Raw genomic sequence first — 72089 nt, 5'->3', positions numbered from 1 at the left:
GCTTATGTCTCTACACAAGCACAATTAGCAGATGTGTTTACTAAGGCCATTGGTCCAACTCAATTCACATCCTTGCTCAGCAAGTTGGGCATATGTAATTTACATGCTCCAACTTGAGGGGGGGTAATGACAGAGGTATTATTTTAGGAAGAAATGGATTGTAATTAGTGTGCCAACTTGACTGATATAGTGATATCATTGTCAATTATGTCTAGACGTGAACATAGGAGTTTTTTACTATGAGTATCAATTTGTTTAGCTCAATCTTAGGAGATGTTATTATGAGACTCTTGTATATATTTGCATAGTGCAGTATATGAAAATCATCAGAGAAATTTCCTGTCATAGGTTCCTTAATTCATCTTTGGATTTCTCGGTATCATCATTAGGGTTTGCAAATTTTTGCCCTAGCAGAGTGCTAGCGCCAACCATTGATAAATTAATTGATATATTTTTCTCTATAATTTTTATTGACTAAACTTTCTATAATTTTTTTATTGTTTCTTATTTTTCTATTATTATTTTTATTGACCGGACTCTCTATAATCTTTTTATTGTTTCTATTTAATTTGTTCATATTTTTATACATAGATTCTTGTCTCGTTGATGAAAATTCAAATATGGACAATGTTTTTGCATGTTTAGCGGAATAAAAAGACAATTTAAACCATTCTATACGCGGGGGGTCAGGGTTTGGACCCTGGATACCCCACTTGTCCACCTTATGAGAGAAATATATATCAATTAGGTTATCTGACCAAAAAAAAAGACAATTTGGACCATTAAATTAGAAATTTAATTGAGAATATTTATGGTAATTTAGTAGTAAATTAATCTTATAGTAATTAACTTTATTATATTATATTATTAATATTTGGTTCTTTTTTTGGGGAGCATTAATATTTGGTTCTTATTAAAGTAAAATTACCTAAAAGTATAAAATTTGGAATATTATTACAATGGATAAAGACAAATTAGTAAACTTGGTAGTAAAATTGTTTATGTTTTTTCATCAGAAAATTGTTTATGTTTTTTTTTTTGTGTCTAAAAAATATGGATTCATTCAAATTGAAAGTATATCGATCATTACAAATTCAAGATTGCTAAAAACTGAAAAAGGTGAATCTACAAACAATCTTGCAGCACCTAGGTTAATAGCATACAACATCATGAAAGTGCCTACAAATATGACAAAATAAAAGTTACTGGAATCTTCATACTCCCGGATCTGCAACGTTTATGTCCAAGTCTTCATCGGATCTTAATAAGTTGAGGTAGATATGCCAATTTGACTCAACAAAATATCGTACTAAAATGAGCCACCAACAAACGCTGCACAAGACGACGCCAAACACAATGCCACACAAGACGACGACAAACTTAAAAAACAAAAAGCTAAGAAGCAAATATGTGTGGACAATCACTTATTTGAATGAAAAGGAAAGAAAAAACAATTCAGATGGGTGATTTTGGATAAAAAATTGATCCTAAAACCACCCCTCCTTTGTGGATGAACAAAAGAGAAAACTAGGGTTGAGGGGGGAGCGGGTGGCGGCTCTGAGAAGAAAGAGAATTTGTTTATGTTTTTATGTTCCTATCTTTATGCGTATTCATCTTTTTTTTTTCTATGATTTTTTTTTATTGAGTAAGCTTTCTATAATCTTTTTATTGTTTCTGTTATTTTCTATAAAAAAAAATTTACTAAACTTTATATAATCTTTTTATTGTTATCGTTTTGTTCGTATTTTTATGCATATATTCATATTTTTATTTTGTTCATATTTTTATGCATACCTTATTAATAGAGTAAATTTACAATGAAAGATATAAAATTTTAAATTTATTAAAACAGATAAAGACAAATTAGTAAATTTGGTAGTCATCAAATTTATTATATTAGAAGTAGATTAATGTGATGCCTAAAATTAACGATGTCGAGGAGTGATCGCTGATGCGCAAGACATGCATTGACAATGACCGGATCCTGATAGCACTAAAATATGCCTAAATAATAGTAGTACTTTATTTAAATAAATCATTCTCACTCTAATCATTTTTATAAGAAACGACTCATTTTTTAGATTCATTAAATAATTGATGTATGTGGTCTATGTTATCAATTATTCAATGAATTTAAAAAATCAAAGGTTTCTTATAAAAAGGACTGGAGATAGTATTATTTTATGAGTTTTCTAGAAATTTCTACAACTTTCTCTTAATTTTTCATTTGTAGCACTTAATGCTTATAATGTGAAGAAATGAGTACATTTGGTGCATATTATGAAGACTTAGTGATCAAGGCTTGCTTTATGATAGTGGAGACGATCAAGTCCTGTTTAATGATTAGTGAAAGACATTTTTTAATGATTAGAAGGTGAAAAATCAATGTATTTGAAGTTGGTTCATAGCCAAAAGGTCAAGAAACCGTCGGAGAAGTGAAAAGTCAAGAGTTTGCACTCTGGAACCTGGCCATGGGCCCATGGCCGTTCCTTGTTGGCCACGGCCTGTGCTTGTCTAGCCACGGTCGTGGCAGGTCATGCAGAAAGAAAAGTTAGTTTTTGCATTCTCTAATTCATCTTTAATTGTCCACTAAGTGTACTAATGCTCGACTAACCATTGAGTGGTACAAAGATCAAAGATCAATGGTTTTATCCTATAAATAGGACCTCAATCTCATGTGTTTGCGTCATCCATCACTCTTGTAAACACTTTCAAGTTTCAATAAAATTCTCTTAGTCTATTTCCTTAGTTCTTAGTTTAGCTTACTGTTTTTATTGCCTTTAGTGGATGCTCACTATGACCAGCGGTGAGTAGTCCACTTTGCCTTGGAGTTCCAAGGAGTCCTTTGTGGGAGGTTATGTGATTTCTATCCTTACTCTCAGTTATAAAATTTTGTTTAGATGAATCTAGTCTTATGGATTATTTTATCTTGTAAGAATGATGATCACATGTTTGCTTGTTTGAAATAGAGATCGAAGGACCCAGAGGTGAAGGTTAATATCGAACATATAAGGCTAGACAAGAGGTTGGAGCATGAGAATAAAAAGGCTTCTTGAGGCAATATCTCCAAGACTCCAACCAATATCTTGACCGATTACCTCGAACCGTGTTTGTCACAATCACTTCAATTACCAAATTAAAGTTTCCACTTAGTTCTTCCTTAACAAATCATCAAACCTTGATCAAACCCGAAAGTCGATCCCAATTGACCGACGTTATCCCCGAAACTTGAATGACTTAACTCATGATGGTGACCATTGGAAAAGATGAATGATGAATGTTTGTTGTGTTTCTCTCAAGAACCCACCACAACTCTCTCAAGAATTGTCTCAGAAGAATTCACTAAGCTCTCTCTAGAATATTTCTAACAATTCCAAAGATTTTTTTCTATAAATTTTGCAAAGTTCTATTTAATAGGCAAAGTCAAAATGAAGTGACACATAGGAAAAAATTGAGACTAAAACATGCGATGCACCAGTTCATACTAAAGGTATGCACGGTTCATCCAATAAAAAAGCAAACAAAAGATACATTTGGGAAAGTACAATACTTTTTGGGATCAACAAGAGCTCATAGCTTTGGGAAAGTATGAGGAAATTATAAAGAAAGAAAAACACACAAAGAATTACAAAGAAAAGTCAATAACTCTAAAGACTACTTCCAGAAAGAGTGATGAAGTCCAAGAGTAAAGAGCAATATGGTAGTAGTTCTAGTGATGAAGAGTCGGATGATGAGGACATGAAATTGTTTGTTCGAAGATACAAAAAGTACATCAAGAGAAATGGCGTAAAGCACAAAATCTCATTAAGTTCTAGAAACTAACCATAAACAAGGGTGAAGTGATAGATACTAAGAAGGACAAGTCAAAGAGGGTTGCTACGAATGTAGACAATCGGTGCATTACAAATTGGATTGTCCAATAAAAAATTTCTTAATGAAAATAAAGTCTAACCAACCAGCTATAGAGAATAAGTGTAAGTTCTAGAAAATAAAGAAGTACACGATACTCTCATAAGATATAGAAAGAAAAAGTGTACCATGGAAATATATGGGATCATCTTAAGATGCGGTGGCCGCCGCACCGTCATGGCCGTCCCCTTGATTGAGCGGCATGTCAATGGGCATTTTTGGCTCACCGATGTGGTTGTTTTCACCAGCCATTGGTCATTTTTGGTAATTTTTAGGTAGTTTCGTTCTTAAGTTTAGAAAAAGACCGGGATACTTAGAATTCCCATAGAAGTACCACTGATCTTACTTGATCATAATCGATGTGGCCAGTAGTTATCCTCTACATCACCGTTGTGGTGAAGGGGGTTGTACCTGCAGACACTCCGACGCTCAAGTCAATTTATGCGTGAAGTGAAGGTTTTACGGAGTATGTAAAAAGTAGCAGAGCCGTCTACACGAGAAGGCTATATATAGTCTCCAGCGCGGAGCAAATGTCATTAATGTGATGATGGATATGACGTTCTCACCATTAATGGTTGTCGGAATAACGACCGAGAAGCCATGATTGACATTAAATGTTAATTATTCCAATGTCGGTCATTACGAATGGCTAACTTTCTTTACCGTTGGGCATAAGGGTGCAACTTTTGCCATGCGTCCTGTTGGGCCGAGTACGGCGCATGAGAGGACGAGTTACACAGTTGTTAGACCTTAGGTCCTGTCAAATACAATTAATATCGAAAGAGCTGCCACAGTCCTTCTTCGTGCTTCCACCACCCCGTTCGTCAATTAAGGTCAACTACCTTTGCAGTTTTGAAATACTTTATTTTGTTTATAAAATTATGTATTTTTATTTATAAATTACTCCCTTCGTTCCAAAATATAAGCAAAAATGAGTCAAATAAACTTGATATATTTTTTTCAAAATTTGAACCAAATACATTCACTTTTATTGACCAATTTTTACATATACTTTGGGACGGAGGCAATACTGTATAATCGAGCAAGGATGGAGTAATGAAAAAAATAAAATTAAATGCGATGGTGATTGCTTGTTATGGGAAGACCTAAAAAATTAATATATACAATGATATATCTCCGTGCATTGCGCGTTTTTTCTTCACATGGGCCAACTTGGAATAGCCATACCATACCCAAGGCAACGGATCCTGCTGCTGTAAATATTAACACAGTTTCCCGCTGTTTCAAATCACAGCCACTGATTTCTAATCGGACAGCTGTGATCAATATATCTGTATTCAATCCGAGCCACTGAATCAGATCGAACGGTCCTTGGCTGTTACAGCGTCCTGCTGTAACAGCAGGAAATCCGTTTCCCAAGGCAACGTCTCTTCCTCTTGTGTATCAAATCCAATAAAAAAAACAAGGCAAATGTTAAATAGTGATCATGGGGCACTCTTTAAGCCCTTAAATAGTAAGTTTTTTATAGAATTTTTATCGGAATGCGTAAAGTCAACGCATTGGAAATTGTAGTGTTTAACTTTTTGAATAAAAAATTTCTTTAAATGAAATGCTTAAAGAGTGTCCCAGGGACACTCGTTAGCAAGACCCAAAAAAAAAAATTATAATAATAGTCATAAATTGACTCTCTTTTTTATAAATAAATGTAACTCGATAGTTATGCTAATAAATATATATATTTTTTTTGGTGAGTTATTATGCTAATAAAGATATTAACGAGGCGAAAAATGAACTGACATTACTTTACCATATAATTCTCCATTATTTAAAATGATCCCTATCATCGTCCTCTTCCTCTATCCACATTTTTGTGGATCTCCACAATTTTTGTGGGGATCCATCAACATTTAAAACATTATTGAAGTTCTATTATTTTCGATCAAATTAGTTTAAAAAAAGTTTAATTATAAAACAAATAAAAATTTAGACATTATTGTGAGTCTTGTGGGTTGTAACAATAATAAACATCACATAAAAATTAATTTATGCACACATCATGTGAAAATATAAATATCCAAAAAAAAAAATATAACATATCAAATACTTAAATATATATACAAATATAAAAGTTATTTAATAAAGTGTTTGCGGATGAAGTCTTCGCAGTATGAGGAATAAAATCTCATCCTCATCCCCGCGCCCGTCTTCGGTTCCCAAATGGGACAATTTTCACATGGATTCTTATTTACAGATCAAATTGACTTCCCTAACTACTAAATATATTATCGGAGGGGTCAAAATTTGAATGTTGAATTAAGGGTCCATTTGATTGAGATTTTTTTAAGAAAAAATCTATTTTATTATTTTAATAGTGTTTTTTAATAGACTTTTTAGAAAATTATTTTGTAAAAAAATATTTTTAACCCTAAAATGAAAAGTTATTCTTAATAGCTTTTCTAGAATATTTTATTTTTTAAAAACTATGGAACTAAGTTTAGGAGCTTCACATTTTTTTAAAAAAATTTATGATCATAAATAAACGAAAATTAGCTTTAAGTTTTTTTAAAAATCTCCAAGAAAAATGTTCAAATTTTTTTTAAATAAAATTTTTTTTAAAACTGAAACAAACACACCCAAACTCTAAATATTCGAATCTAACCACTAAACTAGTTAGTGAATCTAGTTACTAGGTCTCCGAACTAAAACAACAACAAAAATTGACTCTTTTTCCTTTGCCTCTTACTCTCTCTAACTTGCAAACTCTCTCACCTATATGGCTATATCTATATGAATAACACACACAAGGACAGAGACACAACACAATAAACCGTTCTGCCAACAAAACCAAACTCCTACATTTTTCCCATTTTGTTCTTTTCCTATTTTCAACGCCCTCTCCTAGAAAACCCATTTATCCATCATCTTACAATAGTTTGATAAAAAAAATTCAACTTCAAAAAAAAAAAAAAGCAACACTCCAATTTTATGTTGCTTTTTCTACTATACCATGTGGATTCTTTGCAGCAAGAAAATCCTCTACTTCTCTTCAATAGTTCTTATGGTGGTCACCTTGTGGGTATTATGTTGTCATTCATGGCAAGTTGGAGCAATTCGTGTGTTAGAATCAAATGATGTTGCCAAAGTGAAATTCAGTCATGGCATTGTAGATGAGAAAGAAAAGGAGGATTTGTTGCAAAAGTACTTTTCTGGAAGAAGTACGTTTGGTTTAAGCCATAAGCCATTTGATGAAAGCAAAAGAAAAGTTCCAAGTTGCCCGGATCCTCTCCACAACTAACTAGTAGAAATCTCGTACAACTTTTTTTCTTCTTTATTCTTAATTATATTTTAAATTTATGGCTATTTCAATTTTATTTTTAATATTTTTTATGTAATTTGGATGAAGCTCAACCAAAATACCTGCGTTTTTCTTATCATTTTCTGTCCGGTAGTAGTATGTCTGGATATGTAGAATATGATTGAAAACCGGGGATATTTTGGTAAATATGAATATATAGAAGATTTTTATTTTTTTGTTCATTTCTCATAATTATCAAGTGATCACTGTCTCAGATTTTATTTATTTGATATATTATCATGTTTGACAAATACTAACTTTCATCATGGATTCATGGACATATTTTTTGAAACTCTTTTGATTAGATAAGTTCAAATGAATAAATTCATCAAATGTTTTCTGACTTTATGATCACTCACAAATTCACAATTTTAGTCTTTGAAAGATAAATATTCTAAATTTAGTGTTTGATTTTACAGAATGCTTCTCATGTTTACCTACAATGTGAATTTCCATGACTAAACAATGTGTTATTTTATTATGATTTCGTTTGCTACTGGAAATCCTAGTTACTGAATTAAGAACACATCATCAAGTAACACGAACTTAAGTCCCGGGTGAATGAATATATGAATTTTTTTTTTTTGGTATGAAACCTCTTATTTGCAGGGAATGTGATCTCAGTAATTCAGAGTTCGACCACGAAATAAGTAAACTCTGACTTGTAGTTATTTTTAACATAAATCGAACTCGGAATCTCCTGATCAACAATCTATCCTAGAGAAAGTTCATTAACCTCTTAAGGCTAATATCTTGGTTAAATATAAGCTTTTTTTTTTTTCACCACCAGTTTAATCTGGTTCGGGGGGTCAATTATGAAATCAAGTGGTTCCAGCCCTCTTCTGATAACAGTTGCGGGGGACCGAACCGTGATCCTCCCTACCATATTCAATAATAATCACTACTAAACCGACTAACGATTGATTGGTTAATATAATAAATATTTAACAGAAACAAAAAAAAAGATAAGTTTAAAATAATTTAATACCGACATTTAATTATCATTTTATATCCAGTATTGTATTTGAGATAAGGCGGTGAGAGCGATTGCCAGCCCATAATAATAAGAGTAAGAACACTCTTTATCCTTAAGAAAACTTAAATTACATTACTCTCCCTTTTTAAGTTAAAATCTAGGCTTAACTATACATTTGGTCCCTTACGTTTATTTTAGGTTTCAATTTGGTCCCTTACGTTTAAAAAGTATCAATTTGGTCTCTTACGTTTATTTTAGGTTTCAAGTTGGTCCTTTCCGTCAATTTTGTCACATGTGGCAGTCAATTTGCACATGTGGACTGACACATGGCACTTGGACACACTGACACGTGTACTGTTCAAACGGTGTTAGTGACAAAATTGACGGAAAGGACTAACTTGAAACTCAAAATAAACGTAAGGGACCAAATTAATACTTTTTAAACGTAAGGGACCAAATTGAAACCTAAAATAAACGTAAGGGACCAAATGTGTAGTTAAGCCTAAAATCTATGGTCTACTCCCCTCTTATGCAAAATATATTAAAAAAACTTACTCCTACCTTAAAAGAAGCTTAAATTTCATTACCGTCCCCCTAATATTAAAATCTATATTTTTCTGTTTTAATAAAACTTCATTTTAATATAATCAAATTTCTAATACAAATATTTTTATTACTATTTTTTACCTACATCATTAACATATATGTTCAATATTTTTATAAATTATGAAACTATATGAAATAAAATACAAACTTTGAATAAATTACTAAACTCAATTAAAAAACTATTATATATTAAATTTATATTCTAAACTAATAAAAATTTTGAAGAAAGAAAAATTAATTGCTTCAATGATGACTTAAAGTTTTTTGACATAAAAAAGTGGTTTAAAGTTAAGTGTTATCTCAAAAATATTTATAATTTATGTTAAAATTGACAAAAGTGTACATTTTAAGATAATAGCGAAGGAGAGCGTAATTCAAGCTTCTTTCAAGGGAGTGAAGTTAATTTACTATAATAATAAATCTAAAATTTGGGCTCCAAATAATATTTTTAGGGGTCTATAACCTAACAAAAAGATACCTAACAATTTGCGTATCTATCATTGTGTCAAGTACTAAATAAGAATTTTTGGCACACGATGATACTTGATATAGTTGTTAACTGATAAGTATCAATTATCAAATTCTCTCTCTGTATGTCTCTCTTACTCGTATCAAGCATCAAGTTCTCCTCCTGTTTGCCTTTGTACTACTCCTTAACTGCGTATTAACACACATCAATCGCCTTTCTCTAATTTTCTCTCTACACGTCTACAACTCATCGGTCATCCCTAATTTTATTTTATTTTTGTCCTTTTATATGCGATTTCGATCCTCCTCCTCCTCATTCTTCTTCTTCTTCTTCTTCTTCTTCTTCAAGGTGTACGATTTTCTAAATTGAATGTGTTGTAAAAATGTCTTTGTCAAATGTGTTGATGTTAACATTTAAAATTCTTGTGTTTGCAAAGCCGCATATTGTTATTCTAATGTTTCAATTGCTTATCAATTCTCTTAATTAATTAACTATGTTGATGATTGTTGCATCTGTAGAAATTTTTTGAAGTTAAGATTATTTAAAAACACTATTTGAGAACGTCAATATACACAAGAAAGATTGAATAATATAGTCATTTTATGTATTGAGAAAAATATGATAGAACATATTAATGTAAACACAATTATTATAATTAGTGACTTTGCATCTAAAAATACTTGTAGGAATTGTTTTGTATGAGCGTCAAATATGTTGGGATTGATTGCAATGTAAGTCCCACATTGCTAATGAAGAAAAAAAAAAAGGTCAAAGAAATTATATTGAAGAAGTCCCACATCGCTTAGAATGGTGAAACAATGAGGGAATCAAGGCTATATATATAATGGATCTAAGTTCTTTGTTTATAATTGCACCAGTCAATAGCACTTTAAGCTTATATCTGACTTTTTTTGTTTTTCTCTTGTACTCTTGTATTAGAGGGTTGAGAGATGTAGTTAGGTATTTGCTTTGGAGAGTGTGGGTGTATTGGGGGCCAAGGGAAGGTTGAGGGTAGTCTATGTGTTGTAACAATTTTCACATAGTGTTTATTCTCTGGTTGTCGGTTTTGACAACGACCGTGGTTTTTTTCTCCGATTTGGAGTTTCTACGTTATATTCTTGTGTTGTTGATTGCGTTCATTTATTTTCTCTATGCCGATTTTTCCCAACAAAATATGGCCAAGTTGCGATAATAGTCAATTCATTAAACTCTAGTCGATGATACTCATGCCTTGACCCACTCGTTGTTGCCTCAAGCAAACTAATGAAGTTTAAGAGAGTGGTTTACACTAATTAATCAAAATTTTAGTTTGTGTTTATATTGTGCTGAAAATAAACTGTGCTGTTTTAGTACGGTGAGACTTGCATCCATTAATTTATTTTGTCATGTTTATATTTTTGGGGGGGCTGAGAAAGGAAAACTGTAAAAACTGGCAGATTATGTATGTGAAACAAGAAAAGCATATGAATTACTAATGCCTTTTCAACTCAAACTATCTAGTTATGACAGTTACAAATCAATTATTTTTTACTTCTTTTGGCAAATGCAGATATATAATTGAACTTTGTTTGTCCCACTCTTCATGACAATAAATAATTGATTGCATTTGCACATCAAATCAATAGTGCCAATGGTAGTAGACAATCACCCTTTACATTGAACAGTTTGCAATGTATTTTGGGTAAAGATCCTATTACTTTTACCTGAATTCGGTAAAACATTGTTCAATTTTTTCTTTATTAAATCTTTCACATGTTCCCCTTCACTTTCTATGCAAATTCGGATTATTTGTCCTGATTCTTTCCGATCTAAGATCTCCGGCCTGAAAAATGCTTCTCTTTTTACAAAACAAAAAAATCATCACATTACAAAGAGGTAATCGAAACAAAATATTATATGGGTAAAACAAATTTCGCCCACATTGCAGCAGGGGTAAACACCTATTAACCCTAAACAAGATTGCCCATATAAATTTTTAGTTGGTCTAGAGGTGATTGACGCTGGACTTGGTAGGGAGAACCACAATTTGATCCCTATAATTAAGATCGAAAAGGACTGAAATATACTTGATGTCAGAACTGATCCCCCGAACTAAATTAGGCAGTCCAGTGGGCCAGATACTGGCGGTAAAAAAAATATAAAAAATAATTGCTCATCTTAACCGTGCTCAAATTCAACAATTTAATTGGGTAAATAAAAGTATACAACACAGCCGTTTAGTGTCATGTACAACTTACTCCTATTTGAATTGGACTTCAGTCCTTGTAAACTTAGTACTTGTTTTGTTGTTTATACAAGAAAGCTGGCTAACAACAATTTTATAATTATCTTTTGTCCTCTAATAATAAAAATTTACATGGCTACTGAAAAGGCAGGCATTTGAGAAAAGCATGATTTGGAATTGTTCAACAAAATATCAAAATTTGATTAACTTTTTGTTCCATTTATAGTGTAAGTTTTAATTTATGTATTGGAATTTTTTTACCACCCAAAGAAGAGAACAAAGTGTTCTCGTATTCTGGTACTTTAAGTTATTATGAGAGGGACCAAAAGAAGAGATTAAAAAGGTACTACATCAATATGGGAAATGGGAAAAAGATCTGTGCATCAAACAGTGAAGAAATACATTTTAATAAGAAGTTGGCAGTGTATCGTTGTCTCTGGTGCTTAATTTGTCTTGTAGTATTTTGTATTTGGCATCAAATTAATTACTCTTATCTCTTGTTCACTACTATATCTGCTCTAAAGACAATTGAGCTCATCGATGCAATTTTTTGCTTTTTTTTTTCAGTCACCAATACTCTCTTATTATTTTTCGTGTGTAATATTTTACTTAATTTCAAATATTGTTATTTGCTGACCAATATTACAAGAGTTGCATACATGTGTAGAGATTTGAATATATATTGCCGTCCTAAAATAATAATTCGATAGAGATTTGAATTGGAGTTTGCACTTCCAAAGAGTCACTAATTTAGCTTTAATCTTGTTATTCCATGCCAAATATTGTGTTTAGTGGTTCCAGTTTTATTATGCGTGAAGAATCTAATACGTGAGAGATTTTTTTTCTTCTTTTTCGTGCCCTGAACTACTCAATTGCCCTCCAATTTTATCATTTATGTTGGTTAACTAGTGACTGCGTAAAACTTCAAAAATTGAGAAAAAACTATTCATCGTTTACATTGTAAACTAAGTTTGCATTTTAAGCAGTAAATTTGTCGACGGTAAAAAAAGTTCTCCTTCAATCAAATTGTGGCAACATGTGTCTAAATTTGATTGGTCACGTGTGTGGTTATGACATACCATCCACCAACCACAAATCTTGGTGAATTTTATAAAAAGGGGACCATTGCGTTAATTATTTTTTTTACATTAATCTCAAATTTTTTCATTCTTTCAATTTTTATCTTTTGTTATATTCTCATCGTTTCATTTGTAATCGGCCACATATTATTGTTAAAAGTGGTATGCTAACACAATGAAGTGATTTTTTGTATTCCAATAAAATGAATTCAACGGCAATCTAGGACTTGAGCTAGATCCTTTGTGGGTTCTCAGTTAATATAGGATTACGATCGCATTTGAATTGTAAATAAATGGGATATGATCTAGTCCGTCCATGAACTTGAACTTAACAATAAACTAAATTCTTGGAATTATAAATTGAGTTCATACATCAATCGAGAATTTACAGCCTGTGTCAAGAAGTGTGTATCCTTGTATTATTTTGTGTGTGTGTGTGTGTTAGCATGCATATATATATTTATGTTTTAGGCATTGTATTTCTCTTTTGAAAATGAACTCTCTAAAACAACATAAACTTCCTCTATTGATTTCAACGAATTAATGGACTCAAAAGTAATATGAGTGCAATATGTAATCATTCTCACTCTAAGAAAACCTCTCTAGTACTCAAAAATATTATTAGGAGTCAAACGATCAATTAACACTTCAGTAATTGAAAATAGGCACCTACGAAACAATGTTAGAATTAAGAATAGCCAAAATATATCCTTCATAACATACTCCTTGAAATATACTATTATATTTATAACCAATAATTTTCAAAAAAAGAATGTAAAATACTAGGGGTGTTAAAATAGATAGATTGAACGGATTTAGAATTTGATACTAATTAATGGATTAAAATAATCCATAGAATACACTATTTTTTTTTTTTTTGTAAAATCCAATCCAATCAATCGATTAAACATATAATTCATCCCATCCATCGATCTATTATAATATTTTAAATGGATGGATATCCATCCGATCCATCTATTAAACTATGTTAATTTTTTAAAAATATTTTTAGTAATTGATTGATCATTTTTAAAAAATATACCATTTATTACTATATCAAACAAAAATTATTAATTGATTATTAAAAAAATATTATTTTAAAAATATAATTTAATGTTTTTTATGGATTCACGTGTAATAAACCCAAATTCCTTTTTCCACTAAGTCGAAAGATTTTTTTTTCGTCAAAGCCTAAACATTATTTTAGTATTCCCATAATATTCTTTTTACACCTCCCTAAATATTTTATATTAAAATTCATTTTCTTAATAACATAATTTAAATAATAAATAATTTTAATAAAGAATAAAAGTATGTGTCCCATAAGTAAGCTCAAATGGTAGCTACCAAGGACATTATTCGAGTAGTCGGGGTTCGAAGTCTGGATTCCACATTTCTCCACATTTAAATGTGACGTCTTGTCATTAGGCTTTTTTTTTAGTCAAAAGGAAAAATAAAATAAAATAGAAGAGAAAGGTGGTGGTGGTCCGGCGGTGGTGGTGAGTGGCTGGTCAATGACCTGGTCAATGCAAGACCTCCGGTGCGACAAGGGACGATGGCAGGACACAGAATTTTGGGCAGTTCGGCGGCGCTGGAAGCCACCAACCACCACCATCGTTAAATTAATGATAAATATAATATTTAATTGTTAATATTTTTTTATCAAAATTGTTAATATATTTTAAAAAGGAAATTGAATTTTTAACTAATTAAAAATCTATTTTTAATGTTAAAAAATTAAATTTTATTTATTTATTTTCTTAAAAAAAATCTGTATTTTACACATGCATCCAATAATATACTGACACATCATGTATGGTATTTAAAAACACATGATATGTCACATTCATTAAATGATGTGGTAACGCATCATTGGATATATGTGTAAAGAATCTTTACACCGACAGTGCATAACAATTAAAGTCTTTTTTTTAATAATAAAAGTGATTATCCATTTGGATTTAAAAAAAAGACAATAATCTATTGGATTTTAAATTAGGTGGATGGATTACAGCCATCATTTAATTAAATGGTTGGATCTAATTCAATTCGTTAATTAATTTTCTAGCTTGTGGATGGGATTAGATAGATAAATTAATGAATGAATCAGATGAATAACGAATTACTCCCTCCGGTCTTATATATAAGGAACACTTTAAAAATTCTTTTTGGTCATGTTTATAAGAAACACTCTTTAAGTTTATTTTTTCTTAAATAGATAATTTCTTGTATAACCTTATTAAATTGTATAAAATGCCTTTACCAAAAAAAAAAAAAACTTTACCAAAAAAAAAAAAAAAAAATTGTATAAAATGCAACTTATTCACATTCTCAAGGTTAGTTTTAGAAAAACACATAACATTTTAGAATTTTCAATAAAAAAATAAGCTTCCTTGGTATGTGTGTTTTTCTAAATGTGTTACTTATATGAAAATATGAAAATACAATACCCAAAAACCGGTCTTGTTTTTTTTTTTTGAGCAGCAAAAGGTGAAACTTTTATAAAACCAACCAAGAGCATAAGACATGTTCAGGTGGTACAACAAAACAAAGTAATACAGAGTAATAAAACAAGCAGCAACCAAACGAAAACAGGAGGGAGCTAAACACTGGTAGAGCAACTAAACACAGACCACAAGCAAAAAATAACACCACAGCAGACACAAGACAGTAGCAGAAACCCCCAAGCCAGCACACAACACACTCCCCCATCATCTGCTTAAACAATCCATCGGGCAACACTTCCATTCGTATAGCATACAAGGGCCCTTCTCCATTCTACCAATGAACCATTTCCACGATAAAAGTTTTATCTGGTCAACAACCTCTTCAACATTTACAATCCTGTTATTAAAGATACAGTCATTTCTGTTGGGAAAAACCGGCATAGAGAAAATAAAAGAACGCAATCAACAACACAAGAATATAACGTGGAAACTCCAAAACCGGAGAAAAAACCACGGCCGTTGTCAAAACCGACAACCAGAGAATAAACACTATGTGAAAATTATTACAACACATAGACTTCACTCTCAACCACCTCATGCCCCACTACACCCACACTCTCCAAAGTAAATATTTGAACTACATCTCAAATACTCTTAAACAAGAGCATAAGAGAAAAGCAAAAAGACACAAATATAAACTTAAAGTGTTTACAAGTGTTAATGCTTGGTGCAATTATAAACAAAGAACTTAGGTCCATTATATAGCTTTGATTTCCTCCTTGCTTCACAATTCTAAGCGATGTGGGACTTTCAATAGCTATTTTTTAACCTCCTTCTTTTTCTTCATTAGCAATGTGAGACTTACATTGCAATCAATCCCAACAATCTCCACCTTGATTGTAATGGTCTTCAATCTTCATTGTCCACACCGACAATCATTATCTTCTGCTTCCATTGTCTATACCGACAATCATTGTCTTCACAGACAATCATAATTCTCATTGTCTATACCGACAAATTAAATTATCATACTCCACCATAAAGAGTATACTCCACTTGGAACTAAACCATCCCAAGAATTTTCTTCACTTGAAACTAAACCATCCCAAGATTTTTCTTCACTTGGAACCAAGCCATCCCAAGAATTTCATCTCGAAACTTCGCTGAAAATTTATGGTGCAACTTCCATGTTGGCTTTCTCCGGAAGTTCATCAGCCATCGAGATAACCGCGTACCTTGCATCAATGCCAACCAATGCCCGCACGCTATCATCACACACCTTGCATCCATGTCAACCGATGCCCATGTGTCACTTGAACAACTTCAAACATCTGTGAAACCACCTTCAGGCCATTGTTAGGCTCCAACAATTCCAGTTTAGTTACATCACCTAGTAAACCTTGTTTCACTAGTCCAACTAAACTCATGTCACTAACAAGTACCCACCCGAAGATCCACAACTTAACCAAAACATGAGAATCACCACTAGTAACAAATGCATAACCAATAATAGTAGAACTATCTAACAAGTATCTACCTACTATCTATGCATCAAAGTTCAAGAAAATACCTCACATTATGTTAAAAGAAACTCACTTATACCTTGAACCTTACAAGCTTTCCGTCACCGAGATGAACAACTCCACCTTCAACTAGCTCTAGGGATTCAAAAGTATTTCTTCTTCAAACACATGTGATAGGAGCTTCCAAAGTCCATGACTCAACACTCCACCGATTCCCAACTTCCACTAGCACCTCTGCATCATAATAAGTTGTTGTTTCACACGTAACCCGAGTATTCTTAGCACCGCCTCTCCAGACTGATGTCGAGTGTTATAACCACCGCCTCTCCAAGCTGACCTTGTGTAACCCTGATTGCATCAACACATCCTTGACTTGATTTTCTATAAGCCAAACATCAATTTTCTCTAGCCTAAACTTCACAGCGGAACTCCCTCCTCCTGAATCAAACCAAGAGCTCTGATACCAGTTGTTGGGAAAAACCGGCATAGAGAAAATAAAAGAACGCAATCAACAACACAAGAATATAACGTGGAAACTCCGAAACCGGAGAAAAAACCACGGCCGTTGTCAAAACCGACAACCAGAGAATAAACACTATGTGAAAATTATTACAACACATAGACTTCACTCTCAACCACCCCATGCCCCACTACACCCACACTCTCCAAAGTAAATATTTGAACTACATCTCAAATACTCTTAAACAAGAGCATAAGAGAAAAGCAAAAAGACACAAATATAAACTTAAAGTGTTTACAAGTGTTAATGCTTGGTGCAATTATAAACAAAGAACTTAGGTCCATTATATAGCTTTGATTTCCTCCTTGCTTCACAATTCTAAGCGATGTGGGACTTTCAATAGCTATTTTTTAACCTCCTTCTTTTTCTTCATTAGCAATGTGAGACTTACATTGCAATCAATCCCAACAATCTCCACCTTGATTGTAATGGTCTTCAATCTTCATTGTCTACACCGACAATCATTATCTTCTGCTTCCATTGTCTATACCGACAATCATTGTCTTCACAGACAATCATAATTCTCATTGTCTATACCGACAAATTAAATTATCATACTCCACCATAAAGAGTATACTCCACTTGGAACTAAACCATCCCAAGAATTTTCTTCACTTGAAACTAAACCATCCCAAGATTTTTCTTCACTTGGAACCAAGCCATCCCAAGAATTTCATCTCGAAACTTCGCTGAAAATTTATGGTGCAACTTCCATGTTGGCTTTCTCCGGAAGTTCATCAGCCATCGAGATAACCGCGTACCTTGCATCAATGCCAACCAATGCCCGCACGCTATCATCACACACCTTGCATCCATGTCAACCGATGTCCATGTGTCACTTGAACAACTTCAAACATCTGTGAAACCACCTTCAGGCCATTGTTAGGCTCCAACAATTCCAGTTTAGTTACATCACCTAGTAAACCTTGTTTCACTAGTCCAACTAAACTCATGTCACTAACAAGTACCCACCCGAAGATCCACAACTTAACCAAAACATGAGAATCACCACTAGTAACAAATGCATAACCAATAATAGTAGAACTATCTAACAAGTATCTACCTACTATCTATGCATCAAAGTTCAAGAAAATACCTCACATTATGTTAAAAGAAACTCACTTATACCTTGAACCTTACAAGCTTTCCGTCACCGAGATGAACAACTCCACCTTCAACTAGCTCTAGGGATTCAAAAGTATTTCTTCTTCAAACACATGTGATAGGAGCTTCCAAAGTCCATGACTCAACACTCCACCGATTCCCAACTTCCACTAGCACCTCTGCATCATAATAAGTTGTTGTTTCACACGTAACCCGAGTATTCTTAGCACCGCCTCTCCAGACTGATGTCGAGTGTTATAACCACCACCTCTCCAAGCTGACCTTGTGTAACCCTGATTGCATCAACACATCCTTGACTTGATTTTCTATAAGCCAAACATCAATTTTCTCTAGCCTAAACTTCACAGCGGAACTCCCTCCTCCTGAATCAAACCAAGAGCTCTGATACCAGTTGTTGGGAAAAACCGGCATAGAGAAAATAAAAGAACGCAATCAACAACACAAGAATATAACGTGGAAACTCCGAAACCGGAGAAAAAACCACGGCCGTTGTCAAAACCGACAACCAGAGAATAAACACTATGTGAAAATTATTACAACACATAGACTTCACTCTCAACCACCCCATGCCCCACTACACCCACACTCTCCAAAGTAAATATTTGAACTACATCTCAAATACTCTTAAACAAGAGCATAAGAGAAAAGCAAAAAGACACAAATATAAACTTAAAGTGTTTACAAGTGTTAATGCTTGGTGCAATTATAAACAAAGAACTTAGGTCCATTATATAGCTTTGATTTCCTCCTTGCTTCACAATTCTAAGCGATGTGGGACTTTCAATAGCTATTTTTTAACCTCCTTCTTTTTCTTCATTAGCAATGTGAGACTTACATTGCAATCAATCCCAACAATCTCCACCTTGATTGTAATGGTCTTCAATCTTCATTGTCTACACCGACAATCATTATCTTCTGCTTCCATTGTCTATACCGACAATCATTGTCTTCACAGACAATCATAATTCTCATTGTCTATACCGACAAATTAAATTATCATACTCCACCATAAAGAGTATACTCCACTTGGAACTAAACCATCCCAAGAATTTTCTTCACTTGAAACTAAACCATCCCAAGATTTTTCTTCACTTGGAACCAAGCCATCCCAAGAATTTCATCTCGAAACTTCGCTGAAAATTTATGGTGCAACTTCCATGTTGGCTTTCTCCGGAAGTTCATCAGCCATCGAGATAACCGCGTACCTTGCATCAATGCCAACCAATGCCCGCACGCTATCATCACACACCTTGCATCCATGTCAACCGATGTCCATGTGTCACTTGAACAACTTCAAACATCTGTGAAACCACCTTCAGGCCATTGTTAGGCTCCAACAATTCCAGTTTAGTTACATCACCTAGTAAACCTTGTTTCACTAGTCCAACTAAACTCATGTCACTAACAAGTACCCACCCGAAGATCCACAACTTAACCAAAACATGAGAATCACCACTAGTAACAAATGCATAACCAATAATAGTAGAACTATCTAACAAGTATCTACCTACTATCTATGCATCAAAGTTCAAGAAAATACCTCACATTATGTTAAAAGAAACTCACTTATACCTTGAACCTTACAAGCTTTCCGTCACCGAGATGAACAACTCCACCTTCAACTAGCTCTAGGGATTCAAAAGTATTTCTTCTTCAAACACATGTGATAGGAGCTTCCAAAGTCCATGACTCAACACTCCACCGATTCCCAACTTCCACTAGCACCTCTGCATCATAATAAGTTGTTGTTTCACACGTAACCCGAGTATTCTTAGCACCGCCTCTCCAGACTGATGTCGAGTGTTATAACCACCACCTCTCCAAGCTGACCTTGTGTAACCCTGATTGCATCAACACATCCTTGACTTGATTTTCTATAAGCCAAACATCAATTTTCTCTAGCCTAAACTTCACAGCGGAACTCCCTCCTCCTGAATCAAACCAAGAGCTCTGATACCAGTTGTTGGGAAAAACCGGCATAGAGAAAATAAAAGAACGCAATCAACAACACAAGAATATAACGTGGAAACTCCGAAACCGGAGAAAAAACCACGGCCGTTGTCAAAACCGACAACCAGAGAATAAACACTATGTGAAAATTATTACAACACATAGACTTCACTCTCAACCACCCCATGCCCCACTACACCCACACTCTCCAAAGTAAATATTTGAACTACATCTCAAATACTCTTAAACAAGAGCATAAGAGAAAAGCAAAAAGACACAAATATAAACTTAAAGTGTTTACAAGTGTTAATGCTTGGTGCAATTATAAACAAAGAACTTAGGTCCATTATATAGCTTTGATTTCCTCCTTGCTTCACAATTCTAAGCGATGTGGGACTTTCAATAGCTATTTTTTAACCTCCTTCTTTTTCTTCATTAGCAATGTGAGACTTACATTGCAATCAATCCCAACAATCTCCACCTTGATTGTAATGGTCTTCAATCTTCATTGTCTACACCGACAATCATTATCTTCTGCTTCCATTGTCTATACCGACAATCATTGTCTTCACAGACAATCATAATTCTCATTGTCTATACCGACAAATTAAATTATCATACTCCACCATAAAGAGTATACTCCACTTGGAACTAAACCATCCCAAGAATTTTCTTCACTTGAAACTAAACCATCCCAAGATTTTTCTTCACTTGGAACCAAGCCATCCCAAGAATTTCATCTCGAAACTTCGCTGAAAATTTATGGTGCAACTTCCATGTTGGCTTTCTCCGGAAGTTCATCAGCCATCGAGATAACCGCGTACCTTGCATCAATGCCAACCAATGCCCGCACGCTATCATCACACACCTTGCATCCATGTCAACCGATGTCCATGTGTCACTTGAACAACTTCAAACATCTGTGAAACCACCTTCAGGCCATTGTTAGGCTCCAACAATTCCAGTTTAGTTACATCACCTAGTAAACCTTGTTTCACTAGTCCAACTAAACTCATGTCACTAACAAGTACCCACCCGAAGATCCACAACTTAACCAAAACATGAGAATCACCACTAGTAACAAATGCATAACCAATAATAGTAGAACTATCTAACAAGTATCTACCTACTATCTATGCATCAAAGTTCAAGAAAATACCTCACATTATGTTAAAAGAAACTCACTTATACCTTGAACCTTACAAGCTTTCCGTCACCGAGATGAACAACTCCACCTTCAACTAGCTCTAGGGATTCAAAAGTATTTCTTCTTCAAACACATGTGATAGGAGCTTCCAAAGTCCATGACTCAACACTCCACCGATTCCCAACTTCCACTAGCACCTCTGCATCATAATAAGTTGTTGTTTCACACGTAACCCGAGTATTCTTAGCACCGCCTCTCCAGACTGATGTCGAGTGTTATAACCACCACCTCTCCAAGCTGACCTTGTGTAACCCTGATTGCATCAACACATCCTTGACTTGATTTTCTATAAGCCAAACATCAATTTTCTCTAGCCTAAACTTCACAGCGGAACTCCCTCCACTGTAGACTTCACTCTCAACCACCCCATGCCCCACTACACCCACACTCTCCAAAGTAAATATTTGAACTACATCTCAAATACTCTTAAACAAGAGCATAAGAGAAAAGCAAAAAGACACAAATATAAACTTAAAGTGTTTACAAGTGTTAATGCTTGGTGCAATTATAAACAAAGAACTTAAGTCCATTATATAGCTTTGATTTCCTCCTTGCTTCACAATTCTAAGCGATGTGGGACTTTCAATAGCTATTTTTTAACCTCCTTCTTTTTCTTCATTAGCAATGTGGGACTTACATTGCAATCAATCCCAACAATTTCTCACGCTCCAAATAACCCAAACAAAGGCATGCCAAAAACCGGTCTTGTTAAGGCGTAAAAACATTAACTTCTTCATAAAAGCCCTTATGAGAGGAAATTTTCGTCCTCCGCCATAATCAAATTAAAAATGGTAATGTGATCATATCATTAGCACCACATTTGTTCTCGGTAGCAAATGGATCATACAATTGCATTCCCTTATCGATTGATCAGGAGTAATAAAACTTGGTGAAATGAAAGGAACCGTTTGCACTTTGCAATCCCTTAACAAATTCAATATCTTCAAGTATGATAGTGGACAAAAATTATGAATTTTTATAAATAAAGCGACTAAAATTGAAAACATTTAAATCAAGGACCAAAATCTTTATAGAGTAAATTAATGTTCAAAACTACAATTAAGCAATTTCTTAATGATGCAATACTTTTTTCCCTTGGTATTTTTTGACATAGTGCATTATTTAGACAATGTTATCATTGATGTGTTATTACATTGAAAATTAGGGGTAATGCAAATGAATAATGTTGCATGTAAGAAATCAACAAAAGAATACCAATACCAAATTTTATAATGTACTTGCGGCTTATAAGTAACAAATGAATAATGTTGCATGAAATGGTGAAGGATTCTATCCGTGACAATTTTGCAGATTTACATTATTTTTTTCCCTTTTATTTTATAAAACCAAACACCTCGCGCGCAACAAAAAAACACTTTGTGATGTTCGTGAAATTTGCGGATTTTTTTTCGTGACAAAAGAATAATAAAACATTAAATAAACAGCTTTTTTAAATTTCTAAATGATAATATTATAGAAAATATCCAAGCTAGCTATTCTAACTATGTACAATGAATTCTGGAGTTGCTATGATTTCCTAAAAAATCTCCCCCTTTAAAATAAAATATTGACACAAGTCATATGAATTATAACTATGAAAAATCATAATTATGATCATCAGGGCTACCTATTGCCTTATATGTTTGATTAACATAACCACTTCTTGAAGATATACGCAAAGCATAATGTCGGTGAAGTTCCCATATACAACCTTTATCGCAATAAGTACCACTTCGAAATCCCAAAAATTGTCCAATTTCTTTACCATGTTGTGTCAATAAGCAATTGTATCGTATTGTCGTGAGAAATTTAAGTTTCACATCGAATGTGAATGGCTTTGTGCTTGAAGAATTCAAATATCCACCGATAATATCATTCTCACTAGATATGCATTTAACACGAACATTTCCACCTGGAATTTTTGATGTTATTTTCACCGTTAGTTTTGGATGAAGTAATTCATTCCAATATGAATTTGAAGCTTGTGAATAAGGAATAAATGTTAAGACAAAAAACAAGCATATGAAAATGAAGAAAATTTTTAAACCTCCGCTGGCAAAATCCATTGTTAATAGATGTTAGAATTGAGGGCATTTGCTAATTGCTATTTTCTGCAATATTTAATTTATTTTTTGTGTAACATTTGAAAACATCTTTCTGGTGTAATAACGATGTACATTGCAACAAGGATTAGAGATGTTAACCTTTGTTAATGGTTTCGTTTCTAATATTGTTTATACCCTTCCCTTACCTCATGTCAATTGGACTATTATAGATAATTATGGTTATATATATTGTTATAGTTTTTTTTTATAAAAAAAATCACTTTTTTTGGCGTAAATGAGTATCCTCTGTGTGTAATAGTAGTGATTAATCTATCAACTTTTGTGGGACTAAAATGGTTGGCAAACTCTCCCTAAAAATAGAAAAAAAATAATTTGAAGAGTATTAATTGTTTATTATAGATTTCTTAAAAAATTAAAATTTTAAAATAATTGGGTAATTTTCCAACAAAAAAACTCACATTTTTATAAAAAAAAAAGGATTAATTGCAGTTTTGCCCCCCAAGTTTCAATTGTGCGATTTTAACCCCTTAAGTTTGATAATTGTGCGATTTTGCCCCCCAAGTTTCAATTGTGCAATTTTAGCCCCCAAGTTTACCCCCTTTGCATTTGATAGTTTCTCGTTGACTTTTTGACTAAAAATTACTTATGTGACATTTTTTTTTTAAAAAAAATTTAAAAAGAAATAAACATATTAATTTTTAAAAGGTTTAATCATTATTGTTTTTCAAAAAAATAGTATGTAAATTTGTGAAAGAGCTTCTTTATTAACAAGTTTTGGTCCCTCAAATATTTCATGTGTTGATTTTGTATCCTGCTTTTCCGTCAACTCGTGCATATTATTCAAAATTTTAAATTTTTTTCCGCAGTTATGTTTAGTACATTATACAAATCTTTCTTGCAAAATTTTAATTTTTTTTTAACAAAGGATGAATTAAATATGAATTTTTTAGTTTTTGACGCTTAAAAATTCATAAATAGTTCATCTTACAATAAAAAATTCTAAACTTTGTGGAAGAGCTTCTTATAATATTATAAATATGTATACAAAAAACCTTTCAAAAATATGAAAGTACACAAGAGTCAAGTAAAAACTAGGGACCAAATATTGTGATAGAAAATATTTGAGGGATAAAAAATTACTGAAATTTCTTATAGGGACTAAAAATAAAATTCAATATATTTATAATAACTAAAAACTTATTTAACCCATGAACATACCATAAGTTATTTATGTTCTCTCACTTACTTTAACAAGTAGTTTGGTAAATTTTTTCAAAGGTACATAAATCAATCCAAACACATAAAATATCTAATGATTGAATCATAGATATTATATTACCATCTAAGCTTTGATGGGCACAACTAGAAGAGGTTGAGCCTTATGTAATGTAACTCCAAACATATGACTCATATCGATATCATCAGATTTTAGATCATCAGCTAGCTTCAAGTCAAAATGATACAAAAGAGAGGCCAATATGTAGTGAATGGACCTTGAAGCCAAAGGTAATCCAGGACAAATTCTTCTGCCAGCACCAAATGGAACAAGTTCAAAATCTCTACCTTTGAAATCTGTTTCAATATCCAAAAATCTTTCAGGTTCAAATGAATTTGGGTTAGCCCAAATGCTTGAATCTCTTCCAATTGACCATACATTTACTAGAATTTGTGCATCTTTTGGTATCATGTAGCCAGCTAATTCACCATCATGTTTTGATTTGTGAGGTACTAGAAATGGAACTGGTGGATGAAGCCTTAATGTTTCTTTCACTACTGCCCTTAGGTAAGGCAAATTTGATGCATCAGATTCTTCAATTTGTCCAGATTTATCATGAATTTGTTGAATTTCCTCTCTAAGCTTTGTCAGTTTACTTGGGTTATGTAACAACTCTGCCATTGCCCATTCCACTGTGGTCGATGTTGTGTCTATTCCAGCTACGAATAAATCCTGATCACATAACATATCAAACACATGTTGAGAAGATAATTGTTAATTCGAACTCACGCCCCAATTTGCGTTATACTCATAAAACTGAAAAATTATTAACTTTAATGTTTGTTTTTTCACATGTTTGTCTCTATTTGAGGCATGTCGGAGGACACTAAATGTGAATATTTTTTCTGACTAATATTCGAATATTAATTTGCTAACTTTAATCATCAAACTGTAGAGAAAAAATAAACCACAATCATTATCTAATGACAGCCAAAGACTATCTTCAATCATCCCACCGCTCCAGTACACCAAATTACTCTCTAAAGCAAATATTGAAATATATCTCACAAGATTCTAAAACGAGAGTTAGATTATTATCCAATCTATTAGTGGAATCCGCTAGAGTATAAGAAAATAAACAAAAAAGTCAGATATACGAGTGTTTTTTATTGGACTATCTTTTAACGAATAATTGGAGTCTACGTATATAGAAATATAAGCTTTAAAATATGAAACAAATTGTTTTGAAACATATCCAATTAAAAAACTAAAATCTTGCAAGTCCGAATACGACTAACGGAAATTAAATACTGTGTTGACCCATTTACACATCTAGGACAATCATTAAATCGAGATCGATGTTTAATACGGTTTTGACGCGTTTATACATTTAGGAAAATCATGTTTGTTAGATCAGATTCAATCTCGATCAAACAACCATAGTTGTTCTGACCATATGAATGTGTCAACTTTAGCCGAAGGCAAAATAAGTGCAATTTGTAAATCAAAGTGAAATACTTACTAAAAATAAGTGTAAGACATCGCGGCGACACAATTCGAAACACTGTTCTTTAAGAAGATCCAGAAATGAATCTAACACATCATGGTATTCCTTAGATTGATCAGAATCTCTTAAACGAATTCTTTCTTCCATCACTTCATCAAAAAAAGCAATCAACTTCACAAAATGTTTGCTCATCCTTTTTTTTACACCTTGTGGGTCAAGAAATTTGAAAAAAGGGAAAAAGTCAACAACATTAGGCGTTCCAACTTCTTCCATAATACCAAATACCAATTCCTTAAACTCCTTTGATTTCTTAACATCATCACTAGAACCACAGTAATGAAATAAATCCATAGAAATGAAAGTTTCAGATATTGAATTCATAACTGTTGCAAGAACAACCTCACCAAAATCAAAAGCTTCACCTTTCTCAGAACACTTATGAACATAATTAATCAAGTCTTGCACCTTTCTCTTGCGATGGAATTTTGTTGACTCAAGTTGTTGAGGGGAGAATATTTTTGTGGCACAAGCTCTTCTAAGAGTCCTCCATTTGGATGATGGTGGCATCCATACCATTGAAACTTTGTGATGATCATGTGTCTTTGCAGCATCTGGGACTGTCCTGCTTGAAAAAACTATGTCATATGTGTGAAGTGTTTCTTTGGCTATTTGTGGAGAAGAAATCACTATGGTTGTTGAAGTTCCCAATTTGAGAGTAATTATAGGTCCATAAATTTTAGAAAGATGAGTGAATGCATCTAAAGGGTTTGTGCCAACTAACTCCAAGATGTTTCCAATGATAGGATAAGGATGAGGACCAGGTGGAAGCTTGGAAGATGATTTAGAGGTTTTGGTTCCATGGTTAGTGATGAAGAAAAAAATAATTGTCCACAAAATGGATATGAGTAGCATAAGGGTTGTGTAGTCCATTATTGGATTTGATTTCTTCACCTTGAATGGATAGATCCTATGAAACTTTGGTTATACTTATATAATATAGTCTATCCAACTTGACGCATCTAGCTTATATTATAGATCAGATACTTCAATCATTTAATAAATTTAAAAAGTAAGAAAAATTTATAGTAAGAACTAGATGGAGTATTATGAGAAAATGTTTGTTTCACATGTTGATAGAATGATTGGTGTATTTAAATTATATCATTGATTAAATACATCACATTCTATTAACCTAAAAAATAATTTTTTTTTCCTTATAATATGGACAAGAGGGAGTGTTAGTGTAGTTTTTATATTACCTCGTGTAATATAAGAAAAATAATTGATCGGTAAAATATATTTATTTGACCTAAATTTTAAATTACCCTATCAAACTTATTATGAATAATACAAAAAATATATTATTTATTTATATAAATTATTATACTTAAAACTCTTAAGAAAAATTTGCCACCCATTTGAGTCTCACAAGACTCGATGGATTAGTCTTCCAGTTGCGCGCAGAGATACCCGGTTTCCAAAAAAAACTCAAAAAGTGAAATCAAACATTGGGCCCAATTCTAGATGCGTATTATATTTGATTTCTCTCTTTGATTAGTGGATGTGTACGTGGTATTGAGAATGATGTTTTCTCTTTAGGTCTCTCATGATTTTTTTTTCCCTTCTGGATTTTACTTTTTTACCTTTCAATAAACACTTCGATTGTTAAGAACCGAATTTTTTTTGCATTGAAAATAAAATTTGGTTTCTATTAACCGAATTTTCCCTGAATTTGAACTAGAAAAAACTTTGATTTTTGCGAATCGAAGTTTTTAGAAAGAACAAAATTGGAATATTTGGTGTATAAAAAATACATAGAAGACCTAGAGAGAAAACATCCAAGAGATCTTTTTTCCTTCACGTTTTTAAAAGTCTGTTGTCCTTGTCCCAGTGTCGCCTGTGCTGGCTTCTAGATGGTTGCCACGAAATTTAATCATTTTATCTGTAGAACAAATTTGTCCTTTTATTATAATAATAATGAGGAGAGGAATTAGGGGCCTCATACAATACTCCACCAGTCATAATTTAAAGAAAAAAATCAATTTTTTTTCTCAAATTACAAAAAAAAAAAAAAAAACTTTTAATGGAAAATTATGACGGTGTTGATTTATACAATAATTTAACCGTCATTATTTAACTCTTTTTATACAATACTCCCTCCCTCAGTCTTAATTTATAACCGTCATAATTTGAATGAATAAGTTTAAAACAAGAGTTTAAAACTTCAATTTATGGAAAACTCTTTGTGAAAATCTCGCAAATTGAAAAAATAAGTTACATGAGTGAGCAAAACTAAATATTTTCTCTTAAAGCATTAGAAATAATTTGAATGGTAGAGGGTGTAGTCCGGCAACAACCTCCTATTATTTTAGCTCCCAAATCACGCCATCTTGTTGCGTGAAATCCAAAATCATCGTCATGAAAACACTTTGATGGCTGTCAATGAAAATAGATTGAAAACACAATTAGATAGACATGTAAAACATTATTTAACCGGCATGTGAATGTGTAACACTTCGATGGCTCGGTAATGCCGGCCATAGAGGATATGCGTTCTACGAGAGTGCAAAAGATAAAAGGAATTAATGAGGGAGGGAGAAAACTCTGACTTACAAGCCATTTTTTCGCGATACCATCCCAAACCTCTCCACTGTTGGGATAGACAATGATCGCCTTCTTTGTCAACTGCAAGAACAAGACTATAAATTTTCCATTCTACAAAAATGAGACTAAAAATATTTATCAAGTATTTGAACTAATGATATGAGATTTAAGAGGTACCTGCTTAAATTTCGAGATGAGACTTTCCATAAAATGGGGAGGTGCACAGTTTATACCAACGGCCTCTACTTTGTTACACTTATTTATAACTTCAAGACATTCTTGGAAACTTTCTCCTGAGGGAGCATTTTCACCATCTACAGATGTAAAACAGATCCAAGAAGGGATTTGGACATTTATTTCTTCAAGCAACTCAACCAAAGCCTGCAATAAAAAAGGTTGCATATGAATACCAACAGAGCATATTAAAATTTAGTGTTTAAAATAATAGAAAGATCAGTTTGATAGTGAAAGAATTTTAAACAGAGATAGCCCATACAGATAGCTACATCATGAAATCAGGCAAAGAAATCAGTGAAAAGTATGAAGCACGGACACAGACACGGACACCGGACATGACACGGACAGTGACATGTTGACACCGGTAATAATTTGAGAAGATGACATAATTTAGTGTAATCATAAGTGTCGGTGTCTTGTCGGTGTCTGACACAGACGTGTATCCGACACCGGAACACGCCTAATCTAAAAAGTGTTTGTGCTTCATACTGAAAACAGTATTATCTCGGCATTATCAATGATATAAAATTCTCAATAGTTGAGAGGCTATACATAAACATAATTGTTTCATCTCAACATTATCAAAGTATTTTTAAATTTTGATTTCTACTATATTATTAAAGTATTTATAAAGTAGGACTTCTAATTTTTAGTGTGTATGTAGCTCCTTTAAATGGTCATGATGCAGCAAGAAAAACTGCAATTATAACTGTGCATAGGAGATTACACTACATGAAGTTGAACAAAGTTTAAAGTACCAAACGGTGTGTATGTTTTTGGAAATAAAGTATCAAAACAGTTAGATAGATTATGATGGATTTCAAAATGCAAATGCCAATACCAGAGAAATGTGAGAGAAGTAGAAAAATTAAAGAATAGAAGAATCCTGGTTTGACAATGTTCCAAAGCAATTATAACAATACCGAGCAAAGTTATATACAATTAGTTTGCATTAATTTTAGTTTAAGGAATTACAGCTACATGTGCTTATTTATCTAAGTAACAAGTTTACGGGCACAAAAGAAAAGACCTGAGCTTCAAGTTTGTTTGGAATAGTCTCAAAAGCAAGCAAATCTGGACCAGCTTCAACAAGAACTTGCAATCTGCGGCGATGAAAATCTTTCAACTTCTTCAAATTCACATCTGGTCCATACAGTCCCCTAAGAATAAATTAATAGCATGAATAAATTCTGTTAAAATATCGAATCCAAACAAAACTCCACAAAAGCAATCCCTCTGTAGACATTTAAGGACGGTAGAAGCACCTGTACTCGGAGCCATCAGCAAGATAAGCACCATAGCTTCCAATGGAGGCTGCAACCAAAGCTCTTCTATATTTATTTCCAGGATTTCTTTTAGCAGATGTCCCGAAACTGTCACGAGCTTCAACTGCCAACTTGACACTTCTCTGTAATAGTGCTTCCCCTTCTTCAATGGACAGCCCCTTGGACAAAAATCCAGGAATTGTAGCCTATAATTATAAAAAAAAATCCATAAGAAAATTATATATTTTGGTCTACAATGTTAGGATTTCTACTTCAAATATATTGAAAATGTCAGTTTCAGAAATTGGAAGTAATGAAATAAAGAAAATCACAAGAAAATGCTTTATATGTTATGTTAATTGACAAGATGGAAGACACTTCTTTGGTTTATTCTAAACAGTTAGAAGTCTATCATCATACATGAATCTTAGGAACATAAAATTCCTAAGCCATGAATGTTATTAAGTTGATCGCAACAGATTATACTGTTCTACCATGTTATGTGCACAAGTGCACATGCGGCATTCACATTTTATATTGTCCCCATGAGCTTAACTCAGCTGGTAGGGACATCACATTTTATATGCAGGAGCCGGAGTTCAAACCCTGTACATTCCACTTATTTACCTTAAGGGTGGAATTATAGTCATCAGACTACTTGACCAAAAACAAAAAGTGCACATCTGGCACTACAGTACACCAAATATAAACTTAAGCACAGTTTGAATTAGTTTCTATAGCAGATGGCCTTAGTTAAATATGGTTTTAAATTCTTTGTGCATTTGGGAATGTGGATGGAGTTGTGGCCATTCTCTAAATCTATGATATCAAGAAAAGTAAGACAAACAAAAATGTATGATCACTACATTCTTATTTGCGGCCTGATGTGGTGCAATGTGGACATTGCACCAACTACGTTGGGGGCGCTCCAATGAAATTTTGACAGTGATTTACAATCACAATACAATTACAGTCTGATGCAATTGCAGACACAGCCCCACATCACATGACACGGTCCCGAATTTGAAACATTATCATCAAATTAGAAAAAATGTTCTTATAAGCCTATAGATGGACATGCAGATGATGAAAGAGATAAGTTAAAATAAAACAATTGAGATGCATTGACTAATTTTAACATGCATAACATAAAGTTGATCTTTGATGACAAATTATAACAAAATTGACACACCACAAAGCACAAAAGTATTGCAAATAATTCAAAATGGAAACGGAAACTTAAACCTAAAATCTCAAAAAAATTACCTGGTAAGATGAAGTAACCAATATATCTGCACCAGCCTCCAAATATTCCAAGTGAACCTATAAACAAATTAATTTATTAAATTTATCACAACACAAACATTAAAAGGTCTGTTCAGATATTTTAAAACCAGTGGAGCGGAATGGAATGGAACAGAGCGGAATGGAATTAAAAACCTGTTTGATAAGATGAGGCTGTTTGATCAAACAAATAGCACTCCAAAGAGGATCATTGATAGAAGCACCAAGTGTTTCAAGATGTGTGGCAAAACCACCATCAGTAACAACACAACCACCTGAATTCTCAATTAGATCTTGTAACGATGACTTTTTCTCGCTCTTCATTTTATCTGATTAATAATTAACGATGAAAAGAACAGAGAAGATTATAACGTTGAAGTTGGAGACAGAGGCTTCTTATTAATGTTGGGTAGGTAGGTGTGAATTTGGACGAAATGGCATTCAGGTTCTTTCTTTTCTTCTCATAACAAATTCCAAAATTTTAGAAAAACTGTTGGAAGATTTTTGACGGTGCTTGTAGTTTATTAGACACAGATTAAGAATTGATTGTAATTTACGATAACTGCATAAGTGCGTGCCGGTGTGCTGACACACACATCCCCACCATCCTCCGTAATGATGCCCACGATTTTTGTGAATTTTTTATTTATTTTAGATATACTTAGTTTTTTAAATAAATTTATAAGCTAAAAAATGAAACTCTAGAAAAAAAATTTGATTTCAAACAAGAATAAATTGAAATTTGATTTGTGAAATTGAAATTTGAGGGTGAGAATCAAACAAGAATAAATTTCAAAATATTCTTGAAACAAGAATACTTTTAACAATACTCCATCCGGTCCTTTTTATAAGAAACACTTTGAAAAAAACACATGAACTAAGGAAACTAATTTTCTCATTAATAATTCTATAGTTTTATATTGTATTCCAAAAGTAACCTTGGACTAACATGGAGAATATATCTCTCTAATTAATGCTAGTGCATTGGAATGAAGTATTTGATTTCATTTAATAAGGGTACAAATGGAATTGTGCATTTAAGAAAGAATAAATTTAAAGAGTGTTTCTTATAAAAAGGACCAAATAAAATTTCCAAAGTGTTCCTTATAAAAAGGATCGGAAGGAGTATAACTGTAAAAAAAAAAAATTTAACAATATTACCTGTAATGATATTTTCAAGATTGTAATTTTAATCCTTGAAACAAACACAACCTAAGAATCGAATTTTGATTCTCTTGAAAAATTTGTCCTTAAGTACATGGCTTGCCCAACATAATTAGAGCCCTAAAGCATGTATTAATATGAGGTCTTGTAAAATAAAAAACAATTACAATAGGCTTTATGAAAAATAAATAGAAATGCTAAATATTGCTAAGGCTAAGGGTTGAACTTTAGTCTTAAGAATTTTATGTTAAACCAGAATGAGTTTAAGAACAATACCCTCTATTTTTTATGTTTTGATGATAATAATATTTTCATGAACAATTTGATACTCTAATGTGTGTTTCTCTGTGTAGCATTTAATGGTCATCTAGATAGTATATCGTAAGCAATGGAACACACAATTTTATCAAATTTTGGATATGAATATGATCATCATGTTTTGTATATGAACATTCTTCCTTTGTACACCACAGAAGATCGGATAAGTCAAAGTCGACACTTCATCTTCTAGACATATGTCGGAGATTCTTTGTGTCTAATCATTTGCGTCCTTGCAGAAGAATATTTTTAAGCAGTAAGAAGCGTCTGATGATCAAGAGAATCTTTATAGGGTCTAGGTACGTAGTCAAGAGATTCTAGGCCTAGGTAGTCATAGTGGTTGCATTGGGACTTGAGTAACATCGGTTTGTGGTGTGAACCACGATAAATCTCTCTCTCTCTCTCTCTCTCTCTCTCTCTCTCTCCATTTATTGAAGATTAGTTTTAAACAGTATACGTAAGCAAATCATATGTCAATTTGGTTTGTTATATTAGTTATTAATTATCGGTGGATATTACTTAAATTAAGATAATCACTAATTTTAGAGGAGTCAGAATATAATAATTTACAGCTTACAAATAATTAAGTGGTTTATATTTATATGTAAATATTAGAGCTGTCAAATGGGCTGATTCAGCCTAGTCCAATGGGTAAGACTACATATGTGGGCCAAATTGGCTGGGCCCAATTATTTTTGGGCTACAAATTAGCGATCCCAACCCTATATGGGCACATGTGGGCCAATGAGCTAGTCCGCCCATTTCATTTTATTTTTTTCTATTTATTCAATTTTTTTTATGCCACTATGATGTATTAGTTCCACATAATTATCAATTTTATAGATATTTAATTTGACGCAAGTGTAAATAAGTTTTAAATCAACACTAAATATCAATTAAACTATAGGTTGATTCCTGTAAAAAAAATTGAATCAAATTAATAAATTATAAACTAAATTTTTAAAAAAGTCTTAGGTAAATATATTTTTCATAATAATTTTTCAATTAAATAATAATTTTTTATAATAAATTTTCAATTAAGCTTACACATTCAATATATTTTTTATAATAATTTTTTAATTAAATAATAATTTTTTTATGTCCTATTGATATTATTTTCACAAAATGGCATAAATAGTTATATAAAAGGTCTGCCCAAAGCCTAATGGATTAGTCCGACCCAACCTAATTTTCATATGAGCTACACGGTGTTGGGCCAAAAGGGTCCACTTATAATTAAGTTAGATTTTTTAGGCCTGACCTATCCAAAATTGTAGGCTAATAAACTACCGTCGATTAGCCCGACTCATTTTTTTTAGCTCTAGTAACAAATTTGTAGGCTAATAAACTAAGCCTAGTAGTCTGACTCATTTTTTATAGCTCTAGTAGTAATTATGTTTAAAATCTTGTGGTTATTGAAGTAATTACATTCAATTAGTAGTAATTATATTTAAAATATAAGCAAAAATGAGTCAAAGAAACTTGTTTGACAAAAATGTACTATTCATTTACCTTATTTTAATCGTATTTTTTTAATAATATATAAATGTAAATATTAGCATATAAAATTTTGTTCAATTTGTTTTGATGAATATTTTCAAAATATTAAATCTTTATAATTTTTACTAATAGATAATTAAAGATATTAGTGATTAAAATTGTGTATTGACGTACATGCAGTGATTAAACAGATTCTTATAATTAGAGACTAAATTACCATTAAAATATGATGTGTTAACCAAGTTACATCAAGGCAATTAAACTCATACATTCATATGATTCGAATGAATCATCTGTATCCCACCCACTAAAATATAATTTTGGTTAATTTACTACTCAACAAAATAAATTTATTGGGATACGCATCTCACGTGACTCTCCTACTTACTTATTTATCCCTTTGATTGTAAATAAAACCAACCCACAAAACTGATGAGGAGGAGGAAACTCAGAGAAAGAGAATAAATTAGAGATGCCTGAGTTTTGTGTTACAGGGGGCACTGGATTCATAGCTGCTTACCTAGTGAAAGCCTTATTAGAAAAGGGTCATACAGTAAGGACTACAGTAAGAAACCCAGGTATTAATTAACATTATTATGTCATTAATTATTATGTGTTTTTGATGATAATTGATTATTTATTTTTAATCCAAACAATTAATTTGCAGATGATTTGGAGAAGGTTGGTTATCTTACTGAACTAAGTGGAAACAAAGAGCGATTGAAGCTTTTAAAAGCAGATCTGTTAGTGGATGGAAGTTTTGATGAGGCAGTGAGTGGTGTTGATGGTGTGTTTCATACAGCTTCCCCTGTTCTTGTTCCATATGATAACAACATTCAGGTACCAAAAATACTTAGACCTGAATGTTATAGTTATAGCTAATTGGTTGTATGCTAAGATATTGCATACCAATTAAATCAAAGATATTGTGGGAACTAATTTAGTTATATAGACAAAATTGTTGTTGTAAGATTTAACTCAACTTGTGATGCCAATGTTATTAGACATTTAGACTAGACCCCGTAACTCGAGTTTGAACCTGGAACCTCCAAGTTGTATGAGTTATGAGTTTGAACCTGGAACCTCTGTCCCTACAAGTAGCTTAATGTCTCAACCAATTAAACTATGCTAACACGGATATATTTTCATCCTTTTAATAGCATCACATAACATCATTATTGTGTGTACACATGGTAATTAATTTTTTTGGTATTTGAAATATGTTGTAGGCTACTTTGATTGATCCATGTATAAAAGGAACACAGAATGTGCTCAACTCATGCATCAAAGCAAAGGTGAAACGTGTGGTGCTAACATCTTCATGCTCTTCCATAAGATACCGTGACGATGTGCAACAAGTTTCTCCTCTTAATGAATCTCATTGGAGTGATTCTGAATACTGCAAACGTTATAACGTAACAACACTTCCTTCTCAATTATTATACACCATCAAGTAATCTCACATTCTTGTTTTGATCACCACCTTGTGCTATATTTTACACACTAGAGAAAAAATATATAGAACTAACTAATAGGACTAATACGGTATCAGAGTCGTTAAGGGTTTATAAATAAGAGACAATCACCACCTTCACTTGTAAGGTGAGGATTGTCCCTTACTTATAAACCTTTGTCCAGGGCAACTCACATATGATGTGAGATTTCTTAACAAGAACTATAGCAACTAATAAAATGAGAGATGGAAAAAAAATTAAATCTCTTTTAAATTCTTTCGTGACGGAAATAATAACAAATTTTATTTTATTTTTTCTCAATATTTAAGAATAATTTTGAAATTGTCCACAAATCCTAGTTCAACTGGCAGAAATGCCGAAATTGTTAGGTCAAACGTCATGACTAGGGTTCGAACTTTGATTCCTCCATTTTGTTTATGTGAGTTTTCAATAACTTGTCATTTCGTCTATCTAAAAAAACTCATTTTGAAATTAACAAAATTTCAAAAATTTCAAGATAATTCTTCAATAAAGATGATCAAACTCATGAATTGGTGTAGTTGACATTGTATATGAAACTGATAAATTAATTATGCAGCTGTGGTATGCTTATGCAAAGACTTTAGGAGAAAAAGAGGCTTGGAGGATTGCAAAGGAAGGTGGGATTGATCTAGTGGTAGTTAATCCCTCTTTCGTTGTTGGTCCACTTCTTGCACCACAGCCAGCCAGCACACTGCTCATGATACTAGGCATCATCAAAGGTTAGATCAGTTCATTTTTTCACTTTAATTATCAAAGCCACGCGGTCGGATAGTTCAATCAGTTTCAGCTAAGAGTTAAAAGATCAAAGTTCAAGTCCTGATACTGAAGGAAAAAACTAATATTAACAACTGATTATTGAATTTCACCGTTTAAAAAATGTAATCAAAGCTGCACTTTATTTTTACAAGTATTATAGAAAAATTGAGAAGATAAAATAACAACTAAAAACTAATTAAAGGTACATATTTTTTTTATTTAACAGGTTTGATAGGAGAACACCCAAACACAACGGTGGGCTTTGTCCATATAGATGATGTGATTGCAGCCCACATATTGGCTATGGAAGAGCCCAAAGCATCTGGCAGGCTTATTTGTTCAAGCACTGTTGCTCACTGGTCTCAAATCATCCAAATGCTTAGGGCTAAATATCCTTCCTATCCATATGAATCCAAGTGAGTTTATAAGTATTAATGTTGTATATCATCTATGAATTTAATGACTGTAAAAAAAATACTTGTTTAATGGATATTTTCTATAAAAAAAGATTTTATTTTGCTACCCTATTCATTTTCTCGCGTGTCCTACAACATTACAAAAATACCCCTGTCCGCTACTTAAGTAGCGGAACACCCTATCATATTTGTTTTTTTATAATGTCTTCTATTTAAATAGCGGACAATATTTTTCAAAAATTTATCAGTCTTATAACGTCCGCTACTTAAGTAGCGGGGCGTGCGAGAAACTGGTAGGGTGGCAGAAACCAAACATTTTTCCATCTCATACATTTTTTTATAAGGATCCATCTTATACATTTGAAGTAGGATACTGTGAAATTATTTAGCAGAATAAACTGTTGCTATTAAATATATTGTAAAATTATTTTCCGCTAGTTTGTATCCTATTTTCCACCAGAGTAAGTTTTTGTGTTTTATTTTCCTCTATACAGGTGTAGTAGCCAGGAAGGAGATAATAATAACCATAGCATGGACACTACCAAAATCACTCAATTAGGATTTCCTCAATTCAAATCCCTTGAACAAATGTTTGATGACTGCATCAAAAGCTTTCAAGACAAAGGATTCCTGTGACTTAATTAGACATAATCTTTGAAATGTGAAGGGAAATATAATTTTTATTCCTTTCTTTCTTTTTCCAAGATTTTTCTCTATTTGTGTCGTTATATTCATGTAAGAAAAGGTTTAATATTGTATTGCTCTAATTTATCTTTTTAAGGTTGTTTACATTTATCAATAGAATTAATAAATTTTAGTCTGTAAGATCTAACTTATCTCACCAATACCGATATTGCTATACGAGTTCACTTTGGTTCAAGCACGAGATCTTGCGGTTGTCTTTGTGAATATTTTTAATGTGATTGTCACTTTATCTAATGATGAAAAAAATTAGTGAATTTTATTAATTTTGATAAAATTATTTATTATTTTCTTATAATATTTTTAATTATTTATTCTACATATTGTTGTCTTTGTGTTAGAATTATTTCTAACACTTTGCAATACGGATCCGGCTCATTTAAAGTGAATGATTTTCTTTAGAGTGTAAAATGAGTAATATCAACATTTAATTCATTAATTAAATGTATATATTATAAATACATGATAATAAATCATGAGATTGTTACAATAAGAACTTTTGATTTTTTCACTTTACACTTTATTCACTTTAGGGGATTCAAATCGTTGAAATAATTAGTCATGAATAATTTTGAAGATAAAGATTCTTACAAAATGACACTTATAAAAGAATGCAAAATTATCTTTTTACATAATTTTAGTTCTTCACCCATACTTGCATGAGAAGTTTCATTTTAGTTCTTCACCTATATATGTTTATAACTTGATTAGAACAATAGTATAGAAAACACTATTCGGATTAACAACGCTTGCCTATCATTCAAACACGCAATCCTTCTCATGCCACAATACAAGATTTAAAATTAATGTTTCTATTAAAAGATGATTTTTTTTTATACTAAATTAATAGATGAAACTTAACAACAATTATTTGGTTACATATCAAACTCAAATCGAAGTTCTAACATAAACTCATATAGTCAAAAAACTGTCAAAATCTGTCCCTGAGGCTGCCACAGGTCGTGTGCTAGGCATTATACGAAGTCTTTTGCCTCAGTTTGGGTTGCCATGCCACGGCTTGCCAGGCTCTCAAGATGATCAAAAGTGTGACTTTTCATGTTTTTAGCTTCTAGTACGGTTTCTTGACCTTATGGCTATGGTTAATAGGCATTGAATTTCTGCCAACTCGTCATTAAGGAATGCCTTCCACTTAACATCAATCAAAATATATGCATCAAATGCACTAAATTCTTCATATTCCAAATTTTTACTCTTAAAAATACAAAATAAGCAAAAACAAGTATTAGACATATTTTAGTGATATCATAGATCAAACTATTAACTGGGGCATAGGGTGCTTATGAGACTCTCTCATAAAATGCACTGCTATTTTGAGTTGGATTTATTCATAAGCTTAAATTCTAACAATTGGAGTTTTTATTGAGAGTTTGGTAACAAAAAGGGCTATCTATAAGGGCCCGTTTGGTGCGCATGATAGGATAGTGACAGGATAGGATATACAACAGGATAGTGATAGGATAGGATATCAGCAGGATAACAGTTATCCTCAGTTATCCTATCCTGTGTTTGGTGCACACAGGATAACAAACATGATAACTATTATATCATATTTTTAATACATATTTGTTCATACCAATATGATAAGATACATAACATATTTAAATGACAAAATTACCCTCGTAAAACAATTGTTATTTGTTAAAAATTATATTGTAATACTTTGAATTTTATAAATAAAAATATAAATAAGTAATTGTACAAAAAGAAAAAGTAATCAAATAACTTTAAATTTTAAATACAAATCATGAGAAAATAAACAAATTAAGTTTTTTATATGAATCATGATCAAATAAATAACTCAATTATACATGTTAGATAAGCTAATAAATATATGATATATGTAAATAATAAAACTACCATTGCAAAAGAATTATATTTAAGTTGTTATTAAATTTAAATTAATATTCTTATTTTGCAATTTTTTAATAATTATTTTAATTTAAAATATTGTAATTTTAGGAGAATTTTGATTTTTTAGATTATATAAATTACAAAATTACCCTTGTGAGAAAATCACATATATATTTAAAAATTAATTATTTTATTATTAATTTACTATCAAATTATTTTATTAATTTTCAATTTTTTATTTTAAAATATATTTTATAGAATAAATCAACGATTTTTTTTTTTCTTATCCTATCCTGCTGGTAACCCAGCTCAAATTCAGGATAAGGATTTTAACTAGAGAAACAGGATAGGATAAGCTTCAGGATTAACTTATCATATCCTGTTGTGTCACCAAACACTGGATTAAGACAGGATATGATATAGTTATCCTATCATGTCTCTTATCCTGTGCACCAAACGGGCCCTAAGTTGAATTAAAATAATCTACAAAATACCATTATCAATAATACTTTTTAACAGATCTATCTCAATATAACTTTCAAGAGTTTATAGACTAATGGATAACAAGTGTCTTTTAGTTTCAACAAATATACACGCCTTTACCAATATAGTGTGGCATATGTGGTAGATATTTGAGTCTCTTAACTATTTGATCCTAGGTTTGATCTCTGACCAGTGCATATGGAGAAGCATTTGTTGGGAGAGGTCAATCCCTTAAATGGATCTCAGTTGCCTCGAGGGGATTACTCTCTGCAGTTGCGCGCGGAGAATACCAATTTGGTTTACAAAAAAAAAAAATGCACGTCTTTTAGTTTAGACAATTTTTTTAAAGACCACTTATTCCTTTGAAATTCTCCCGTTATTGATTTACGGGTGAATTTCTATCCACTGAAATTTGACAAAAAAAAATTCCCATCCATTATTTAATCAATCATATTGTTATGAACTATTTCTAAAGAATAACAAGAATATAGAAGGAGAAGAGAAAGAGAGAAGAGAAAGGAATAGACCATTGTTATTATTCTATTCACAAGTGTGCTTTACATTGTAACAAAGAGGTCTTATTTATAGGACACAATTAGGGGACAAGAAAACCTACACAATAATGGACATTCATTACATATTATTCATAACACTCCCCCTTGAATGTCCATGAAGGATATTCTTTCTCTAAAAAAAAAAAACTAGTGAAGGAAAAAGAGTACATCATCATTTGTGTGTGAACTGCCTCATTAAAAACCTTACCAGGAAAACCCAGTGGGATAAAACCATGGTGAAGGGAAAAAGAGTGCAGTGCATATTTGTGTCTCCCCCTCATAAAGACAATTATATAGAGATGAAAAACCAAATAATCTTCAGTACTAGTTGATCAAAAGTTTTACTTGAAGTTGATTTGTAGAAAGATCTGTCATATCTTCTTTATTATGTTCTTCTCCAAATTAGCAGTGTGTCCGATATTATCTTCATATTGAATTGTTGCATGAACCACCCTTTTGTAATAAAAACAACAAGTTTCTTGTATGTGTTGAATTACAGACCTCGACAAAAATGTCTTCTCAACTTGCTTGATGTAGTACTGAAAACTTCACATGATTGAATGATATTGGTGTTTCTTTAAGGTATAAATATTATGCTTGACTTTGTTCCAATAGTTGTGTTAGTTGAATAAAATACCACGACATGTATAACTATATATAGTAAAATATATCAGTGTCCTTAATTGAATTAAGATATGATACTTCAGGACCAATTCAAATTGTTCATCATTTTTCTTAATGCATTACACTATCTTTGCTCAGATCAAATGACATCGCAACCATTTTAGTACACAACAGATTTGTCCATGTCAAACTGTTTTAATACTTTTGCTGTATAATTTTATTATAAATTTGCGATTCCAAATAAACTTTGTGCATCAAACATATTTCTTTAATCTACAAATTTCAGAAGCTCTTCAGGAGTTCTGATAATATTTATAGCAAATGATATTTCTCAACAAATATATTAACATTTGATATATGGTACTTCAGGACCAATTAGTAGTTCACTATTGATGAACTTTCAACAATTTCATATAGAATCATGTTTTATATAAGGTTCATGATTCACGAAGCATTCTTCAATTACTTATTTTGTAAGAATAATAACAATATCTCATAAGCTCTTCAGGAGTCTTAATGATATTTTTATCATCAATATAAGCCTCAGATATAAAAAATTCATTGTCAAATATAACTAAATCCTTCCGGGATCATCATTATCAAGTGAGCCAGTCAAATACGTTAAAACACATATTTCACATGAATTGAGTATTTCATATGCTACTCAACTTAATTAATTTTTGAATTCACTTCAAGTGAATATGCTTCTTGAAAATCAATGATAGACATTTATCAATATACTTGAATAAGAACTCAAACTCTAAATATTTTATTTCCATTATTTTTCTCTTGAAAACTTATTCATATCGAATTATTTTCATCTGCAGATGAAATGGACTACGGGTCCAAAAACATTTCGCTTTGCAAAGCTAGTTTAATTTTGTATCAATTGTGTCTATCTATTTAGTCAATCATTTTATTGTCTATAATCCTTAATAGACTTTGATTTATGATCCTCATTGTCATTTATCACATATATAGCGCTTTATTATGTGCAAAAATATTGTCAACGTTGACTTCATCTCGGTTTCATCGTATTCCATTCATGACATAATTTATTGAGATCTCTTTATTTTCATAAATTTTAGGTACCTAATAAGTTCTTCTGGAACTGAAAAATCAATTATGTCAAATGCTCTTTTGAGATTTTCATATCCTCACTTGGGTCATCTTTCTTTTTTTAGCTCCTTATCTTATTTGAGGAATTTATCCTTGAAACCGATTTGCTTACCATGCTTCAAGCGTGGTTAAGAATCATTTGCAATATTAGATTGTCCGACAGGGACATTCATTTTTATCGGAGCATTAGCAGCTATTGATTGATTTCATAAACTTTGCAAATGAGTTATCTTTTGAACATTTGATTCAAGCTATTTTATATGAGGATCAAGATGAGATAATAATAATAATAATAATTTATTTCAAGTGATTCATTTGAACTTCTGGTTCATATTTTTAGCTGCTTATTCCCTCCCCCTAATATTGGGAAAATTAATTCATCACTTGAAAATTAGCCTTCTGGGCTATAAACAAGTCCCTAATTATTGGCTCAATATAATTTATAAGGGATGAAGAGTTATATCAAATATATTTTCCCAATATTCTTTTACGACCCATTTAAATGCATTATATTGGAGCAATTGAGACGTACCCAACACATCCAAAAATGTTCATATATGGGAAATTAGGTTTATAAACCAAAATTCAAATAAATTAGGGGAGAACTTATGTATATAATAATTTGTTGGCATGATGCTATTCAATATCTCAACATACATGTTTGAGTGTTCCCAACTATAACTTAAAATGGATCTTCAGGTCCATTTTTTTTTTTTTTGTACGAACATATTTCACAAGATGTTCGGTATAAATTTCAATTAACATGTGATATTTATCAAATACTTTCTAGAATAATATATATAAAATGATCTCTTAAAAATAATCTCACAAACTTCTGGTTGTGAGTTTATAACAAACATACATGTGACCATTTGGTTGATGCATCAATTCAAATTTTAGAAATCTAATCGGTCCACATGATCGGTGTATTGATTTACAAATATCACCTTATATATATTCTAAAAAATAAAAGATGCTCATTTACTTAATTTATAAACTTCCTTCGGGAACTAGTAACACATAAAAATTATTAGATTGAAGAAACTTCAGGCCCTTCAATTCATATAAAATTATTTTATATTTCACATCATAATAGATTCGGGATAACCCATCCGATCTTGCCAATTACAAACTTAATATGATTTAAAGTGTAAACTTCTGGTTTACTTAAACATGTGCTTAAGTTGCACTAATATCATAAGTACACCACAAACTAGAGACAAAAGTTGATAATATGTCTCGTAATATAGAGATAAAATATCTCCGTCGTTTCTTGTTTCAATATGATATTCATTTATGTGAATATCCTTTGGTAACAAATTTCTTTAAGACTTAAAATATAAAATACATTAGCAAATTGCAACTTTGTTTCTCGATATAACAATGCATTGACTCTTCTGGAGCCTTCAATAATTTTTGTACTACCAAATATAAAATTTAATTTTTCATGATAGTAGTATTTATGAATATTTTCAAGCTAAACAAATATGTTTCTACAAAAAAAATCTTTTCGGTGGAACACAATAAAAAAATAGTAATAATTTATTTGTATGAGAATTAAAAGAGTAAAAAAATAAAGTATAACAGAATAATGTTTACGTGGATTTCGGTAGAATTAGAAATTAAAATATAGTAACAATTAAAAGATTTTAAAATTAAAATCAATCAATTGATTTAAATATGTAACCGAATAACTAAAATCAGTTTATGTTTGCAAAAAATAATTTGAGTTTAATCATTATTATGAGAGGAAAAAAAACGTATGAACCATGCATTCAATCATGAGTTTAATATATCAATAACATCCATCCAATGTATGTACAATAATGGATATACAAAATATTTTTGAACTTATTTTTTTCAAAGTTGCTACTTCAAGACATAAATAATTCTTCAATTGTAAATAATTCCTTTAATTTTGGTCCATCTTATACGAAGATCAAATATATCATATAGATGGTAATCATGTTGTAAAATTTTATAAGTTCTTCAACAAATCTCTTTTTAGAATGGCCGGAGAAATTCACAATTTTTTTTCATTAACAATAGCTAAGAAAATTCATATTCTTTGAGTAATTCATCTAAGATGCGCCAATATTAAAGCTTTAGTTCTTCAAGAACTATATCACAAGTGACCTTCATATAATGATCACAATGATCTTCATAATTTCTTCAAGAAAATTTCATTCTTAAAACAATCATTCAAAGATGCTTCAATATTAAGGTTTTCCCTTTTTCTTCTTTAATTAGTTCTTCGGGAACTAGCTAATATCACATATATTTTCATTAGTTTTGCTAATTTGTCCACTTTTCCTTTTTTTTTTTTCTTTTCTTTCAATTCTAGCGAGAAGCCGAGCTTTTAAAATTAACACGGTCATGACTATTACCTCAACGATGGCCACAATTTTGTCCATGGTAATCGTGTGTTGCTACATTCACTTCCGGGAATGGAGTAACATCAATGGGTTGGACTTCATTCACTTCTGGGAATGATTTTTCATTCATTTATTATTGATATATACTATCATCAAATAATAAAATTAAGCAAATACTTAGATAAGCATAATAAACATAGTCAAATAAAAAAAATTAATTCCAATTATTTTTTATTAATACTAATGTAATGTAACGTACTGAAAAATTATAATGCAAATTAAATAGTAACTTAATAATAATTATAATGTAACCTATGTTATGAATAAGATTAATTAGTAACTTATTGAAAAAATAAAAATAAATTGGCATATAACGTATTGATAACAAAATTGGCATATGATATACATGTTTTATGTTTTGTACAATATAGAAATAAATAAATAAATCCATTGAAAATTGAAAATTGTAAATTGCCAAAATTTTATAAAAATTGGTAAAACTATCCTTTAGGGATGCATATGTATATTGAATTCTTCTGGAATTCTTAAGAAATAATTTGATTTTTCTTTTAAGTTCTTCAGGAACTATATAATATCGTTATAATGTAAGAATAATCCTTTATGCAATCCTCATAAGAATAATCCATATTCTTCGTTATATTATAATATATCTAATTGTACAATCCTTCATAGATGTATCCATAATGAATTCTTCAAGAATTCGTGGAGTATAATTGGTTTTTAAATTGTTCAAGAACTATATAACAGATCAAATCAGTTATTTATCCAATCCTTCAGGGATTGATGTTCATTTTACTTATATCTATGAATCTTCAGGATTCATATTTTAAAAGATATTTTACGGTACTTTTAGAAGCGTATGCTTATGAATCTTCAGGATTCATATTTTAAAATTTCATCATACTATGAATCTTCAGGATTCATATTTCAAAATTTCACCACGATACTTCTGGATCGTAGGTTTGTGAATCAATATAAAAAAAACGAGAAGAACAAAATGATCTGAAAAAATAGGATAAAAAAAATTCATATATAAAATAAAATTGTCACTTCCCATTGTTGTTATACCTTTCTTGAAAGAGGAGAGACTATCGTGCTGATAACGTGTTATGAACTATTTCTAAAGAATAACAAGAATATAGAAGGAGAAGAGAAAGAGAGAAGAGAAAGGAATAGACCATTGTTATTATTCTATTCACAAGTGTGCTTTACATTGTAACAAAGAGGTCTTATTTATAGGACACAATTAGGGGACAAGAAAACCTACACAATAATGGACATTCATTACATATTATTCATAACACATATTATGTTATTATTGTTTTGCTAAATTGTCTTTTGGCTCCCTAACTTCCATAATATCACTTTTGATCTCCTAATTTTAGTTCCTTTTGAAAAAAGATTGCCTCCACGTGACAACTGACTCACATGCCACATAAACATACCTTGCCACATATGTTTATGTCACACGTGAGTCATTATTCACGTGGTAAGACATACTGACATGACATGTGAGTCATTGTCCACATGACAAAACATGTTGATGTTGCATGTGAATAACTTGTCACATGTGTGTTGACTTTGTCAAAATTTGTGGGGCTGGGGCAAACCTTTTGCAGAATAGACTAAAATTAGGAGGCAAAAAATACTATTATAAAAGTTAGAGGGGACAAAATTACATGTTTGTAAAAAAAATAGAGACCAAAAGTACAATTTAGCCGTAACTATAATGGTAACATGATTATAAATATTTTGGCTGGGCCACGGAAATGTTATGGTTAATCATTATACACATAATTATTTTAAGCTGGATTTTTAAGAAAGAATTTCATGCTTAGCTATGTTGTCATCATTCATAAACAAAATAACATATATAGCTCAACTGTTTATGCGCGTATCCTCTAATTATGCATGAAACCAATTGCTATATTGGCCAATGCCTTGATTTCTCTTATGAGTTATGACTATTAAAACCTCTTTTAATGTGCATTATTTTGGCAAACCTTTTTTGAGGAGCCAAACACCTTAAAAAAAAACAAAAAAGAGGCTTGTTTATCAAGCCTCGAAAAATCTTCTTTTGTTTTATGTTTGTCACCATCAACGATGACACATTTACACAAGATTGTTTTCATTCTTGCTATCTTGTTCATTGCCGTTGATGCCAAACATAGACATAAAAAAAACTTAAAATTTCGTCATGAGATTCCCAGGAATCCCTTATTCCCACACTTTCCACCGTTTGATCTACCCGGAGAGAATAATGATCTACCCGGAGATATAGATAATAATTTTAATGATAATGGTAATAATAATGATAATAACAACAACATCGACGATGAGAATCCCATTTTTAAGGTTCCTAAACTCGGGGAAGGGATGGAGAAAAAAGATGATTTTGAAATAGCTTCTATTGGTAGTTGGGAACTGATTTCACAGAATTCTGGAGTTTCAGCAATGCATGTTAATTTGTTGCCTTCAAATAAGATTCTTGTATTTGATGCTAAAATTTATCGTATGTCAAGAATCAACTTACCAGAAGGGGTTCCATGTCTTCCATACAAAGATGCTAACAATGTAGATAGACTTGATTGTTTTGCTCATGCAGTTGAATATGATATTGAAACAAATCAAGTTAGACCTCTCAAGGTTTGTACTATATATTATTATTCTTCTATACATTTTTACCTTTTTCATTTACAATGAATATTTATGAATTTGCTAAATATTATTAGATAAATGGGGGAGATCCTTGGTGTTCATCTGGAGGACTTTCACCAGACGGTACACTCGTGAGTACTGGTGGCTTTGCCGACGGTGCAAGAACCATTAGACACTTTGGTGGCGGTTGTATAGATTGTGAATGGAGGGAATATGATCAGACATTGACTGAAGATAGATGGTACGCAACTCAGCTACAATTTATTTTTTATTTTATTTTTTTTATATATTTCTCTTGACATTGACATGAATTAATTTTACATATGTTTTTTAGGTCTATATATAAATTTGATAATGAGATGCACGTATGTTTGAATTGATGGTGAATTTGACATACCCTGGTAATTTTGTCAACAATGTGATTCAAAGTACTAATGACAAATACATTAAAAAAAAATCTTATTATACACCTAAAAGCGTTTAGATGAGATGGAGCATGTCTCTCTTAGCATAAGGTCTTGGGGTTCAATCCCTAGCTTTGGCATACAACAACTTAAACTCTTAGGGAGAGTTTGTTGTCCATTTGAGTCCCACAAGACTCGAGAAATTAGTCTCTTCAATTGTGCGTAGATGATACCTGATTTACAAATGAAAACAAAACAATATCATATTATGTCATTTGAAGCAAATTATAAGTTTTATTTATGATTGATAAATGATTTGATTATAATGAATGAATAGGTATGCAACTCAACAAATCCTTCCAAACGGAGAATTCATATTGGTGGGAGGAAGAAGATCATTTAGCTATGAATACATCCCACAAGCAGAAGGACAAAGAAGTGAAAAAGCATACCTTTTCCCATTTCTATATGAAACATCTGACATAGATGAAAACAACTTATACCCTTTTGTCCATCTTTCCACAGATGGAAACATCTTCATCTTTTCTAACAATCGTTCCCTTCTTTTGAACCCGACAAACCACAAAATAGTCCGTACCTTCCCCGTTTTACCAGGCGGCTCACGTAACTACCCCGCTTCCGGCCAGTCGGCTCTCCTCCCAATAGACCTAAACGCCGAAACCCCTAAGGCGGAAGTCATTGTCTGTGGTGGAAATGTTCCCGGAGCTTTCCAGTTAGCCGAAACAAAGAAAGCATTCCTTCCAGCTCTTCAAGATTGCAATAGGTTAACAATCACAGAACCTTTTCCTGAATGGGATTCTGAAATGATGCCATCTAGAAGAACAATGGGAGATGCTATAATCCTCCCTAATGGACAAATACTGTTCATCAATGGTGCACAATTAGGTACATCTGCATGGTGGGATGCAGAAGAACCAAACTTCATACCTGCATTGTATAATCCAGAGAAACCTAAAGGTATGAGGTTCAAGGAAATGCAGGCTAGTCAAATTGCTAGAATGTATCATTCAACTTCAGTTTTGCTACCAAGTGGAAAAGTTTGGATTAGTGGAAGTAACACACATGATACTTATAGAGATAAAGATAAATATCCAACTGAGACTAGAGTTGAAGCATTTTCTCCACCTTATTTGGATGCAGCATTTCACAAATACAGGCCACAAATTAATGAAGAAGCATCTGAAAAAGAGTTAACTTACGGATATTTATTCGAAACAGAATTTTCGGTAGAAGATGGTGCTGGTTTAACAGTAAATGACATAAAGGTTACAATGTATGCACCACCTTTTACTACTCATGGTTTCTCCATGGGTCAGAGACTTGTGATTCTCAAGATTGACGAGCTTACTGAACAAATGCAAGGAAATTACAGGGTTAGGATGGCGGCGCCGCCATCCGGGGATATTGCTCCTCCTGGCTACTACTTGCTCTATGTTGTTCACCGTGGCATACCAAGCAATGCAATTTGGGTGTGGATTCATTAGAAGTAGAGCACTATCTATTTCTCATTATTAATTTTTATCTTTTATTTTCTTTATATGTAATAATTCTAGTTTTTCTTCAAAGGAAAGAAATATTAACTTGAAAATCTATTCATTTTCACATACAAGAGACAGATGAAGAACTTAAATTAGGTTCTTGCAAGACTTCAATTCATGTATTATTGACTAACAATAAACAATATACACTGTCATCAGTTATAAAAACAAAAAATATATATATGTATATATATAGTGCTATCATGTTTATAAAAATGTTCTAACAGCAGTATTACTCATTAGGATATCTTTTGGCACCCGCCCCTACCTTTCTCGTTTGTTTTCAATTTTACTCATCCGCTAGTTAAGTAGTGGACTTTATAAAAATAAAATTTTTTAGAAACTTTCATCCGCTACTTAACTAGCGGACTGGTCGGTAGTCAACGTCTGTGGCCACAGTCAAAGGCCTACCAAGTGGCCAATTTGTGCGGCCATGACAGGATATTGATCAAATTTTCTTGTTACTTTGGTTGTGTTAGAGATTTCGTGTAAAATGGTGAGTTTCGGAAGAGTTTGGAGTGGCGGGAAAAAAGATGGTGGAAGAGGATATTGTTTATGTCTGAAAGTCATCATTGCCTATATATAGATATAGATATAGATATAGATATTATTCGCTAAAGTAGCGAATTGGCCCAATGATATATCTCTAGTTCGTTTATGTCAAAAAAAAAAATATATATCTCTAGTTCGTTACTTAACTACCGGTTGGAAAAAACAAATAGTAAGTGAGATTTCATATCCTTAGCTTACTGTCAAAAAAAAAATTCATTAGAGCTACCCCCTTCCCTCTCGTGAAAGAATTTATGTTCCCTACGCGCACAATCAAAATACCACATGTGTTTCAAATTACTAGTATTTTGATCCTAATGACATAAACAAACATTTTAATTCACAAGCATTTAAAATCAGAGTAGCCACAGAAAAAGAAAAATAAAAATTAGAGACATGCTTGAGGTACTCCTTGCGAATTTAATTATAAACAAAATTTTAAAATTTTTTTTATTGAATAAACGATATATTTTTTTTATTTTTTCAATTCTCTGGTTCCTAGGAAATGAGTTTGATAATCCAAAGTTCGACCTAAGTAAATTCTGACCCAATAATTGTTCCCACCACGAATTGAATTCGGGTTCTCCTGAATAATTCGTCCTAAATGAAGTTCATTAACCACTTGAACTCAATGTCTTAATTTGATATATCTAATTTTTAAAAACAAAACAACAAAATGGAATCAGATTTGAACACTTATACCGTTATACATACCCAATCAGGAGCCAACTTATTTAAGAATCATGAATTAAATTCTTTAGGCTCTCTATTTTACAAGCAATAATGTCACAACCACAAATCCCATGAACAGGTCAATATACTCTGATCAATTAGATTATCTATAGGATTTCATATTGCTGGTTGGACCTTATATAAAGACAACACCAAGGAAACCAATGATAAATAAATCAACAAAGTTTATAACTTCAAATTTCATAGAACCATAAGCATAAGTGCAAGTTGTTCATGAGAGTAAACATGGCTAAATTTGAAAAATTGTTAGCAGTTATTTTTATCTGTGCATTCATACCCAACATAATCCATGTAAAAGCCAACTTCACGAAAAGTATGTATCTCACCTGGGGTTTTCAACATGCATCAATTATTGGCGAAGATCTTCACCTTGTCTTAGATAAATCCTCAGGTGAAAATATTTATACTTAGCATGCATCAGTTTTGGTTTCAAATACTTCCTCCGACCTTTTATTATAAGAAAAAATTGACTTTTTAGGTTCATAAAATCTATAATATGGATCAGTACCAGATACATCAAACATTCTATGAATCTAAAAATTAAATATTTTCTTGTAATAAGGACCGGGAGTACCAAATAATCAATATTTTGTATGTTCATGTAGCACTTAGATTTGCAATCTGATTAAACATCATGCAAACTACAGTATAGTGAAATGTGAATAATATGTGCAAATGGTGAAATACCAAATAATCATGTTTCTATCCATTTGTGTACTAGCACTTAAAATTTGCAATCTGACTGAACATTATGCAGTGAATAAACTCAGAAATGTATTCATCAGTTATTGGCTAATGTGGAAATATATGTTATTGGCTTTGAATTTCAGGATCAGCTGCTCGGTCGAAGAGATCTTTCTTATTTGGAAGTATTGAAATGTTAATCAAGCTGATACCTGGTAATTCTGCAGGAGTAGTCACCGCCTACTACGTAAGTTCACTGGACCTACAAGAACTAATCTATGATACTTGTGTTACTAATTGAAGTTCTAACGCTTAAAATCCGCACAGTTATCTTCTGAGGGAAGCCAACATGATGAGATCGATTTTGAGTTCTTAGGTAACAGTACAGGACAACCATATACGGTCAATACAAACATATATACACAAGGAAAAGGTAACAAAGAGCAACAATTTCACCTCTGGTTCGATCCAACTGCTGATTTTCACAATTACACGATTCACTGGAATCCCACAGAAATTGTGTAAGTTGTAACAGAACAAAGTTAATTCAGTTTCTAAGTTACATGACAAAGAACAATAATATTAATACCCAAATTCCCATCTAATTGTTTGATCTATGTGATTATGTATCATCGCTATTATCTCAGGTGGTATGTCGATAGCATGCCAATTCGGGTTTTTCGAAACTACGAAAATGAAGGCATTAGCTATCCCAACAAACAAGGAATGAGGGTTTATACAAGCCTATGGAATGCAGATGATTGGGCGACAAGAGGCGGACTTGTGAAAACCGATTGGAGCAATGCACCATTCAAGGTAGATTTTCATCGTTTCAGAGCAAGGGCTTGCAAGTGGAATGGAGCCGCGACCATTAATCAGTGTGCCGCTAATGTCAAAGCAAATTGGTGGACATCTTCCAAATACAAACAACTGAGTTATGGCAACATAAGACAGTTGATTTGGGTTAGGAAGAATTTCATGACCTATGACTATTGCAAAGATTACAAAAGATTCAATGGACACATCCCTCATGAATGCTTCAAAACACAACTCTAATCCTAATTCGAATTCTAATCGTAACATTTGTCGAGAATAACCATTTGTTTGCAATTATTCACCGATCTTGGTGATTTAGTGATTTCATTCTTGTACTGATCAATAAAATTATCATATAAATGAAATAATAACAAATTCCATGAACACAATGCTTGTTTACATTCAAAAATCTTACATTCACCTACATTTAGTGCAAATAGGTTAGGAGGGAGATTGGAGAGCGAATGTAGGCGGTAATGACATAATAGACCTAAAAAATAAACTAAATTTAGGTAAATGTAGGATTTTATCATGAGTTAGGTCTGAAATTCCATTTTCCCCTTCGATGCTGCAGAAGATGCTAACTCGAACCATGGCAAAATCCAACAGTTGATCCAATTTTGTGCATCATGGACAAGTTTAAGACTTGTGCATGTTAAATGTCACCTGCTCTTAAGAGTTAACTTGATAACATGTTTGGTTTGACGGCAACACCATGTATACAAACAGATTGCCGGCATTGTGCAAGCTGACAGAAAGTTCTACATACTAAAATCATATATGATCTTCTAAAAACGGAAAAAATTGTTTAGTTTACATATCACAATAATGTTACGACATAAATTGAATCGCACGAATAATGCACTTATGAGGAATTTAACAATTGAAACATAAGTATTATTTGACTCTAAGATGAAAGAAATATTATTGCATGGAAAAACCTCACTTAATTGAACACCTAGAATCAAGCCATGCGATAATGTCATCATGTATAGCATATATCCTATCATCAGGTTCTCCTTCCAAAATGCAGTGATAACCATTTTCATAAAGCTTTAAAGTCTTATCTTTGCTAGATGCATTTTCATATAGAAATTGACTCACTAATGGATCTGTTACTTTGTCTGCAGCTCCATGAAGAATAAATAATGGTGCTGACACCTGAAATCATCCAATTAACCATTAAAAAAAGTCATTTTTTATCGATATAACAATAATTATATGTTGAAACATAACAAACATCAAAAGAAAGAAAAAAAGGAAAATGAGAAAATGAAAGGAAAAAGAACCTTCTCTACTTTTGACTCAATTTCTTTTGTGATCCGTAAAAGTTCCATACCGGTTCTCAGTCGTGGGTTATCCTCATAACAAATAACATTGTAAACAGCCTATAATAAAGAATAACGCTAAGATTAAAAAAATTGTTTGATTTATTAAATTATTAAATAATAGATTAACCAAGATGATGCAATACAAGGCAATACAATGTTGTTTGAGCAGAGTGCCTAGTAGCAATAAAACTAGTAAATCACAAATCTGTGATTATATTAACCAAGAAAGCATATGAAGAGAAATGGTTTTTTGATTTCATTTAATAAGAGTTACCAACCAATTTTCTTTTGCTCGGTTCTCTGATTGCTAGCTCAGCTAGGTCTTGGTTTGGGAAGAGTTTTGCTTTTGGAATCACTTTTGACAAAAGAGTTAACACCTTCATTACTGCATCAGATGGTAACACATCATCTGCAATCTTACCAGTAACACAAATCAGCACGTCAAGTGGTCATTCTTCGGCTAACTGTTAAACGGATAGATCCTAAATTTAAAAGGACTATAAACAAAATACAAATTTTTAATGAACTTTTGTCAAACAAAAAAAAATTAATTATCGTAATCAGGTCGAAAAAAGTTATAATCTTCATGAAAAATGTTATCATCTCACATGTCGAAACAAAAAAGAAACCAGATCATCACTAAAGCATTCTTTCCATTTCCTCTTCCGAGAAAAACACAAACTTCATGAATAGGGATCATTCAAATATAGTATTTGTTAATCATCTTCATTCATAGGCTAGACGACTAGATCTACGAAGACCTCACATATTACAGGGAACTAAAACGAGACTAACAAACATATTTGAACTTTCGTAGTAGTTTCCTAGGTTACAATGTTCAAGGAATTCCCCATGTATCACATCTCACATGATAGAAGATAATTCAACTTTCCTATAGATTGGTTTGGGTCACTTAGCATGCAAGTTAGGACAAAGTCGTTAAGTAAGGTATAGATAAATAAGTAAGCAGACAGATTATATTAATGTCCAATATAGCAATAACGATATGACTTTTTATAGTTTGTAAGAATTATCTACCAAAATTAAAATAATGAAGTTGTTGAGCATTGGTAACAATATAGAGGAGGAATGAGCTTACTTTACACATTGGTGCTACAAGTACTACTCCATCCCAATTATTTGGCTCCTTCAAATGAACTTTAAGCGAAACCGCCCCGCCCATTGACTGTCCCAACAGAAATCGAGGTAATTCTCTCATATCAGGCCTCGCTGTCAATAGTAAAACAAAAGTATGATCAACAACACCACCATGTGTTTAATTTGACAAACACAACATCAAATATCCTTAAAACACCATGGATACTAGAAATATAAAGGCATGTCGGTTGACCGACACATGTGGTTACATTCAATCTCTTCTATTTTCTCAAATTATTAGTCAGTTAGTTTCATGTCTTGTGTCCGTGTCTCAGTCAATGCTTCAAAGCTAAAAATTGATGAATCAAATATACCTTTTATCTGTGTATAATGCTCTATAACATCGTCGACTAGATCATCAAAATTTGGTATGTAACCATGTAATCCTTCTGATAGTCCGAAGCCTGGATAGTCCATAGCGAAAACAGCATACCCAGATGCAGCAATTCTTCTAGCTACACCTGAATAAAAAGTAAAAAAGCCAAACGCAATTTCCATACAATGAATCAATAGCTTCCGTAGAAATCAAACAAACATCCAAACATCGTTCTCTAAGAAACATTTTCAAAAAACGCAGAAACAAACCTTCAAAGAAGAATGTGCAAGTATCACCATATCCATGACAAAAACAGACAGAGGCCTTAACTGGAATTCCTGGCTCTGGCATCCAGCCTTTGCAGAAAATTTCCAATCCCCTCGAATTCCTTTCATACCACTACTTAACAAATAAAATCAAACACAAAACTAAATAACTTTCTCTATAATGCTAACAATTCATAAAAGTAAAAACAAAAATTAAAACATCAACACAGTTCTAGTTCTAGAAATCTTTGGAAATACAAAGGTAAAGCAGAAAATCTTACTTCTTCTGTTCTAATTCCAGCAGGAGCATCCTAGGAAAAAACAGATCAAAACATTGGTCAGTGTCTGATTCTTCAACAAAGCCAAAGATACACCAAAAAAATAAATACTCCCCCGGCCACTATTATAAGCAAAAATTCACTTTTCAGATTGATTGAATAACTGACCAAAGTTATTCAAAGAATCTGAAAAGTGAATATTAATGAATATTAATGGCCTGAGGGACACCAAAATAATTTTAATCATGAAGTTTAGGAAACTAACATACATAGCTACTAATTTGCTAACATTTTCCTATAAAAAGAAAAACATTCTAAGGATGAGCAATTTGAAGCCTTGCATTGATCATGATCAAAAGTCAAAACAAACCTTAAACAAGCAATGATCAAGCTGTTGGTGAACCTCAATGAAAGCTGAACGAACCCTTCTTCTAGAATATGCAAAATCAAGGTTATAACAAGCTATATTATTCAACTCTTCACTAACCCCTTCAATTGGTGGTTTTCTCTTTGCTGTCACTGTTAATCTGGTTGTCTTTGGTTTATTGTTGATGAGTTTTGTTGTAAAGGGTAGTTGATTCTTCAAAGGGTTGTTGTTTATGGTACAAAAAGGTATGAAGGATGAGAGGTTCTGTGATTGGAATCTGAATGTCTTTGATAGCTCCATGATCAATAAACTAACTTAGTGGGGTGTGTAAGGAATATGTATTCTATATGATTTTTTTTTGGGGTTATTTTAGTTATCTACAAATTTTAATGTGTATGACTATGATAATTCACCTAAAATTAAAATTTTGCATAGATAATATCTGAAAAAGTTGTATCAATTCCCATTTGCAACGAAGTGGAATGATCCAAATACCAATTAGAGGAAAAAAACACCGGACAATGGTAGACCACGGTTGATGTTGCCAACACAATTCCACTTTTAGGCTGAGGCACGTGTCTAACGTGCAAATTCCAACTTTACTTTCTATTTTTAAAATAATAAATAATAATAATTAGTTTAAAGACTCGTGTATTCGCACGAGTTCATTAACTTTAATTCGATATTTAAGTTTATCATTATATTAATGTAGAAAATTTATTTAGAATAAAATATTTTAATTTGTTATAAAATATTGTTAAATATAAGTGAAACTATTGTGCTATTTTTTGTAAAAATCATTTATCTAATGTTTTATGTTTCAGTGACAAATAATGGTCTCGTATGTTTTTTAATCGAAAATTAGAAATTTTATTAGGGATATCTAGGATAATTTAATAAATTTGATGGTAATTAATTTTATTTTATTATTAATAGTAAGTAGTGAGTAATAATACTAATAAAGTTAATTATCAAACTTACTGGAAAAAGAAAACAATAATTCCACTTATATTTAAACAATATTATATAATAATTTTTAAATATTTAATTCTAAATAAATTTTCTACTTTAATATAATGACAAACTTAAATATCAAATAAAAGTCAATGATCCGTGCACGGGTCTTTAAACTAGTTTTTTCTATATTCTTTCCATAATTTATTTTAATTGACTAAACTTTTTTTTTGACAAATTTTATATTGACTAAACTTTCTATAATCTTTTTATTCTTTTTTTTCTTTCTATTTTTATGCATAGATTCCTATATAATTTTTTTTTGTACTCATCTTATTCTTTATATATTTTTTGTAAATTTTTATATTTATCTTATATTCTTTCTATATTTTTTTTTTGTGAAATTACAATAAAAAATATAAAACTTGTAACGTGGTTAAAAGTAATAAGAATAAATTAGGTGGTAATTGATTTTAATATATTAGTAAAGTAATAGATAATAATAATCAAAGTCTTTTTTTTTTAAAGGAAATAATCAAAGTCAATGTCAATGTTAGGCATAATAATAATAATAATAATAATAATAATAATAATAATAATAATAATAATAATAATAATAATTGTAACCAATAATAATAATAATCGAAGTCAACGTCAATGTTAGGCGCTTCTAAAGTAGGGCTCGCAAAATGGGCCAAACTGGCCCATTGACCCTGTATTTTAACATAGGTCACCTGTAAAAGAAATAGAAAAACGATCGTATCTTTTTGAGTTATTCACTTGATCTACATTTTTCATAGGTTGACATGGACTGGACGTCAGGGTTTTTAGGGTGGCCCACTAAAAAACTTTTTTCTGGAAAAATAGTTTTATTTCGGCCGACTAATTTTTAAATGAAAGTCCAACAAAGTCAAGTAACCTAGCCAATTTTAATTGACTAATTCAAAGGAAAAAGAACATGCGAGCAACTTCTTGTTGGTAGAATATGCCTTATTGCAGTCGGTACTATCTGGAAGCATCTGGTATCCAAGGTCGCTATGAAAGGGTAAATATGTGGCTAAATATCTCAATGACTTTTGGTTTGGGGTTGAGATTTCAAGAGATGTAGAAGCGATTTTCATGGAGTTGGTTCTTTGATTATGTCCACAGTATATTTCTCAAATGCTTTTAACATGGTAGACAGGGCGGCACTATTGTGTGAGGTGAGGGTGAGATGTCTATCTAGTTCTTTAGGGGTTGAATTTCTTTATGGTCGGGCGGCCAAGTTTTACCTTGGGAACAACCACATCACATCAGCCACTGGAGTGCAATAAGACGATCTGTTGAGGCCACTCCATTTCGCTCTTGTGTTACACCCTCTTATTCATAAGATAAGAGACAATTGCAAGCTTCTTCTCCATGTTTGGTATCTTAATGATGGGACTGTTTTAGGGGATTCAAGGGAGGTGACTAAAGAAATTGATATCATTCGGTTGATAGGACCAAAATCGGGCCTTTATTTTGAATATTCGTAAGATGAAAATCTTTTGGCCTACATGTGATGGAATTAAACTTCATGATGAGTTGTTTCCTTCAGACATTTGGAAGAGTGGTGTTTGGGGTCAAATTGCTCAAAGAGGGTGCTAGTCGCGATAGAGGGTTTATTGAAGGGGTTACCATGAAGACAATTGGCAGGGCTGTTGAGCTAATGCATCTTCTTCCTCAATTAAAGGACTCCCAAAGTGAGCTTCTTCTACTTCGATCATGCATGGAGCGATTGAAGACATTGTAGTCGGTGGAGATCCTTTCTTTGAGATTCTCCAATGGAGGTTAGTTTCTTTACCTATTAAGATTGGGGTTGAGTTTGTACTATGTAGTAGAGGCCACCAGACCTAGCGGGCTAGGTCGCCCACTTGACAACCCTACTTGATAAGTCAAGGGCTTATGCATCTAAAAGTGTGTGCCTATCAAGACTAATCTTAAACAACTTACATGTATCAATAAGAAGCCTCTTAAAAAAAAGCGTGGTTGCATCAATCTTAATCTATTTCACTTTGATCAAATGATTTTATCAATATTATCGTAACCAATACCATATTATTATATTTTTGGTATTAACCTCCAGATTAGTAAAATCTGACTAAAAATTATTTATATCAGAAATTAATTAAACTCAGATTTTCCCAAACTATTCATCGTACGGAAAGTTCATTATATGAACGAAGTCTCGAAACTACAAACTTGAATAGTCATAAACTTGAATAGTCATTCCCTTTGATCAACTTGTGCATTATTATAATTTTTTTAAAATCTCTCCTTCCGGAAGAAAAGTTATAAAAAGAAGACAAGTTAATTAAAACATAATGAATTCTAATGATTAACTAGTTTTTTACATTACCTCTTTAGCAAGTGGCTAAATGGACAAATAAAACTTTTTTTTAATTAAAAATGGACAAATAAAGTACATATTGATCTACTTAAGAGACACTTAATAATGTTTCTAATTTTATGAAGTTTTTTTGCAACTCTTTAAGCGCTAAAATATATTTAATTGTTTTTAGCATAACATTTTTTTTTGACGGGGCATAACATGTTTTTATACACTATAAAGTGGATCAAATTATATTTTAGTTATTACATGCAAAGTGAAAAGGTATGGTTAAAATTCTCAAATTTATGTTTGCTATGGTTTTATTTCTTTCACTTTTTCTTGTTACAAAGAACATTGAAGGTAATCTGTTTTATTTTATTTTTTCAAATTTCCTTCATTTTGTAGTTCATCCACAACCTTTTGTCCGATTTTAGTAACACTATTTTAATTTGATCTCTTTTTTATTACAGCATACCCTGTATGTATAACTGTTGAAGATTGTCCAAAAAGTTGGTTCCGCAAGTATAAGTGCATTAACAACCAATGTAGATATAAATTAATTAATCTAGAGTAGCAACCGATTGTATGAGTACTAGATCCAGGAGTGTACACTTACGCCATGCAAGGAAGAATAAGTTCTTGCACGGGCAAAAAATTATGGAATATATTTTATACCAAAATACTACATGTATAGTTGCCATTTAATTATTGTGCTGGCACCCTATAATTGTTATTTTATTTATTTTTATGATCTGACGGATCTTGTAATTTTATCTTTATACTTCTAACTTAATTAATGATTCGGGTTCGATTCTTGACTTGGACATGTAGCAGTGTTAAAATTCTTAGGGAGAGTTTGTCATCATTTGACTCCCACAAGATTCGAGAGATTATAAGTCTCCGCAAGACTGCAATAGTGCGCAGAGAATACTTGTTTTACGCCAAAAAAAAAAATCGGATCGGATGTTGAATCAATGTGACCTCCATATCATGGTTAAACCAAATGAACCGGTTAAAATGCTATTGAGTCGGTTAAACCGGATAGTATTAAATAAATAATACATTTTATGTGTAAATTTTTACAAATCGTTGTGAATTTTTTAATATCACACCAATAATCTTGATGTGTGGAGCAAATCAAATAAGCAATCAAAACGTGGAAATAGCAATAATAACACGAACAAAAGATAAGCGATAAAAATGTAAAGAACACGAAGCAAATGTTTACCCAGTTCAGTCAACACCGACCTACTCTGGGGGAGAGAGACTCTCCGTTCCACTATCGATAGAAAACTTGATTACAACGAGATTCAATACAAGAGTTGCAAGAATTAGACTTCAACCCTAATTCTACCATTTTCCCAAATCTCATCTCGTGACCAAGAGATTCAATGAAAGTATTTCCCAAGGTGATAGAATAATTACCCAACCCTAGAGTCTTCACAAGATGTTTCTCTTATAACCCTAGTTTGTTTGTTGGCCTCAGAAACCCTAAAAACCTCTTTTAAATCAGAAAAAATGCACTGCCTATAAATAGACTCGTGAAGGTTGCGCCTCGCTCAGAATACCCTGCGCCTCGCGCAGGAGGCAGCAACTTAACTTTTTTTTTCTGATCATAATTTCAAGGCAATTACAACACAAATAATATTATATTTAAAGTCACAGTTAATAACTGATATTATTGGGATGTAACGAATTAAAACTAATTATTAATAGTTTACTTGAATCAATTTGGTTCCATGTTAAATTATTAACTATTACTATTTACTACATGATTTGAGTTTGTTAATCTTTTAAGTTATTTTCTATATTATGCGTTGTTGAAAAATATTATTTTTTTCATAAAAAATATAAAAAATAGTAAAGTATATGGTAAAAATCTAGCTATAAGTAAAAAATAAAAAAGTTGTTTCGCGAGCGCCAACCTGCCAACTCCTTAGTAAATGGAGCAAGTTTGACTTTTGAGCTCGAATGCTTAAGATAATTCATCCTGTTCCCGCCAACTTTTGGATGGGCTTTAGATGGGGTGGGCCGCCTGCATTACCCCCGCTAGTTGTGGAGGAAAACAAAACTCGCCCCACCTGCTGCCATACCTACTCCATTTTAGGTCTTTTAATTTTATCTAGCTTGTACATTATAATAAATCTTTTTGTCCATTATAATAAAAATAAATCTTCTCGACCACTTTTAGTACTTTCAATTTACATGAACTGGCTAATTTTAAGTCAACGCAGTCTAATTGTTGGTGACATTAGCTTTTGGCAACCTTCTAATAAAACTACGAGGTCCCATGAGATCAACCACAACCTAATTCCTATACATCAAGCAACTAAATTATTTAGATTTATGATGAATCTATATTTGACACTAATAAATATATACACACATCCAAATTTGTAATGAAAACAAATCTTAACGCACATATCGTAACTACTTTCCTTTCTTTTATTCTCCTTCTTATATTAACTAGGTTAGATTATTGGATCAAATCCATAAGATGGATGGGTTGAATCATGTGTTCTTGTGCTCTATAGTATATCACTTGAATGGAAAAATAAGGCTATCTCCCATTTGCTTTTAATGCTGCAATTTTAATGTTGTAAAGTACCATTGCAATAAATAGTAAACTAAAAGGACAAAATATACATTGGCTAATAAAACATTGTTGTTGAAGGTTTAGTTAGAAATGGAAATGGGAGTTATGAAAATTGATAACTAATTTAAATGAGCGTTGAGAGATGTCAAGTTCATAATTTAATTACTTCATCTGCCCCCCTTAATTTTATAGGTCCCTCCATGCCTTTAAAACCATACCTCCACACTAATTATCAATCATCAAATTCCAATTCTCACACCACACAAAATCATCACCATTTTGTACCATTCTTGTTTTCATCAAAAGTCCTAAAAATGCCTTCAATTATGCCAAATTCCTCAAACTCTTCCAAAAACAAGTATCTTAAACTTTTTTACCAATATTTTGTAAACCACATTATCACTCTTACAATCTTAACTATCATGATTTGCTTCTTGATAGAACTACTACGTTTAGGTCCTATTGAAATACTCAATATTTTCAATTCACTTAAATTTGATCAAATACAAATCCTTTGTTCTTGTTTTCTCATCATCTTTATATCCACAATATACTTCATGTTAAAGCCAAACACAATCTACTTGGTAGATTACGCTTGCTTCAAACCGCCGATAACTTGTCGCGTCCCTTTCGCTACTTTCATGGAACATTCAAGACTAATCCTCAAGAACAACCCGAAAAGTGTTGAGTTTCAAATGAGGATTCTCGAACGATCGGGTCTTGGAGAAGAAACGTGTTTGCCACCTGCCATCCATTACATCCCGCCTAATCCAACGATGGAAGAAGCGAGACGTGAAGCCGAGCTAGTTATCTTTTCATCAATGGATTCGTTGTTCACGAAAACAGGACTCAAACCTAAGGATATAGACATTCTTATTGTCAATTGCAGCCTATTTTCTCCAACTCCTTCTTTGTCAGCTATGGTGATCAACAAATACAAACTTAGAAGTAACATTAAAAGCTTCAACCTCTCCGGTATGGGATGCAGCGCGGGTTTAATCTCCATCGATCTAGCTCGTGATCTTCTTCAAGTTTATCCGAATTCAAACGCCGTTGTTGTGAGCACAGAAATCATTACTCCAAACTATTACCAAGGAAAAGAAAGAGCAATGCTTCTACCAAATTGTTTATTCAGAATGGGAGGTGCTGCTATTCTATTATCAAACAAAAAAGCAGAACACAAAAGAGCAAAATATAGATTAATCCAAGTGGTTAGAACACATAAAGGAGGCGACGATAAAGCTTATCGTTGCGTATACGAAGAAGAAGATAGGGAAGGTAAAGTTGGAATTTCACTTCAAAAGGATCTTATGGCTATAGCAGGAGAAGCATTGAAATCAAACATAACAACTATTGGTCCTCTTGTTCTACCTGCTTCAGAACAATTACTCTTTCTATTAACACTCATTGGGAAAAAAATCTTTAATCCTAAATGGAAGCCTTATATTCCTGATTTCAAACAAGCCTTTGAGCATTTTTGTATTCATGCTGGTGGCCGTGCTGTGATCGACGAGTTACAGAAGAATCTTCAGCTTTCTTCTGAACACGTCGAGGCTTCAAGGATGACGCTGCATCGATTTGGTAACACATCGTCTTCGTCTTTGTGGTATGAATTGAACTATATTGAATCAAAAGGAAGAATGAAGAGAGGTGATAGAGTATGGCAAATAGCATTTGGAAGTGGATTTAAATGCAATAGTGCTGTTTGGAAATGTAATAGAAGCATTGATACACCTGTTGATGGACCTTGGGAAGATTGCATTGATCGTTACCCTGTTCATATTCCTGAGATTGTTAAGCTCTAAGCTTTATGAGAGAAGAAGAAAATGCAACAGAAACATACTCCCTCATTAATTATAAGCAAATGTCTATTCTTAGATTCATTCAATAACTGATGTATCTATATAGATCAGATACATCAGTTATTCAATGAATCTAAAAAGTAATATATATGCTGCAAAGAATTATAGGTTCTTTGCAGCTTGAATAGTTTGATTTTAGCTATCTTGTTAAACAAAATTGAATTCTTTGTGATGGGTCTTTTACTTGTGTCTATGCTTGTTCCTAGTGTAGAAGCTGAAAGGTCTTAGATATTTCTCATTTATCTGTCATACATGTTACTCAAATTTCAAAGTTTTTTTTCTTCTTTATGTGAACAATGAAAAGTATTTGGAATTTACATGTACAAAACAAGAATGGTTGCTTCTGTGTTTCAATGTCCCTATATCCACCGATTCATAATTTTTGTACTCTATTTTTTTTTTTTTGAAGGAAAAATAAAAATTTCTAAATATGAAAATATAGTTTTTTATTGGTTTATTTTTAGGCTACCTTTACAAGATTGTGGGTAAATTACCCAAGTTGACGTGGCACCAATAACAAGGTCAAACATAAAATTATGCTGTACTTCACAAATTTTATCTGTAAAATTCTATTGTACTCTAGAATCTAATAGTGTGTTTGGAAGACATTCTAGAAATTTAAGAGATTTTAAATAAGTTTAATTAGTAAAATTATTCTTTAAAGATATTTTTGATTTTAGATTGGTCCTTTAAGGAAAAAAATGTTTTAATAGGTTCCTTTAAAGAAAAAGGGATCCGAATAGGTCCCATAAAGACATCTTTGTTAATCAGTTTGATTCCTAAAAAAAGGTCCGAATAGGACCAAACTGATTAACTGATATGTCTTTAAGGGACCTATTCAAATATTTTTTTTCTTTAAAGGTACCTATTCAGAAATTTTTTTCTTTAAAGGATCGATGTGAAACAAAAAAAAAGTTAATCATTTTACTAATTATAATATGAAGGGGCATATTCATACCACAGAAAACATATGAAAGTGGGGTACCATATAATTTATTTTTTTCTTGGTCAAGCTATATAATATATTTTTAATCATGTTGGATGTGACAGCTAATAAATGTAAAAAATATTTATGTTGTTTTCTGTAAGATTAATATATGTTTAGTCCCATGTACTCAAAAATAAAAAAATGTATTTAGTCCCAAAAAAATTATTTTCTTTCAACATTAGTCCTTATTAAATTTTAATCCTCCGTGATATTGTAGCTTATAATAGTCTCTATTTTAAAAAAATAAAAAATTGCTAATACTTTTAGTCCATCAAAATAGTCCTTATAAAATAAAAATAAGGACTAAAAGTGAATAAATTTCTATAACTAAGCTTAAAAACCTGTAATTATATTTTATAGAAACTAAAAATATATTTAACTCTTTTAATTGTATTATTTTTGTGTGTTTAAACTTTTATGATCTACTTAGGAATATTGAGATTTATTAGTAATAGATAAAAAAATAACAATAACTTTTTTTTGTTTTTTTGATTTAAAAAAATAACAATAACTTGTCTAAATAGCAAAAGATTTAATTTAGTCAATTTTTTTTAATAATAAGTCAATAAAGTTTGCTTGAAATTTTTCTAAAATCTATTTTTGAAAATTTCGTCTTAAGCAAGCTATCAATCATATACTATCAACATACTAGTAACTAGGGGTGATCGTATCCGAATCAATCCAAAAGTAAAACCGCAAACCGAAATTCAAAACGAAACCGCAAAAAACCGTATTTAATTTTAACCACACGGATCATTTTTCTTCTAAACCGCACGGTTTGGTTTGCGATTTTCGTTTCAGAAAACCGAACCAAACCGCAATACTTAACTTAGTTCTATCAACTATTAGCAATCAACCTAAATTGAGTTCATAAAATAATAGGTTGTCAAAACATATCATTTCACGCGATTCAGAACTATACTGTTGATATTAAAAATAAGTTATTATGTATATGCAATTTCTGTATATGCATACTATATCATGTAAACAATAAAACAATAGGCTGTCAAAACATATTATTTCACGCGATCTAGAACTATATTGTTGCTATTAAAAATAAGTTATTATGTGTATGCAATTTCTGTATATGCATATTGTATCACGTAAACAATAAAATAAATTAAAATTTCCTATGTTTATTTTGTAACAAGTTGGAAATATTGTTATATTTTTTATATCGTGATAAACCGCACAAATCGAACCAACCCCAACCACATTGGTTTGATTTGGATGACTTTTTAAAAATCAACCGAATCACATGTATTTTTATCTCGCAATTAGGATGACTTTTATGCTCAAAATTGAACCAAATCGCAGCACGAGCACCTATCAGTAACACGCTATTTTCACAGTCAAAAGATCGATTATTCTTTATTCTCAACCACACGTTTGAGAGGAATTTACAAATTCAAAGAACAACTACTAATTTATTTATTTACAGCTATCATAACTTTAAACCGAATAATAATACAATTATAGACGATTTTTCAAATAATGAGATGCCTTATTTTCCTACATTGAATTAAATTTTTAGCATCAAACCGAAATTAAATTTCAATATTCCAATTTTACAAGTTACAGCAACATGGATTAATGTTCCCCATAAGTTTCATCCGAAACAATAACAGCATCTGCATCCCACCAAGTATTATCCGCGTCAGATTCCGTTACATTTCCTAACGGAACACTAACTTTCCTCATATCACCAACCGTTAAACGTTGACGTCCGTCATCTCTGACATAAACCTTCTGTACGCCGCCAGATTCCACGCGAACTGTGTTCCCCACCGTGGGCCCCCACTCAGCAACAACTGACGGCTTCCGTCTTCGGAGGCGCGTGTCCCAAATCTCAACTGCCAAATTTCCACGCGCGCCTTCACCCGCCGAAACAACTACAGCTGGTGATGCCACGGAAGTTGAAGGCGCGTGAGGTTTTGTTACAACGTCGTATGAAGAAATAACTCCGTCCTCGTAATCATCGAAATCTAAACCCAAACCAAATCCTATACTGTCCCAAAGCTTAACAACGTTTTCACTGTTAGCTAGTTCTAAAAGAGAAAAAATATCACCAATACTACGTTGTCGTTTATGTCCATCGTTTTGTGTCTGAAACACGTCGTTTACATCGTAACTGCTTCCGGTAATTCTAAAAAAATCGTTGAAACTTGTGGAATTGGAGACAGATGGCGACTCGTCTTCACACTCTGACGATGAAGATAAACTAATGATATCATCGTTATCAGTATCTTCATCGTCGGAGGTGAAATCGTCGCCATCGTCGAAAGAAATTGAAGGGAGAGAAGAAGCTTTTTTACGAAGATGGATGATGAAAATGGTGACTTTTTTTATGATGCTGCTGAAGGTAGCAACCAAAGCTAAAATTACAGCACCCCATTTGCAAAAATTGAAAGCTATTGAAAAGGTTTGAATTCCATTGAATGAATTTGTTGTGATTTGAGAAGGGAAAGATGGGTTTTGTAAGGAATTGAAACCAGCTTGAAAATCGGTGAGTCTATCGATTAATGGAACTTGCATGTTTGGGTTTTGGGAAGAAGAGAGAAAAGAAAGAAGGGATTGGAAAATGGGAGAGGAGAGGGAAATTGGTGAAGGGAGTGTTGGTGATTTATGGGGAAAGGGAAAGTATTAAATAATAATAAATACTAGTATAATGAAAAATGAAGGTGAAGTGGGGGAAGAGGATTAATGTTGGTGAGTCCCACGCAAGAGAAAAGGTTGAGATGGGTTTTTTTGGAGTGGATGGACCAATTGAGAGAAGATTAGATTAGAATGGGTGAGTCATGAAATGATAAAAGTGGGACATGGTCGGAGGAAGGAGTTATTTCTAGAATACTAAAATATGTGGTTGTTATAAGGGTCACTCATCATTAGCTTGCTTTCTAGTTGTAATTTAACGAAGAGGCGACAGCTCATTGCTTTGTTTTAGTTTACATTACGTAAGTTGTACATGCTTAATTTAATTTTACTGCACCGTCCTATCTCATATCCATGTAGGACATTACGGGTGCTCGTAGTACAGTTTGATTTAGTTTTGAGTATAAAAGTCATCATAATTACGAGATAAAAATGCATGCGATTTGTTTGGTTAGATCGATTTTTAAAAAGTTATCCAAATTAAATCAAACCAATGCGATTTGAATTGGTTCGATTTACAACATAACGTTTCAGTACCGAACAATTTTAAACATCCAAAAAAAAACTTGAAGTTCCAAAAAATAACATTATACTATCTTACAATTTTAAATATCTAAAAAAGAACTTGAATTTTCAAAATAATATCACAGCACCGATAAAAATTGTTTATCTAAAATAACATTACAAAGCTAAAATAACATTACAGTATAAAAAAATAAAAATAATTTGAAGTTCCATTAATTTGGTCGACTGACTTGGTAATTGGGTCATGTATATTGGAATATAAATATATAATAGTAACTTAATGCGGTTTTTGCGGTATCCGCGATTTTTGTGATTTTTACGGTTTGCGTTTAAGTAAGAATGTCATCCAAATACATCCAACCCAAATGCGATTTTTGCAGTTTTCGGTTTGGTTCGATTTGTGGTTTTACTTTTGGATTGGTTCGGATACGATCATCCCTATGCACAACCATATCCATCGCCCACGAGCACTGTGCACATACTGCGAAACTATTTAGAATACACTGGTCATGAGATGGAATTTCACGAGTCTCTTCTGACGTTACTCATGGAGAAGATGGTTGATTTCGAAGGTCTAAAAATTAATGGATTTGATGTGGAACCTTACTTTATCAAACAAGGATGAAAAAGGTACTTCAACATGCTTAATGGTCTAGTTTATCCAAATCTTCTCAAACATTTATGGATGAAAGCTCATGTTTTCACTAAGTACGAAGCTACTCTTGAAGATAAAAGAGCTATTGCAAAGGATCATAGTCTTATGGGAAAGACTAGAGCAGAAATGGGTTTTATGGATTTTTCTGAAACACAGATTAGGTCAAACATCTGTGGTTTAAATTTGATTTTCACCAAGAGACATTTTATCAAGTTGCTGGATCTTGAAGACAAGGGTAAGAACTTGGATTTGTATGAGAAGGATGAAAAGTACAGAGAAGCTCTTCTACACAAGATGTTCAAAGATCTTAAGGCCAAAGGGAAGGTCAAAGGAATGACTGAGGAATGCAGAGTTATGTTCAAGATTATTATATCATCTATCACTCCTAGAACAGGTGGTACTGATACAATTTCTTGGACTCACAGACACCTCATATACTTCCTCTTGACTGGTCAGAGGATTAACTTGGGATAGTATTTGTTTGAACGTATTTGTGAAGTTCTTCACCAAAGAAAGACACAGAGAAGAACAATCATTGTTCATCCGAGACTCCTTTCAGAGCTTTTCTATCAGTGCAGATTGGTCAAACGTCTGAGATCATGTGAAAGCACTCTTGTTGATGAGGAGATCAGACTTGATGTTCTGACTGCTGGGTTCTTGACCAAGATGCACATCATTAATACAAAGCTTGTTCATCCTGAGCAAAGCTTTGTGGTAAACACTGAAGATCCCTTCTACTTGGATAACTACTCCATCATCTCTGAACTTGACCGTGAAGAAGTTATTCAGAACTTCTTGGCTGACTTAAAAAAATAAGGGCATAATGTATCAAGAGATATGGTGCCTCCTGCACCATAGTGTGAACCTCATGGTGCAAGGAGAAAAGGAAAGAAAAGGAAACCAGAAGTAGAGGAAAAAAAAAGACAAAGAAGATTTGGTTAAGTTTAAGAAGATCAAGGTTGAGAAAGAGACTGAGAAAAGATCAAAGCAGAAGCATGAAATTCCTGCTAAGAAGGGTCCAGAGGTTCAGAATCATGCGACTACAAAGAAGAGAAAGCCTGCTGCATCATCTGAGGATTCATCTGAAACTGATCACATTGATGATTAGACAATTGCTGCAAGGATCAGAAAGGGAAAACTGCTCTTGTTGTTAAAGGTATGTCTTCTAAGACCACTTCTGAAGCTGATTTGGAAAAAGGATACACCATACCCCTTCAAACCATTTTCCCTGAACAAACCAAACCATCAATAGATGTTTCATCTTCTGACACTAACACAGAAGAGCTTGATCGTACAACTAATGAGGTGCTCAGTGAAGGCACTTCTTTCATTGCAAAGAAGTCATGTGCTGAACCATCTCAGAAGTTAGATGATCAAATTCCGTCTGACACCCCTCTTAAAGAACTCATGAACCACCTCAGCAAAGACACATTAAACTCACACCCTTTCACCCATGATATAGCCAAAACTATCTCTCAACCAAACTTTTCACCAGAAAAACAACCTAACACTACCCCTTAACCATATTCAACCAAACCATCATCTCAACCACATGATGAAGCCAAAACCCAACCTGAACAAACCTTTGATATTCCTGACCAAATATACACTAACTAACCTGAATCTCCCATACGTATTCATACCTGTGCACCTCCACCTCCTTTAACTATGGATAACTTAGTTATGTCTACTACTGTTTTTGATCAAGCTTTTGAGCATATTTCTGAAAAACCAGAAGTAGATGTAGATGACTATGTTAACATAGTTACCAGAAAAAGATCTTAGATCTCTTAAATCTAAGAAAAAGCCAACTCCTAAGCCATAAAAGCCCTACCTTAAGCCATACAACTTTACCAGAAACTCTGAATCTAACTCTGACCCCTTTGATATCCTCTCAAATCAGTTTTATTGTGATCTTCTGAGACTATCTGAGCTTAGAAATAAGTTATTTATATTCCCTTTTGATGTTGATGCTGAAGTGTCTGCCTTCAAAGCAAACCTTCGTGATGCTTTGGACCTTATTGCTCAAGATGTTAAGAAAGATATTGTTGATAAGGGTATGAAAGCTGCAAGGATTATGATGAGATCTATTGAAATGGCTAGTATGAAAAGATTAACCCTTATAAGCCATGAAGAATTAGAGGCTGCAAGAGCTGAAGCTGCTAGAAAAACTGAAGTAGCAAGAAAAGCTGAAGAGGAAAGATTAACTAAGCTTGCCAGGGAATGACTAGCTCAGATTGCTAAGGAGATTGAAGCCAAGAGGTTAGAAGAAGAAAGACAACTTGCTGAAGCTCAGAAGTTAGATGAAGAAAGGTTGTTAGTTGATATGGCAGATCTGATCATGTCCACAGAAGATCAACCAAGCTCCTCTACTGACTAAGGCAAAGCAGTTATGGATCCCTATGTGGAAGAGAAGTTCAAGGTTTTGGAAGACGCTATTGGTACTCAAAGGGCAGATCATCAGAATCTTGAAGGCAAAGTGGATGCTTTGCATGACAAATTTGATGAACTTCTTGCCCTTCTTGGACCCAAACCTTAGGATTTTTTTTCTTATGTCTGTGCACACTTATTTTACTTTATTTTGGTTTTGTTTCAAACAATGGTTTTGTTAATTATTTTCTGCACATTGGTTATTTGGTATGTGATTGGTTTTGATTTTTATGTTTACTTAAGTTTAGTAATTGTTTTGATTTTACGTTTAAAACAACAAAAAGAAATACAGAAGATACTGAAACATAAATCAGAAATACTCATTTTATTCAAATGCAAAAGATTCTAGTACATATGATCTTAATCTATGATTCTAGTACATTGGAATCTTGATCAGACTCTGTGGCCTTCAAGTCTACATTCTTGGACCAAATTATGGGGGGTACACGTGGTGGCACCACTGAAGATGTTTTGAAAATAATTGAGAATGTGATTCTCCAATTCCTCGGGATCTGTCAACATGCCTTCCTCCCCATTGAGTAGGTGAATTCAAAAAAAAAACCATTGAGCAAAGTATGTTCATCTTTCAGTTGAAGTTGGAGTTACTAAACTCATGCATACCACCCGATAGTTAGATTCAGAAAACATATTGTATCTCACAATGGCATTTCACATTACATAATTGCATTTAGGGTCATAAAAACACAATATATCATTCTTAATATTGTGATGATTAAAAATTAATATTCAAACTATTGTTTAGGCATCATCAAGCTTTTCCATTATGAATAAATTGTTCAATGGTCATGGAGACATCCCAATACTTACAAAACTCAAGAAGCAAAAAATATTCATTGATTCCTGCAATCAAATTCAGGGTTATTAGGCTCATATATACCACCCCACTTTTTAATATCATGGAATATGATCCCATCTCATAGTGGCAAGTCACGGTCAAGAATTGTGTTTAGAATCATCAAAGCTTACAGTAGATATTATCATAAAAAT

At 32.3% G+C, this 72089-nt stretch overlaps 8 protein-coding genes and 1 long non-coding RNA gene across 10 annotated transcripts; 5 read left to right on the top strand and 4 right to left on the bottom strand.

Moving 5' to 3' along the window:
* Positions 1-24566: 24566 nt before the first annotated feature.
* On the bottom strand, positions 24567-27280 carry LOC123907716 (cytochrome P450 76T24-like). Its single transcript, XM_045958084.1, has 2 exons — positions 26156-27280; positions 24567-25365 (listed from the first exon to the last, which is right to left on the bottom strand). Exons 1-2 carry the CDS (start codon positions 27068-27070, stop codon positions 24760-24762), a joined length of 1521 nt encoding a protein of 506 aa, XP_045814040.1. The 5' UTR covers positions 27071-27280; the 3' UTR covers positions 24567-24759.
* An 850-nt stretch (positions 27281-28130) lies between these two features.
* Positions 28131-32116, bottom strand: LOC123907717 (homocysteine S-methyltransferase 1). Its single transcript, XM_045958085.1, has 7 exons — positions 31687-32116; positions 31513-31569; positions 30247-30452; positions 30012-30141; positions 28922-29125; positions 28754-28825; positions 28131-28576 (listed from the first exon to the last, which is right to left on the bottom strand). The coding sequence occupies exons 1-7, from the start codon at positions 31852-31854 to the stop codon at positions 28433-28435; spliced, it is 981 nt and encodes a 326-aa protein (XP_045814041.1). The 5' UTR covers positions 31855-32116; the 3' UTR covers positions 28131-28432.
* Positions 32117-34777: 2661 nt separating this feature from the next.
* Positions 34778-38005, top strand: LOC123909511 (tetraketide alpha-pyrone reductase 2-like). Its single transcript, XM_045960354.1, has 6 exons — positions 34778-35090; positions 35180-35352; positions 35742-35927; positions 36565-36727; positions 36991-37180; positions 37675-38005. The coding sequence occupies exons 1-6, from the start codon at positions 34985-34987 to the stop codon at positions 37814-37816; spliced, it is 960 nt and encodes a 319-aa protein (XP_045816310.1). The 5' UTR covers positions 34778-34984; the 3' UTR covers positions 37817-38005.
* A 9028-nt stretch (positions 38006-47033) lies between these two features.
* Positions 47034-49497, top strand: LOC123904482 (aldehyde oxidase GLOX1-like). The gene is made up of 3 exons (XM_045954143.1): positions 47034-47576; positions 47663-47829; positions 48330-49497. The coding sequence occupies exons 1-3, from the start codon at positions 47034-47036 to the stop codon at positions 49495-49497; spliced, it is 1878 nt and encodes a 625-aa protein (XP_045810099.1).
* A 1484-nt stretch (positions 49498-50981) lies between these two features.
* Positions 50982-52735, top strand: LOC123911696 (probable xyloglucan endotransglucosylase/hydrolase protein 26). The gene is made up of 4 exons (XM_045963168.1): positions 50982-51244; positions 51684-51784; positions 51865-52058; positions 52185-52735. The coding sequence occupies exons 1-4, from the start codon at positions 51067-51069 to the stop codon at positions 52591-52593; spliced, it is 882 nt and encodes a 293-aa protein (XP_045819124.1). The 5' UTR covers positions 50982-51066; the 3' UTR covers positions 52594-52735.
* Positions 52736-53037: 302 nt separating this feature from the next.
* Positions 53038-56632, bottom strand: LOC123911695 (caffeoylshikimate esterase). Of its 2 annotated transcripts, XM_045963166.1 has the most exons (8): positions 56073-56632; positions 55706-55735; positions 55428-55557; positions 55157-55303; positions 54784-54914; positions 53963-54100; positions 53643-53741; positions 53038-53514 (listed from the first exon to the last, which is right to left on the bottom strand). In XM_045963166.1, exons 1-8 carry the CDS (start codon positions 56367-56369, stop codon positions 53296-53298), a joined length of 1191 nt encoding a protein of 396 aa, XP_045819122.1. In that variant the 5' UTR covers positions 56370-56632; the 3' UTR covers positions 53038-53295. The 2 variants fall into 2 exon arrangements, with proteins under 2 accessions (XP_045819122.1, XP_045819123.1); XM_045963167.1 differs by lacking the exon at positions 53963-54100 and having other exon boundaries at positions 56073-56569.
* A 2914-nt stretch (positions 56633-59546) lies between these two features.
* LOC123911694 lies at positions 59547-60238 on the top strand. The gene is made up of 2 exons (XR_006810618.1): positions 59547-59733; positions 59844-60238. It is a non-coding gene; the product is annotated as an uncharacterized LOC123911694 (long non-coding RNA).
* A 1971-nt stretch (positions 60239-62209) lies between these two features.
* LOC123911693 (3-ketoacyl-CoA synthase 6-like) lies at positions 62210-64123 on the top strand. Its single transcript, XM_045963165.1, has one exon. It carries the CDS (start codon positions 62284-62286, stop codon positions 63772-63774), a length of 1491 nt encoding a protein of 496 aa, XP_045819121.1. The 5' UTR covers positions 62210-62283; the 3' UTR covers positions 63775-64123.
* Positions 64124-66409: 2286 nt separating this feature from the next.
* LOC123904481 lies at positions 66410-67354 on the bottom strand. The gene has a single exon (XM_045954142.1). The coding sequence runs from the start codon at positions 67352-67354 to the stop codon at positions 66410-66412; it is 945 nt and encodes a 314-aa protein (XP_045810098.1).
* Between the last annotated feature and the right edge of the window lie 4735 nt (positions 67355-72089).

This window comes from Trifolium pratense, linkage group LG2 (assembly GCF_020283565.1).
Source record: "Trifolium pratense cultivar HEN17-A07 linkage group LG2, ARS_RC_1.1, whole genome shotgun sequence".
NCBI lineage: Eukaryota > Viridiplantae > Streptophyta > Magnoliopsida > Fabales > Fabaceae > Trifolium > Trifolium pratense.
Note: the sequence above shows the minus strand (reverse complement) of the source record. Positions and strands in the feature narration are given on the sequence as shown.

Excerpts from the sequence above, each read along its gene's own strand:
- LOC123904482 (XM_045954143.1), top strand. The coding sequence starts at position 47,034 with ATGACACATTTACACAAGATTGTTTTCATTCTTGCTATCTTGTTCATT. Across the intron at positions 47,577-47,662 it reads ATCAAGTTAGACCTCTCAAG|ATAAATGGGGGAGATCCTTG; the intron begins GTTTGTACTATA and ends AAATATTATTAG. Across the intron at positions 47,830-48,329 it reads ACATTGACTGAAGATAGATG|GTATGCAACTCAACAAATCC; the intron begins GTACGCAACTCA and ends ATGAATGAATAG.
- LOC123911693 (XM_045963165.1), top strand. The coding sequence starts at position 62,284 with ATGCCTTCAATTATGCCAAATTCCTCAAACTCTTCCAAAAACAAGTAT.
- LOC123904481 (XM_045954142.1), bottom strand. The coding sequence starts at position 67,354 with ATGCAAGTTCCATTAATCGATAGACTCACCGATTTTCAAGCTGGTTTC.
- LOC123909511 (XM_045960354.1), top strand. The coding sequence starts at position 34,985 with ATGCCTGAGTTTTGTGTTACAGGGGGCACTGGATTCATAGCTGCTTAC. Across the intron at positions 35,091-35,179 it reads GACTACAGTAAGAAACCCAG|ATGATTTGGAGAAGGTTGGT; the intron begins GTATTAATTAAC and ends ATTAATTTGCAG. Across the intron at positions 35,353-35,741 it reads CATATGATAACAACATTCAG|GCTACTTTGATTGATCCATG; the intron begins GTACCAAAAATA and ends AATATGTTGTAG.
- LOC123911696 (XM_045963168.1), top strand. The coding sequence starts at position 51,067 with ATGAGAGTAAACATGGCTAAATTTGAAAAATTGTTAGCAGTTATTTTT. Across the intron at positions 51,245-51,683 it reads TGTCTTAGATAAATCCTCAG|GATCAGCTGCTCGGTCGAAG; the intron begins GTGAAAATATTT and ends TTTGAATTTCAG. Across the intron at positions 51,785-51,864 it reads GAGTAGTCACCGCCTACTAC|TTATCTTCTGAGGGAAGCCA; the intron begins GTAAGTTCACTG and ends AAATCCGCACAG.
- LOC123907717 (XM_045958085.1), bottom strand. The coding sequence starts at position 31,854 with ATGAAGAGCGAGAAAAAGTCATCGTTACAAGATCTAATTGAGAATTCA. Across the intron at positions 28,826-28,921 it reads TCATCTCGAAATTTAAGCAG|TTGACAAAGAAGGCGATCAT; the intron begins GTACCTCTTAAA and ends TTGTTCTTGCAG. Across the intron at positions 28,577-28,753 it reads GTATCGCGAAAAAATGGCTT|CCATCAAAGTGTTTTCATGA; the intron begins GTAAGTCAGAGT and ends TTTCATTGACAG.
- LOC123911695 (XM_045963166.1), bottom strand. The coding sequence starts at position 56,369 with ATGGAGCTATCAAAGACATTCAGATTCCAATCACAGAACCTCTCATCC. Across the intron at positions 55,736-56,072 it reads TTGATCATTGCTTGTTTAAG|GATGCTCCTGCTGGAATTAG; the intron begins GTTTGTTTTGAC and ends GTTTTTTCCTAG. Across the intron at positions 53,515-53,642 it reads TTGAGTCAAAAGTAGAGAAG|GTGTCAGCACCATTATTTAT; the intron begins GTTCTTTTTCCT and ends GGATGATTTCAG.
- LOC123907716 (XM_045958084.1), bottom strand. The coding sequence starts at position 27,070 with ATGGACTACACAACCCTTATGCTACTCATATCCATTTTGTGGACAATT. Across the intron at positions 25,366-26,155 it reads ATGTCTTACACTTATTTTTA|GATTTATTCGTAGCTGGAAT; the intron begins GTAAGTATTTCA and ends TTATGTGATCAG.